Source organism: Eublepharis macularius, chromosome 18 (assembly GCF_028583425.1).
Source record: "Eublepharis macularius isolate TG4126 chromosome 18, MPM_Emac_v1.0, whole genome shotgun sequence".
In the NCBI taxonomy this organism is placed as follows: domain Eukaryota; kingdom Metazoa; phylum Chordata; class Lepidosauria; order Squamata; family Eublepharidae; genus Eublepharis; species Eublepharis macularius.
The window spans coordinates 13192291-13243365 of record NC_072807.1 but is presented as its reverse complement, the minus strand read 5'-3'; the positions used below and the strand labels follow the sequence as shown (position 1 = coordinate 13243365).

Below are 51075 nucleotides of genomic sequence, written 5' to 3'. Positions count from 1 at the left end.
TACAGCATACCTTGTCTTAGACGGTTTGTTGCTCACCTTGTGCTCCTTTAATCCAGACGCTATTGCATTGTCCATTAATTGTCTTACGGTGTTTGATTGCATCATTTAATATTCTGTAATCCACCTTGACTTGCAGGAAGAAAGGTGAGCTACAAATAACCATGGAGGAAACCAAGATTGGGCAGGGCATTCTTTGACTCAAGTTCTAATTCAGTTGCATTCTCCCTTTGAAAGGAAACAATTTTTAGAGCACCAGCAGTACGTCATAAGCAGCACAAAAAAAAGCAGTAACAGGTTAACAGCAAGAACAGCTCATTTCTATACGGTTCTTCTGGACAGATTAGTGTCCATTTAGTGCAGTGGAGGAAAACAACGGGCAACCCTGATGTGGAATTAGAGGAAAGCAACAAGACCAGGGAACCACAACGATATACAAAATTGTTGTTAATCAATCGAAGTGCAAAACATGCAAAAGTGCCAGTGTGAATAAATACAACGATGATTACAATACAATCATATAATACAAAAATACAGAGTCCATCAATCCTGTATTTGTGAGTATGTTTTTGAGGATTGTTTAATATGGAATGTTGAATGAGTAATTGTCTATTATTACAGTGTGTCCAGTCCGAACTGTTATATGCCCAGGATGAAGTGAGTTTCCACTCACGAAACGGGTTAATGAAAAATTGCCTGCATATTCCCGTCGGCGATTTGTGATGTATTATATTAATTTATTGGACTGTCAAAGGAATAACATCTTGCACTACTCCCTACCTACTGGCTGCTTATTACTGTTGACATGTTGCACTTTAAATATGTTGAATGAGTTCTACGGACTTTGAATATCTATTTTGAAATTGTATGTGATATACATTGATGGACTCTGTATTTTTGTATTATATGATTGTATTGTAATCATCGTTGTATTTATTCACATTGGCACTTTTGCATGTTTTGCACTTCGATTAACAACAATTTTGTATATCGTTGTGGTTCATTTAGTGCAGTGAACAAATCAGTGTTATCCCCACAATACAGTTGGGGAGCTGGGGCAGTGGCTTATCCAAGGCTACCTGATGAGTTCATGGCAGTAGTGAGATTTGAACCAGCAGGGTGCTGCATTGAAGCCCAACTACTTAACCAGTATGCTACGCTGGCTCTCCACATTCAGAAATTAATATATTTACATTTATCATATTAAAAACATAGGAGAGGCCTGTTGGATAAGACCAGTGAGCCACCTCTGCCATCCTGCTTCACACACAAGCCATTCAGTTGTCCTAGAAGGTCAACAAACAAGGTGCAGAGGCCAAGGCCTTCCTCGATTTTGCTTCCTAGCCTTAGCATTCTGAATACGGAGGTTCTCTTTTCTCACTGCGATTGGTAGATACGGATGGACTTCTCTTCCATGAATCATCTATCTAACCCCCTTTTAAAAACTTCTTTGCTCCTGGCCATCAGTACATGCACCAGCAGTGAATTCTACAATTTAATTACTTGTTGACTGAAGCAGTATTTGCTTTTGTCTGTCCTGAACCTATTTCCTATTAATATCATGCCCCCACCTCAACTGTAGTATTAAGGGAAGGGAAGAAAAAACTCTTAAGTACTTTCTCTAGCCCATGCCAAATTTTAGAAACGTCTATCCTGTCCACCCTTAGCCATCCTTTTTCTAGACTCAAAAGTCCCAAAATCTTCAGATTCTCTTTTAGAGATAATGTGACCAGAACTGTAGACAGTATTCCAAATGCAGGCGTATCATTCCTGTATGTGAGGGCATTACAATATAGGACGTTTTGTTTTCTGTTCCTTTCCCAATAAAGCATCTATGAAAGATGCTTTATTGCTTAAGAGTTCATCAACTCTGCTGGTACATATGCAAGTACACGGACTGCAATGCTATGCATTTTTACTTGGACACCCATCCTCTTAAACTTACTTCTAAATATACTTGTTCGTCATCCTGACCATGCTTTTGTATTAAAAAGCAATAAATATAAATGAAATTCAGATAAGCATGTGCTGCCAGATCATGTTCATCCTCGCCCAGGGCTTTTTTTCTGGGAAAAGAGGGGGTGGAACTCAGCGGGTTGCCAGCACAGGGGGCAACTCCTGGCAGGAGGTGGTGCCCCTGGTACCACATGCGCATGTGCAAAGTGCGCACACACTCCCAGGACCACACAATGACATCACTTTGGGTCAGCCGGAATAAATTTAAATTGCCCTTGGCAAAAATGGTCACATGGCTGGGGCCCTGCCCCGATCTTCAGTCAGAGGGCACAGCGCGGAGGGCCATCTAAACTCCCCTCTGTCTGGAGATCAGGGGGTAGGGCCCCGGCCATGTGACCATTTTCGAGAGGTGCCGGAACTCCGTTCCTCCGCGTCCCAGCTGAAAAAAAAGCCCTGTCCTCGCCACTTACAAAAATGCAGGTGGTCTTCTCTATGCTGCTTCTAGCATGATGCCACCTAGTGGTTGGAGAGTGACTTGTAGTAATCCTAAATAAATGACCCTACACTGGACTTCCATAGCAGCTTTCCACGGGCCTTGGCAGTAACAATGGGCTAAAAATACATCCCTGGAAAATCAAACATTTGTGCTCCTTATCATTTATTGCATTGTTCACTCACTGTCTTATAGTGTCTGACTACATCATTTTATATTCTGCAATATACCCCGAGTCTCAGTAAGAAGGTAAGATCTTTCCATTTTGCGTATACTTCATGAAAAATCCTCAGGGGTGATGACGGGGTTCTTCTAGGACAGATCAGGGTATGAGTTGCTGAAAGTTCTTTCAGATAAATACTAGCATGGTGTCAAGAAAATCACTACTTTGCAAATCTTCAGGGACTTGTTTCAAGATTTTGACTGATTTCTCTCCATTTAAAGTATCCTACAAATTACTCGGGTAACGGCTTTTTGGTAACAAGCATCCCTCCCTCCAGCAAAAAGGTCTGTTACGTTTTTAAAACGAATACAAGTCAGGGACAGAACTCTGCCGTATCCCCAGGCCCTTGCTGAATTACAAGGCAGCTTGCTTCTTCCTACGATCACAGCTGCCATTCCCTTGCCCTGCCCACTTGCCAGGATTCAGAGGGGAACTAACAGCACCTTCGAGGCTCAACTGAAACTGGTATCAAATTGAGCTGAAAGGCACTCCAAAGTGAGCAGATTCATCAAGGAAGGGCGGGGAGGAGCTGGCCTCTTGCTGTGGCTGGAGGCTACTTCTTACCTCGCCTCTCTGGGTTTGCATTCTGATTGTTCAGATAAATGTTGCTGGTGAAAGAAAACTGGTTATGCTAATGGAGGAGGAGGACAGGAAATCATTGTTTGCGTTACTCTTGCTCTTTCGGGAGGTATGAGATTAAAGAAAGACATCCAAGAAGCTGAACTGCTGCCCTAGCATCTCACAAACAAAGTATGTCTTGGTCTAAGCATAAACCAGAAGAATTCACGTGTTACGGTTCTGCCAGGCCTGATGCCAGAATTCCTTCTCCAACCCAGCAGGTATTTTACTGTTCAATAGATTCTAATTTTATGGACTATTAACAATCACCAGTTCTTTCTCCCAGGCTTGATTTTGAACTAAAGCCCATGCTGAAAACGGAGGATGCAGACTCCTCAATTTATAAGAGGGATATCTGGATAATCAGGAATGCCGTGGGCATTACAGGGGAGAAATGGCAAATAAATCTGGTTACTGAAAACTTTCCTGCCAATATGGAAAGGACGCAGCTCATGCAAATGTAGGTACCTTTTTGCTTCGTGTTTGTGAAGGTTTCTACAATTGAGGAAAAGCTAGGAACCCCTTGAAACTTTGCAGTAGTAGGGCCAATTTTTGGAGTGCATAGTATTTATTTATTTATTCAGTTTATAACAATAGTATAACAAATAGCCCAAGATACTCTCCTGTAACATTTAAAAATTAATTAAAAATTATACTAAGATTTCAAAGATGACGATGGCCACTGAACTGTGGCATTTCTCTGAGATTACTCAGTTTCACACACGTCATTGCTTAGCATATTGTTGCTGCTATTTATAAAACGGATCTTCTCTGGCTTATGAATATTGCCACACTATTATACCCCTGCAGAAGAGGAAATTCTTTCAGGTTTTTGAAACCAACATTGCTCAGAAGGCTAGCTGAATTTAAAGTGGCTGAAATGTGCCACCTTTGTTCGTGTTGAACTGGTACCTGTTTCCATGGCAATGGCATCATACAAAACTCAAACCCAATCTGAAAACACAGCCCCAAGCTAAACCTTACTTTACTCACTCTTAGTGTTTGAAGCTGCCATAGAAACAAATTCAGAGAGCCAGAAACCCTAACAAAAAAAAAACAAGCTACACCTTCAAAATGTATTTTAACGTACAAATCTCTCTCTAGTGTCGTATGTTTAGAACTATATGAAGAGTGCAAGAGTGGGCACATGCTGTGTACATTTTCCAGTCACCTTCTATAGCTCAGGCGTGTATGGTTATAAGGATGCTGCGGAATAGGCAGTGACAGCTATGTACCCTGATAACTTCATGCAGGGTCACCACCTCCCCTTTATCAATTTACCTGCTAGCTCCACTGCAAACACTCTAAATTTACCCTTTGAGGACTGCTGTGTTTCTGCCCAACTCACACTGATAGGACTGGAAAGAAACTTGTGCAGGGGGTGTTGGTTGTGGATCTGAAACCATAGAATCTGCTTATTGTATACCTGTAGCCAGGACTTTTTTTTCTGGGGGGAAAAGGTGGTGGAACTCAGGACCGCACAATGATGTCACTTTGGGTCAGCTGGAACAAGGGGGGAGTTAAACTTTAAAAGTTTAAATTGCCCTTGGCAAAAATGGTCACATGGCCAGTGGCCCGGCCCCGATCTCCAGACAGAGGGCACAGCGCAGAGGGCCATCTAAACTCCCCTCTGTCTGGAGATCAGGAGGCGGGGCCATTGGCCATGTGACCATTTTCAAGACGTGCCGGAACTCCGTTCCACCACGTTCCTGCTGAAAAAAAGCCCTGCCTGTAGCCTTACTACTTTAGATGCATGCTCCAGCATACTGCTTATATGTTTCAAGCTCAAGGGGCATGTAGGAATTACTCCTACCCTTTGCAGCATATATTGCTGCAGAACATTTACTTCTATTTCCTGGAACAAACATGGAGTTTCTCTACTTCTATACCTCTAGGTTGTACTTTTCATAGGGAAACTTAAAGGAAAAGTCTGTAGACTCCATATCTACCATAAGATTTAAGAAATGTTCATGTATTTTTGCCATACACATTCAGCAAGAACCAGGCTGTTAACAGAATGTGAGGCATGTGAAAGCCTGCCACCAGTTGGCAGTGTAACATCAGTTTGGTGCATATGGTGAAAGCACATATGAAAGGTAGGATGTAAAACCCATTTTCCACCAGAGAAGGGCTCTTACACCACTTGAGGGGGATTAACTTTCTCCAAGATCCCAACCATTGCAGACCCCACACCCATTATGCCCAGCGCAGTTTATGGCGACCCTTGACTCTTTAGGCAACGCTTTGAGGAGGGTACAGTGGGTAGGGGTGTGTGGGAAAGTTCCATTCCACCTTTAATAATCTGATCATAGTACTTTGGAAAGCAAGTTAGCACTTACCTGTAATTGTTAGTCATCAAGTGGTCTTCTGTGCCGGCCAGCTATGGAGAGGTTTTCAAAAGCTTTCTAGAATGCATGGTGTGCTATCCTCCTGATGTTTACCCACCCAATCTGTCACATGCTATTAGGAGGGGCGAATACCTTCTCTCAGCTCTTCTTACTGCCAACAGAACCCCTGAGAAAGCCAAGACAGCACAAAAATCCCACAACAGAAAAGGAGGGAGGGAATGTGTGCCTGCACAGAAGACTACTCAAAGAACAACAGTTACACAGGCAAGTCCAAACCCATTTTCATCTCTGCAGCTTGTGGGCAGGCCCAGATTCGTAGAGTAGCAAGCTGACTTACCGTGAAGGTGGATGGGAGAACAAACCCTGAAGGACCATCTTCTCCACACTGCATCTCTTCTGGAATTGTCATCTGCCAAACAGTATCTAATAAAAGTAAAAAAGGAGAACCAAGTAGCTTCCTGGCAGACTTCATACGCTGGTACATCCTGTAGGAAAGCTGCTGAAGATGCAAGGGCCTTGGTGAAGTGGACTGTAACATGAAAAGGACATGGCATACTCACCGCGAGTCATAACAAAACAAGATTGCCTTGACTATCCAGATTGTGTGTCCCTTCCTGGCTAGCAAAAAAGAAGAAAAAGCAGGGATCTTTACAGAAAACTTGTAATCTATTTAAATAAAAGACAAAGCTCACTTGACCTCCCACATAAGCAGAGTGAGATTAGAATTGACAGCAAAAGACTGGCAACGGTGTCTTAATAGACCACTTTGAGTAAGAAGACCTCAACTAGGGCATTTGGGAAATTTTGGTAATTGGGGAATCATGCCACATGACAGAGGGGTGGGATAAGAGCCCAGAGCTTATGGATCCCGTCTTGGAACCAAGGCAGCCCATGAATCCCTGGTCTGAAGCCATACTAGTATGGATGGACATTGAGATGTCCTTAAACACAAGACTTCTGAACACACAGAAAAAATGATCAGTGTCACTCGATGTTTCACCTGGAACATCTCAGGGTCCACTCCCAAAAACTGTTTCCTAGCCACAGATCGTCATCTGTAAAATGAGTATATCAGGGGCTGCAAGAAAAGAACCACTCAAAGAATTGTGTAAAACTCTTCCAGTGACTGGTGATTATCGGCTTTCATAAAAGGTTAATATCAAGCATTGTTCACATTAACTTTGAGCACTGGTTAAAGTACTACATGAATTCTAAAATGTTATTAAACTTTCATTAGAACATTAAATTTTGGATTTCAATGGGTAGAATCTTAAAATTACAGTTAACTTGGGAGGAAAGTATGATGTCAAACTCACAGAGTACAATACTGAAGACCAATGGAGCCGGAGGTGTTAGGAGAAAAAAGCCCTCCTTTAAAAAGGTTTAGCCTTAAATCTAGACACATTTTTTTGGTCAAGAAAAGAAATCTGCACGAAGAATGGTCACTGACATATTCTCTCTCTCTATGTACACACACACACGATTTATTTCTCCTTTTCATTTAATGCAAATTGTCCATTAAAATGATCACAAATGAACTTTAACTTACCAAGGTGAACTTTAACCTGAGTACAGAAATAGTGTGGTACAATCAACCCTGTCATAGGACCTATAAATTCTATTCACAGTAGCCCTTGTTGATAACTAGTTAGGGTTAATAACCATTTCTGCAAACTTCAGAAAGTGCTTTAAACCATCCACCTCACTCACTCACTCACTCACACACCTCCTTACACTCAGAAGACAAAAAACACAAAACTACAAGAACATGCCCAATGTTGTGAGCAACTCTGTCTACAACAGTAAAGGTGCAATGAAGCTGAGCATTGCCTGACACTCAAACACAATGAGGGGTGAGACTGGAATAAGGTCAAAACTAGTAGAATTGTACTTCTGGTCACTGCAACAGATTCATCTTTTGCTTATGATGGAAACCACTGCTGAAAAAGCAGAGGTAAATGAAGTACATAAGACTCTTGTGTGCTGGAAATACTGGCAGTTCCTTAACCAATTTAAACTCTGGCATGTACTCTATAAAAATACCTATACTATTGCCAAATTCCCTATGGATAAATTTTACTCACCTATGGTTAGCTGTATTATCTTACATAGGATTAATGTATTAAGTTTCACTGTCACATAGATCTTTCTTGATATATTCAGGAAAGAATTTTTATAAACACGTAACACATTTTCAATCAACTTTCTCAAATGCAATGTAAAATACGAACCACAACAGCAAAAGAAAAGAAATTATTTGCTTGTATGGATTACTACATTGCTGTATCAAAAGGTGTGCCATCTGTACACTTATTTATGCAACAAATTCAATTAACATGTGTCAAATACAAACTGTACAAATTTTTCAGTTTACAAAGTTGCTTATTTTTGTAAACGTATTAGCCTAAGTTGTTTTGTAATGTCTGTTAACTCAAGGGATACAAACAAGCTACAGTCTTTCGGCCTGATCCTATATAGACAGGTATACCAAACCCCACTGACTTCAACTGGCTTAAGGGGCACCTGATTTTCTATAGGATTGGGCTGTTACTGTCTTGCTGTAGAAGAACAAACCATTTCTAATAATACAATTTGCAAAAAAATACAACTATATGCATATATACACAATTCTACCATTTCCTTCCATCACTTAATGTCATGTATTTTACAGAGCTTGCTGCCACAGTTTTTAGTGTCTTTTACAGTAAATACTGGGAAGAATTAGTTCCGTTTCTTTCTATTGCAGAATTCCTCAGATGCAGGTCATTTAACGATTTAAAGGACATCATTGAAGTGTGACTTTCCATAGTCTGCGAGATCCATTTGAAGCTCTCTCTCTTCATCATCTGCAGTGCAAGGAGGAAAGCCAACACTAAGTGAACTCCACAGAAACCCGAACCAGCCCCTGCCAAGGGCACCCCCAGAGAGACGCCCCTCCATATCCGCAGTACTCCCAAATCAATTCAAAGGGTGGGGAAGAGGTGTATCTCCAGTATCCCGACATGGTATGTATATTCGCTGGGAAAGGAAAATGTTACTGAAGGGCTGGGTTTCAGCGTTTCTTACCAGAGAATTTTTCACTTACCAGTAAGTTTACATAAAATATTGCAAACAAAACCAACTTTTTCTGTCTTTGTCTCATCAACCAGAACAGTGATTCGCTATGCGGTTTCTGTACTGGTGAACTCTAGCCGAATAGAATTCTATCAAACTGACTAGAATTAGGAGAACAATGGCGTTGCTTTTGGCATTTTTCAGACACACTCAACTGAAAGTCCTTCACACAGGCATTCAGAAAGGCCCATGTCCAGCCAGAAGCATTACAAGAGACAGCATTTCTCAGGCACGCATGTACACCATCCACAAAACAAACACTGTGTGCAGCATGCACAACAGGTATAAAATAAAGTGGATAATTAACAATTCACACCAAATGCTCAGCGTTCTGAAGAGCACCACAGAAGTTTTAATTAAATTGGGTATCGTTAGGGGGTTCTGGCATGAATAGATTTAGACTTCCTTCTAACAGATTTAGCTTGCTGATGATTATGTTTTACAGTGGTCTGAGAATCAGAGTGTATTTTTAACTGAATATTATCACTGGGTGTATGCTATGCGGACTGTATTACTTAGGCTGGGACAAAAACAACCGTACTGCCATCTGAAAGATACCAGCAACTCTCAGTTTCCAAATTCCATTACCTGGGTATCCCTCTTAAGTTTCGGGCCAGGGATCATTTCAAAACTCTAGTAGACTAGAACACCTCAGTTGCTTTTGAAAGTAACATGTTTCCCTGGGTAACTGTAATGCAAATGAATTTCACAGTAATGTCATTAGAGTCTTTTTAAAACTGTGTGCTCATAAAATGGAATTTAGAGAAAGAATCCGCAAGGCAACCCTGATGAGTCAGGTCCTTTTAAGTGAATGGGAACTGCACATGGTCTCTTCAGGACTGGGGCATTAATATGGATACCAGTTTTGGCCTTCAATAAGTTTTTTAGAAGGCAGGACGTTATAAGTTATTTCATGCCTCTTCCAGAAATAAAAAAGACACTTGCCACTTTATTCCAAACAGTAGAAGATGCTGTTTGGGTACAATACTACATACATGAATCACAACAAGCAAATACACTGAGATGCATGCAAGATGAAAGATGGTAACATGCACATGGGTGAGGTGAATGTTGGAAGCCATATTTATTTACAAGGTAGGATAACCGAATCTAAATAGCAGAGAAGCATCCAGGCATTAAAATTCAAGACAATTGGGGTAAAGAAAGAGCTACAAATATTTTCAGGTTTTTTTGGTGTGTGTCAAAGTACACATAAATACTCCTTCAGACAGTAATGAATTCTCTAATAGCAGCCATGTTAGTTCTGAGCAACAATAAAAGTAAAAGCTACCAGACACCTTTGAGATTAATGCGCTTATCATACTCTATGCTGTCACATGCAAAACCCAACTTCAACATTAAGAACTCAAGACTGCTGGATAGACAACACTTAAAAACAAAGGCCAAATCTCTATGCTATCTCACATGCAGGACACAGCTCCCTAAAAATAGTTAGGTAAAGCCAAACTCAAAAGCTGCCCATTCACAGCAGGACCCCTTTCCCAACAGCTAACCCTATATCACAAGTTCAATGTGGCTCTCAAGTGAGGAAGCTTTGTGAATGGGATGCCCAAGCTCACCTTGGACGTCTTCTTCACCACCATCACCATCCTCTTCCTCATTGTAAGCCAGCTCAGCCTGCTTGTCTGCCTCATACTCACCCACGTTCCCATCATCCCCATTATAATCCGCCAGTTTAGAGCCATGCTGCGGATCCACAGGGGACTCATTTTCATCAAAGAACCGGCCTGTGAAGTAGGCAAAGGATTTATAGTCAGAAGCAAGGAGGAGGGAGAAGGAGAGAAGGAAGAAAGGGAGGTAAGGAAGAAGACATATGAAGGAAAGAGAAGTCCTCTGTTTCAAACAATATGATCCTTGTAATTTTAGGAATAATTAAAAGGACTCAAAGCGCTCTCTTCAAAAAAGAGGCAAGCATTCAGCTCAAACGGAATTTTCAGAAGATGTTTAGTCAATCTAAGCAAACCTGGGCTTCTACTGAACAACTTTCATTGAGGTTCTGGATGTTTTAGTGAGATCTGATCATCATAATTAAAAGTCCTTTTTAAAATACAGCTTTTCTTCATTTGGAGATTGCTAAAATTTTTAGCTGTAAATTTACTTTCTCATCATTTAACACTGGGAAGAGCAGTTCTGTGTTGGAAGAATACAGATTAAACTGAATAGCAGGATGGATAGGTAACAAACTTGACCAAACAGCAAGAATCAGCATTGTGCTAGGTGCAGACAGAAAGGGTCAGCCAGGAGCAAGGATCTGCAGCAAGCACTATGTGCTGCCATTTGCAAAAGGAAGTTGGTGATACTTGCAAGACATGAAAACTTGCTAAATCCCTGAAGCCTATTCCTTCCACCTCACCCCACCCCACACACATACAGTAAGAAAAAAGCTGCTAAGAAGTGGTAACTAAAGATTTTCATAAATATTTCTAAGACTTCCCTCTGACTGTGCTTTCTGAAGCTTGAAGAGCTACAGACAAGAATTTTGCTGCAAATAATTCCAAGTTGCATAAAAAGAAATGTATAAAGTTTATTTCAGGGCTCGTGCAAAAACCTCAAGTCTAGAAACTACCTGCTTTGGAAGCCACAACTGACCCATAAAGCCCAGATTTTCTTCTTCCCAGACAGCTCTTCTATGCGTTTTAAAAGGCTCCAGCACTTGACTTCAGCAGTCAGAAGCACGTCTAAGAGGAGATGCCGAAAGGAATCTCATACATGCCAAAAATGGTCACATAACTGGAATAAGGGACACCCGGCAGCCCCCAGGAGCCTCCTCTGATTCCAGAGCATCTGCTTTGGTTACTATTCTGTTAGCCCAATCCTAGGAATTTTTCCATAACTGTTGAGCCACATGGAGAAATCTCTGAACTGATACCTGCATGCCGTAAACTGCAATCCTAAGAACACTTTCCTAGGAGGAAGCCAAACTGAGTAAAATGGGACTTCTGAGTAGACATGCTTGGGACTGCTCCATAAAAGGTGAAGATTCAAGGAGCAGTTTAATATAACCTGGTTCTACATGGACTAAGCACATGGGTATTTTATACCATAATGACAATCTTATCATGCCGTTTGGGTAGCCAATCTTTTCTGAAACACCCTTATGAACTAACAGTCCCACATGCATTTTTATGTATGTTTAAAATCTTTATTACACTGCCTTTTCCCCAAATCGGGTCCCCAAGGCAGTGAACAACAGGTATTAAAACAACATTTTAGAAGTATATATAAACATAATAAAAACATATAAACATATGGTACCATGGAGCAGGCCAATAAAAGCTTATATAGAGATGATTTACGACAGCACCAGTACCTATTTGTATAGAGAAAAGCCTTTCCTGTTTGTAGGTACTTAGAAACATTTAATACAATAAAGTTTCAAGTTCAGTACCACCTTAAAGACCAACAACATTAGTATATCACCTAAAAATATCTACATGCCTCCAGTTACCACCCTAAACACACCAAAGAAATCCACTGTCTATAGCCAAGCTCTATGCTACAGCCACAACTGTTCCAATCCATTCGACAGATTCTCACCAGAGGGGAAATATTACAAGTATTTCTGGAGTTAATAGTGCCCACTTGACACGATGAGGAAACAGAACAAAGCCAGAACAGTACCCACAGGGATAAATTACTACAAGATAGGCCCACTCAAAACAGGACACCACTGAAGGTGACATACAGCACAAACCAGTTCAATGCATTATTAATGATCTATAACCTATGCTGGATAACGGTAACCTCGCTCACAAGCAGTCCAAAGCAGTCCCCATATGCAGTCTAACACCATTATCACCAGGCCTAACACCAGCCGCACCAACTCAAGTTCATTTACTTGTTCATCTTCCAACATTATAGATACCATCAAGTGTCAGCAATGCCCTTCTTCTTTCTACCTAATACAAATAGAACAGTCCCTCCACCAAAGAATACTCAAAAACCACAATACTCAAAAAATCAGAAGGAAAACTTTTTACTGCCTTGGATCTCCATAAGAAAGATGGACTATAAATAAATAATCTTCTAGGGCATTGCATTGCTGACCTAATAGTGGCAGTTCTCCTACAAAGCTTCAAAGGAAAATTACAACATGAGATTGTTGGAACTAGAATTCATTAACAAGTACAAGACAACCCCCCCATCCTGGGGCTAAATAGGGACATAAGATTCTTATCTCATTACAGATGCTAATTCTCTGTATTTCCTACCTATATGCATTATCTCCTAGCTCTAATCAGCCTAATTAGGTTTTGCATTGTATCTGCACATCCTCACTCCAATTGGCACTTCTTTGTAACATCCCGCTTTTTGTCCTGGATATAAACGCTGATGGATCTTCATTCTTGTTTTGTCTGATGAAATCAGCTTTGACTTATGAAAGCTTATACTTAGACATTTTTGTTGGTATTTAAAATACTGCTAGACTTGAATTTTGTTCTGCCACTACAGATTAACACTCCTACCCACCTGACACTATATTCAACACACAAGCAGCCATTATGGTATAGTAGTCTACGTATCAGACTAGGACATGGGAGAGCCAAGTTCACTCTGCCACAGAAGCTTGTTGGGTGACCTTGGGCCATCTGTGTACACTCAGCCTAATCTACCCCACAGGGTTGTTGTGAGGATCAAGCAGAGGAGAGGAGAACAATGAAAGCTGCTTTGGATCTCCAGTATGGAGAAAGGCGATTTACAAATGAAGTAAATAAATAGTATCCTACTTGTATGGCCAAGGAGTGCAAAATCCACATCTTCAAGAAACACAGACTCAAAGCTGATTCCAGATTTGGGGCGGGGGTGGGTGGGCACCTCCATGAAGCGCAGCACCAATGCCTCCCCCTCCTCTACTCCATCAGCCTTCTGTCACACACATGCACATCCCACCTTTCTCCCTGGGAGCAGTGTTTATTTGTTTGTTTGTTTGTTCGTTCGTTCAAGTTTATATTCCACCCGCCCTGCACCAGCAGGCTCAGGGCAGATCATATTTGTATACATTTAAAATTACACCCACAGCCAAAAACATGATTCAGTATAAATTTTTAAAACAAACACAAGCAGCACAAAACAGTTCACTGATCCATTTCCAACCGTCATGGAGAATAAAGGAGGAGAAAACTTCTTTTTTGGAGGTGGATGTTCTAATAGGGAGGGCCCCGTTCTACCCTATTTCGGCCGGCAGGGGCCCTAACCAGCATCAACCTAACGCCTGGCGGAACAGCTCTGTCTTACAGGCCCAGCGGAATGATAGCAAATCCCACTGGACCCTGGTCTCATTAGACAGAGTGTTCCACCAGGTTGGAGCCAGGACCGAAAAGGCCCTGGCTCTGGTCGATGCTAGGCAGGCCTCCTTGGGGCCAGGGACCATTAATAGCTGTTAATCACTAGATCGAAGCGTCCTCTAGGGCATATATGGAAAGAGGCAGTCCCAAAGATACGCAAGTCCCAGTCCACATAGGCCTTTGTAGGTTAATACCAACACCTTGAATTTGATTCAGTACTCTACTGGTAACCAATCCAGCTGGCGCAATACCGGTATAATGTGTGCTCTTCTCAGCACTCCGGTGATGATATGCACTGCTGCATTTTGGATCAGCTGCAACCACCGGATCAGATTCAAGGGAAGCCTTGCGTAGAGTGCGTTACAATAGTCTAACCTAGAGGTGACCATTGCCTGAATCACTAGTTAAGTCGTGGGTCAAGAGGTTAAGGGGCAAGCTGCCTGGTCTACCGAAGATGGAAGAAAGAATCGTCGCCACACGCGCTCAAGCCATCTTAGCTCCCCGTTTTTTCTGCCTCAGCTCCACTGTATACCAAGAGACTCGGCAACTATGGGGACAAAGAGGGCAACGGGGGGGAGATTTTGTCGATGGCTTCAGAGAGCCAGACTTGCCAGTTTTCCAGCAGCTCATCCAACAAACTGCCATGGAGCATCGGTTCCCACAGAGCATTCTGGAAGCCAACTGGATCCATAAGTCTCCGTGGACAAGCATAAATTTGCTCACCACCCTTGCAGTATGTCTGTGGCATGCCTAAACAAGCCTCCAAAACAGAGTGGTCTGACCATGGCATCAGCTCTATCGCATCCAGAACCACCTCCAACCCCACCCCAAAGATCAAATCCAGCATGTGGTCTGTTTTATGTGTAGGGGCCGATACAAATTGGGAAAGTCCTTGTGCTGCCACGGCCGACACTAGGTCCGCAGCCTGAATGGAGGCGTCATTGTCAACATGGACATTGAAGTCCCCCAGCACAATCAGCCTACGGTACTCCAAGGCTCACCCCACTACCACCTCCAGCAGGCGCGATAGGGTATCTGCTGGTGCGCTGGACGGTCAGTACACCAAGCAGATAGCCAAACTTTCCTCAGCACTCCGTACCAATCCCACACAATCAACGTCAGTGATCTCAGGGGTGGGGAGTAGCCTGATGGAGAAAGCCCCCAAGTAAGGATTGCCACCCCTCCCCCCAGACCTCTTGTTTGAGACTGATGGAGGGCCTAGTACCCGGGGGGGGGTGCCAGTTCTCCCAGAACAACCGTTTCACCTTTCCTCACCCAGATCTCGGTCACACACACCAGCTCGATATCAGCTGTTTAAGATTCTTTATTGCAGCACTTAGCCAGTACATTTACCATAGAAATTTAAGCATATCAGCTGTTGCAGAAGTATCCTGCAGAATTCTGATCTTATTATTTACGGACCTGGCATTGCACAACATCAGTGTCAAAGTGGGAGGGGGGGGCTTGATTTCCTGGCTCCAACGCCTGCATGTCTCGGGATGGGACGTAGAACGCAATAGGCAGTAGAGGGGATGGTACACGTGCATTAGTATAAGATCAGGAAGTGTTAATAGTAATTACGGAGATTGTTACCGTCATACCGGTTCCAAACCAACTTGATGTCCAAAAAATAATTTTCAACAGTGAGTATGAGGAAATGGGTATACAGTATTAAGAACTGAGCATTTTGTAAGTCGGTACATCTGTATAAAGTTTGTGTATGAATTTTTTATATAGCAGCAAAGCCCCTGAGAAAGCTTTACCACGCGAAACAAAATTTGCTAGCGTTCTGTCGGGCGGACAGGGAGAAGCGACTTCCTTGCTACTCTGGGGGAGAGATTCCAGCCTAGAGCGCGCTGAACCCATTTTGAGGAGAGGAGACCTCCTTAAGACATCGAGAGCGGCGGCACTGAGGCAACACGTATAATAAAATACAACATCATATCCTTTGTTTTGCCCCCAAATGAAGGAACGCTTACCTCCCACAACTAGGAACGTTGAATTATAGGGAATGGACCATCTATTGGATTAAAGGACAATTGATGGACTACGTGTGGAAATACGAATAGAGGAATAGTAATGTCTTGATTGGAGTGTGCTTTCTATAAATGGTTTACTATTGACTTGTTTATTGTTGACTGTTTGGATAGTTTGTAACTTGTTCAATATTGCTGATAAATATTCAATTTTGTAAGCTGCGTTGATTATTGAAAGATATAGGAAGGTTGATATTGAATCTAGTTGTTAGTACTAGACATACCAGAGTTATTATTTTGTTTGGGGAGACCCTCTTTTTGGTTGGCCTTATTATTTATGGACCTGGCATTGCACAGTGTCAAAGGGGGTGGGGCTTAATTTCCTAGCTCCAACGCCTGCGTGTCTCGGGATGGGTTAGACAGGCACCGAGCCTCTCCATATCTCCATTACTTTCTCCACTTAAATTTAAACTGCGCTAGCAGGGCTAAAGAGAACTAGACAGAACAAGATACTTCTGGTCCTTCAAGCACTGTCACTGGGACCACCTTTGGAACAGTATCTATTTTTATTATTCCACCATCCTCCAAGGAACTCAGGACAGTGTACATGATTATCCCTTCCCACTTTATTCTCATAACAGGGATATCAGACTGACTGACTGACTGACTGACCAGCCCAAGGTCATCCAACAAGTTTCAGTGTTGAGTGTCGATTTGAACCCAGGTTTCCCAGATCCTCGTCCGACACTGACACCATACATCCTATTTTCTACTGGAAGCAGGGTCGACTACTTTTAAAGCAGCCCATCTAGCTATCCCTTTAACGTCAGTTATCTGCTATCAGGTGATATTTAACTTTATGCAATGAAAAGCTTCAGCTGCCTATTTCCACTCATTAAGCCTCTATTAAAAGGACACGACACTTTTTCCTGTCCAGTTGGCAACCTTAAAAGGAAGGTGAGCTGGCTGAACTTCCACTTATTTCCCATCAGCAGAGCTTCAAATGGCCCTTCCTTTAGCACCTTTCCCACCAAGAAATTGAATTTGGTTGCAAGGGCTTGCAGGATGACACCCCATTTCTTGGATGGTACACACCGCAACCAACCGGTACACAAATCTGCTGTCTCCCTCAGGTGCCCAAACAATCAGGAAAGGGCAGTCACAGAAGCTTCTCGGGCAGTCTCCGATTTCCTGGTGTGAGTGAATGGGCTAAGTGTCTCTAGTAAGTAGTGGGCCCTCTGCCAAACTTTGCCACTACACCTGCTTTGCCTGAGCCTATGGAAAGGCACCTAACAATATCACTGTTAATATGAAAGTCATCCACCTCATTAGAGTACACCCCTGAAAATCTTTTATCTCCAAGAGGTATTTAAAGCAGGCAACACAATATTCCTCACTTGAACAGAAAGAGTATTACAAAATAGTTTTCACTGGTTCTTTGTGGATTTATTGGGATGATCTTTTTCCCTATAGAAGTGATAAAAATTGCTGAGCAGTATAAAAAGACATCCAAGACCTGGTCTTGACTTAAAGGTTTATTACACTAAAATAAAAGTGACCAAAATCATAGCTGGCTGTTATCAGAATACTGCAGTGAAAAAGCGTATTAGGAAGCTTTTGAAAATATAACACATCACAGAAATTGAGTAAGTTTTCAAGGACTTGTGCATCCTCACTACTGAAACATGTTGGAAGTTCTTTTTTAAAAAATCAGCAAGTATTCTTTGAAATAAAACATCATGATAAATCATTTCAGCTCAGCCATGAAGCTTCCTGTGAGATCTCTCAGCCTTACAGCATTGTTGTGAGGATAAAATAGAGGAAGAAATAACTAAGTGTGTCACCCAGAGTTCCTGGGAGGAAGGAGGGAATAAGATAGAACACTATATTCTTAGACTAAACTAGTTTACAATTATCCACAGCTTAGAAAAAAAAAACAGACATTTTTCACAGGCCGATGCGAAGCCGCCAGTGTGGCATAGTGCTCCTTTCTGCATCGACACAAAAAACTGTGACCTGCGTTTTGTATATTTTCCCTATCAATCTAATATATCTTCAAAACGGCTGCTGCAGCTCTCCACAGGCTTTTAAAACACCTGATTGAAACAGGGAGCAAGCAAGCAACAAAAAGAGCACAGCTAAACATTAGTCAAGAAAAGGGTCAATCTTGACCCTGTATCTCCCCCTCTTCTTTCTGTACCCCTTTTATTTTGAAAATATTAAAAAAATAAAAATAAATAGAAAAGAGTCAATCTAGATGGATTAATATTTTCAGACCACATTTCACAATCAACTTTTCATCTTCTAGAATTCTGTGTCCATATAATATAACCTAAATAGGTAAATTTAAGCATACAAGCTGTGTTAAGTATAAACCTTCTTTACTAAAACCACATATGTATCCCTCAAAATGACTTAGAATGGCATTACTATTTACTATTGAATGCACACCGTTGAGCCTAACTGGTAAAAACCTGCATGTGGATGCTCTTAAAATGGCTTCAATTCACACTCTACAATCCTTGCAGTTCAACTTTCCTGTTTAATAAGATTAAAGAGAGCCTCAATTAGGAGGTGAAAGAAACTCAACATGTATTTTTAAACTATCCTTCCATACATGTCTTAATCCCATTTTAATTCCCTTAATTCAAAATCTCACCCAATCCGGTCTGCAACGATACCATGCTTACAGAACACCAGGGTTACAGAACTCCAGACTCAGCTGCAACATGTATACTGTTGCATCATCCCAAAACGAACAGCTCAGAGGCAACGCCGTGGTCTAAGGTACATCTATACAGCAGCAGCTAGTAGCCAGGGGGGAAGCTTTTTTTAAAAAAAGATCTTCGAATTAAGGTGATCCAAATGGCAATGAGAAAACTTAGGGGTTTTTATCTCACCCAATAAATCTAACAAAAGCAAGCTTTCCCCACATGTTTTACTGTGGTTTTATAATCTGGCATTTCAATAAACAATGTAACATTGCATCTAGGTAATCTAGAGCATGCATGCAGTTATGATGGTCTAGGATAACTTACTTTGCTTCATCCTCTGGAAGTCACTGACTCTGTCCTTTGAAGCTTGTTTTACAACTTCTTTATCAGCTTTCTGACTATCCACATGATCGGGAACTAAGTGCTGAAGAGGGTTCGGTGGGATCTGCTTTACCATGACATCGTCATTTCCATCACGTTTAACATTCACACCTGCAACAAGCAAAGGAACAACAAACAAGACTCTGGCGGTTTGCACCATACGAGCCCAATGGGACAGTGAGTGCCGTGCCTTCTGAAGGGCAGCAGACTGACAAGATCTTCAACCCAAACAGAACATCCATTTTTTAAAATTAATCATTTATTGAGGTTTTCAGTTTTATCAACACTGGCTTGCAAGCCAGAATTGTCACCTCCTTACCCAATCACCTTTCAAAAACATTTGCTCACTTAAGGGTAAAAAGTATTAGAGAAAAGATGGAAATAGAGGGGAGAAGGACAAGGCACCAGCTGCCCTGGTATCTGCCATTATGTTTCTTCAATAAGCTTTTATTATTGATTTATGAACTGTATTGATCTCCCCTGCAGAAGCTTGCTGATTGATTGATTTATTGTTTACGGTCAATGACCATTAAAAAAGTCAACGTAAGTGAATACCTCATAAAATTTAAAACCATATTAAAATTGTTAATATCACATGTGGGAGTGGGTTTATAAAGGTGACAACTTAATTGACAATTGGTCAGTTACCCAGACAAAGGTCTCCCCATGGAATAAACATTTAAAAAGACCATCTTAGAGCCCCCTACTTGGTTGATATTACTAATCACAGCCTCAGAATGGCATTTACATCACTGAGGTTCCAAGCAATGCCAACTGAGTTACTTTTAGGTCGGTATTCCAAAAAACCAAAGGAGCAATGCATTTGTTTATGCGGCAGATCAGTACAGGACCTTCTTTACTATGTCCTGGCTTGTATATGGATCCCAGAAATAAATTCCTGTCCAAGACCCTAAATGACACACATTTCCTCTCTGACTCCGACAAATTAGTATACGTGTTATCTGACATAGATGCTGCCGTATCCTATAAAGTGGGTCTCTTTGCCTTGGCTGCTAGAAAGATAAGAGCAAGTGCAGATTCTAAGACAGCATCTCATCAGTTTGAACAGTAACTCCATGTCTTGTGTTTTGCCTGTGTTTTGCTTCCTTGTGTTCTGAATAATTTTATGTTGTCTGGTATTTTAGAATTCTTTTACATATTATGGCTGTAATTTGTATATATGTTTTGCTTTGTAAAGGCCAATGGCCATATACAATAAATTTATCTATTACTACTACTACACTAAAAGGGTGGGGGGAGCAATAGGTCTCTGTGAGATCTTGTTGTTTGCTGTGAACAGAAGTTTGCTGGTGTCTGCTACAAAAGTATAAACAAAATGCCTAAGGCATAAACCAAATCCCTTAGCTACAGAGATACCAATAAAACTGCTGCTAAAATTTCCATGGAGTGAACAGTGACAAGTTGTCCCTTCTATCAAGCTCATTGCTCCTTTGATCAATAGCATACCTGGATGAATGAGCTTGGAATATGCTAGGCTACTTCTAGAAGATGGAAATTCAACAACTACAGCCTCAGTCACAAAATTTTGTGCAATAGCCTATAAAATCCGTCAAATGCTCTCATTATTAGAGTTTATGTAAATACCACCCTTCTATAGTCCTATTTTAATTATTTTAACTTTGTGCTATTCTTATTAATATTTTTAACTTTGTAATTTTGTAGTATTTATTTTATGCTGGTCGTTGACCGTATAATAAATTTGATTGATTGACAAGTCACTCCAGAAGTTATAAAAAGTCATGAACTACCAATAATCATTTTTTAAAAATCAGCAAGAGCGCTCCAGTGGAATACTGGAGCACAAGCTAAAATGGAGTGGATAAAATTTCAGCTAAAGAGAAACATTTTGTCCTGCCACCTAAATGACATAAGGATAGGGGTCAGGCAAGCCTCAAAGGAAAGGCACCACTGCTGAGAAGCTCCCACCTCTAATCACCACCTGTCTATTCTCAGTAGGTGGAGATAGAGAGCAGAGTATGGGAGGAAAATCAAACAGTTTGCTGAACTGGAGGCAGTCTTTTTGAGCCTTCAGCCCAGATTTCCTTGAAAGGGTCAGGCTTTCCACATGCCTGGATGATGCCATCTTGCAATGTCTGACAAAAATGGCCACAATTCAAACCACACTGCCCAGTTTTTTGTTTTAAACCTTGTTTGAGAACTAGGAGAGAAAGCAAACTGGATTAATTCCTGACCTTTCACAAGCAAAATTAATCTAATCAGCTCTCACTTCCTTTACTGTTAAAGCTACAATTGAGTTTCTTATATTTTGCCTACTTTACAAAAATGAGGCTGTTCACATACACTCACAGAGCCTCCACTCTGAAAACTTCTGTATCAGAGGTTCCTTGCCACAATAAGCTTGCAGGTTTAGAAGTTTGAGAAACGGCAGTGGATACTGCCACAAAATGGCTGCCGCAGGAATAATACATAATAATAATAATACATATATAATTTAAATATATGATTTTAGTTTTGCATGGAGGGGACAAAGAAATCTTTTAAGCTACAGTACAGTTGCCTGAGCTTACTAACATTTATCCAATTGAAATAAATTTAAATTTATACAATTGGTTGGGTGATCTTAGTTACCATCCTCAAGTATGGTGCTTATGTGCAAGTGCTAGAAAGAGAAAAGCAAGCTATAAATATTGGAAAAGATACATAAATTGACAGTTCTCTCTGTCTGAGGGAAGATACTTCTGTATAATGAGCAATCCAAGTGTGAACTGTAATCCTGTTTGGAAACATAATTGATACAGGGGCTTTTTACCTTGAGCCAGATTAGAAGCATGAGGTTGTTCTGTGGGAAGATTCACATTGACCTGATGTCGTTCCTTTTGAGAAGTTGAAACAAGCGGCTTCTTCAAAGCTAAACAAAACAAGTTTTTATTACCACCTACTCATCGTCTTATACCTTCAACCAGACAGGTTCTAAAGCAAATACGTACTATAAAGAAACAGAGCTGATCTCCTGGCTTCTTGCAATTAAACCAAGTCTGGTGTATATATTGCTACAGCTGCAGTTTTTTCCATTTTCATCATGCCCACATAAAACAGAGGCCTTCTCAATGGGGTTAGAATCCAGTACACTATAAGAGAGTCTGAATTCTGCCCATCAGTAGCCTATAATCATGAAAAGTGTTGCCAGTGCAGCATCTGGAAGAGTTCACAAAGAGCGGTTTCTTTGTTTAAGAAAGTTAAGAGTGCAAGGGGCACTCTTATATGAGACACAGAATAACTAAGCATCCAGAGCGCTTCTACAGTCTTTACATGTAAAACCAAATCTTTCACCCTTGAAGATCACATATGGTACATTATACATATAATGTATATATATATATTTCATACCACATAAGATTCAGCAACCATCTTCAGCAATCCTGTTTTCATGCACTAAATTTATTTTATTCATACTTAATTGATTACTCTGAGCTCAGTTATATAGAAACAAAAAGTGTCTAACTGAACACAGGGTAATAAAACTCACCACTAAGAAATCTGTGTTGAGACAGCCTTTCTCCAAGAGGAGAGTATATTTTATTGGGCACCAGACACTCAAGCCCTCAGCTAACCATGCAGACACTCTGTTGATTAACTTTTTCAATAAAGCAACAAAACAAGTATAATACCAGATTATGCAAATAAGTCCATAAATAAAGTTCGTAACAATAAATCATATCTTGTAATACGGTTCACTTCCATTCTATATAAAGAAGTTGACGAAGTAAGATCAAGGTGTTTTCCATACAGTCAATTTACGCCAATTTAGATTCCATTCTGTTTCTCTCAATCTCCAGATTTCCACACAAGAAAAGGAGGCATGAGATACAGAATCGAACTTTCCCAGGCTTTTCCCCAACTTTTTTCCCAGTGACCTTTTTCTGAAGCTCCTGTTAAGTCGCTGTTAATGTTTCTTGTGTGCAGAAATCTTACTCAGTTAGTGCTTCTCCCATTCCTGCCCTCTTTCCCTGGGTGCTGATTGGTTGGCCACCAGGTGGAAATCACTCCCTCCTCAGCTCTCCTCTCCTGGTCAACTTGTATGGCTGTGGAGCCACCGTCCCTCACTTGCCCATCCCCTTTGCCCAAGGTCTTGGAGGGGAGGGGGTTTTCCTTCACACAATCTCTCTTCCCCATATACCCAGGGCCCTGGGTCTTTTGGGGGGGGATTATTTTCCATTGTTGTCCCTTGGTATAGTCAGGTTTTTCTGCGTTTTATCATCAGATAGTTAGAGCTAAGCTCTAGCATCCTCCTGGAGCAGCAGAGCTATTTGAACTGGAGGGAATCACACGCACAATTCCAGAAGGCATACACAAAAATTTGCATAGCCCTGCCTGGAGCGAGAGGAGGCATGACCTAACCAGCTTGGATGCCTTCCCCCACTGAACGAGAACACATTTTTCTCATCTGACCGACTCTTTGATGTTAGGAGAAGCCTGACAACAAAATCCCAAGAAATCAAGCAACCGTCCCCCTCTTCTTTAATTAGGGGAGGGTCACAATGCTGTGATATTCGTTCGTGCATTCTACTCCTTTAAGCACAACGTCCATTCCCATTCCTTGATGGCAATCCACATTCCCCACTCATTATTTCTTGAGTTTACTTTTATTTTCTTTTTTATAACCAGGCTCATGACCATGGTGATTCAGAAGCAGCGGAGGGAGCAGGGCTTCGTCTCAAGAATCTTCCCTCCCTATCCCAGAACACGGTCATGTGAGGAGGCCATTAAGAATGCTGTTTTGTTCGCCCAGCAACATTTGAATATTTTGCTGTGGCAGAGAGGTGTTGTTTGGCATCAAGCACACAATTCAAACTTCACCAGAGCTATCACAAAGAACTGCAATGGCCGCCACAGGAATCCGCAAGCGAAACAAGCGCAAAGGCACTTTACTTTGTAGGTTTCCCTCTAGAACTCCACCGCCAATTGCCTCTCCAGAATTCTAAAGAACAGATGGGTGGGAGAAGGACTGTCCAATCAGTGAAGACAGGGAAGGGGGGGGGGGATGGTGGACACACTGGGTTCCAGCACTGCAACGTTACAATGCAGGCTGAATTTTTTTTTAAGTGATGTTGGCTGCAGTTCCCTCAAAATGTGGCTCCAGACACATTTCAACATGCCTGGAATAAATAAGGCAGACACCAGTGCAGATCACAGGAAGTCTAAGCAGATTCAGCACTGATTGGCGCAAATGCTCAGAAGTGCCAGCTTAAAAGTGTGCGGCGTAAAATGGACCCAAGTTAGATTCAAGGTCCTATACAATTCACACGAAGTGTTAACCAAAACATCCCAGATTTTGACCCAATGTCAGATCATCTACTCTGAACTCCTTTCCCAGACTTCTGATTTCCCCAATAAGCAGTATATTTACAGAAGTCTGCAGCAAAGTATAAAGTCAAAACTTTGCAGGTGCACCTCTTAACATTCCCACTGTTACGTTCCTCTACTTTTAGAGCAAAGCAACTCAAATGATAGCCAATTATACAAGACGTCTCATATGGAGCCTAGCACTTAAGATCAACATCCACTCAGTCCTAGAAAAGTTTTTTCAAGGCTTTCCTAATTTGAGGTAACTCTTTGCAAGGTTGTAAAGTTATTGTCTTCTTCAGAAAGTATACAGACATGAGCTCAGACTTTTAACAGGCTTGCAACTAAAACTACTTTTAAAATACATGGATACTTAGAAATAATGATATATTAACGATAATATGTATAAAGTTATCATGGCAGCATTTTGAACTCCTTTGGCCATGTTCCATAACTAACATGGATCATTAAAGTAAAATACTGTTTTAGAAAATTATCTAATACAGTTCAGTAACAAATACAAAAGTGCTAACCAGTGAGATTGTCTTCAGCTTTAGCAGGGTCATTCTCTTCTATCCCAGGCATGCCTGCATCATCTCCTGGTTTAATTTTCTCTATCAAAACAAAAATACAATTTCCCCTTACTACATCTAAGGTCAAAGTGATTTCACAGTTCTCACAGAGGCTGGACGAGTTCTAGTGGAAAAGACCCAACCCAAAATAATACACATTTCTACATGCCGCTGCAGGTGTGCCCTCTAAGGTCTTTGTTGGGTGTGCCTTGTGCCTGAGGAGTTCCTTTGGCATGTCTCAATGAAATGAATAGGGATATGAGAAACAGTTGAGCTAGACTACAGACCTTTGCCATCTGAAATATTGTTTACTGAAGGTTCTTCATTCTTCATTACATTTCTTTGCCCCAGCTCTATCGTTGTCTTCAATAATGCAGCGTCAGATCTGGTCAGATCTGCCTCCATGTATTTGCTGGCCTGGCTCCTGTGCACAGCCTGCTGCAAAAAGGTTAAGAACTAACCTTGAAAAGGAAAATATACATCTTCTCTGAAGACTAATAAAATTTCCACATGACTTCCCGGATCTCTGGGTCTTTTCTAAACTAAAAATCACTGGCAAAGAGGAAAGAAGCCACTGAGCTTACATACCATACTCTCACTTGCACTTTTGTGTCAGAATGCCCTTTTCTTATCATGCTTTGCAGAAGTCCATCATCAAGACTATGAAAAGCCATTTTACAAATAAAAGTAATTCTGATCTTTATCTGCACTATAAAGTTTGGGGGTGGAAGAAGCCACTGTAATTCTGGGTCTGCTCCCAGATGAAATAACCTCTGACTCGTCGCCTGCAAGTCCTTATTTAATTCAATTTATTAAATTTCTAACCCGCCCTCTCCGTGAATGGGTTCAAGGCAGGTGACAACACTGTTAGACTACAATAAGAATAAATACAGTATAAAATTAATAATGCAATACAAAATACAATTTAAAACCCTATCCAACAGCAGTGAAGATATTAAAACTATATACCTCTTCAGTAATCAGATTATTAGTATGCTGCTGCTTCATTAAATATACCCAAAACTTACCATACAAACAACAAAAAGGTTAACACCAATCAAATCATATTAACAAAATGTATTAAAAACTATTTCATTCATTAAAAAGCCATGATACACACAAATGACAACATTAACAAAATCCCAGTCACACAAAAATTGGAGGTGTTCCAAAGCTGGGATGAATAAATCTTATCTGATCATCGTCCGCCTTGCTTCCAAAAGGCAGAGCCACACAACAGCAAGTCATTAAATGCTAATCTTAACATGATATCAGAGAAGGTTATCTTTCAAATCACTTCTTCCAGTCTTACTAATACAAAATGCAATAAAATTTAATTTCAGCAACTAGCAGCTTAGATGATCATACCTTTTGGTCTTGTAAAACACGGTCCTCTAATTTTTTCATATTTTCTTCATGCTGCACCCTCAATTCCTTGATCTGTTGTCCACACTGAAAACTGAAGTGCAAAGACGGATAACCAATTTGTCTATTACTTATTAATCCTGCCCTTTCACTAAGGGGCACAAGGCAGCATCCATGGCTCCTTTCTCCTTTTACCGCATGAGCCAGGTAAAGCTGAAAGTAACAGACTGACCCAAGGTTATATACACAACAAGCCTTCATGACAGAGGGAGATTTGAACCCAGATCTGCACAGTCCTAAACACTAAAAATGGCACCATACAGACAGGCTCCCATTTGTTTTACAAGTTCCTCAGATTAAGGATTTACATGTGTGCACACACACAGCACATTACTGTTAATTACTATATTTGACTGTAAAACCTGCAACTGCTTCTACAACTACAAGCTTATTTTCCTCTTCCTGAGAGGTTCTGAATATATGAAACTGCCTTCTGTCCACGTAGTCAGCATTGTCCAGAGCTACTGAAGAGACCAGACAAAAGATCTTTCCCGGCTCTCTGATACAAGAGTCTTCAACTGGAGATCTTGAGGACTGAAGTTGAAAACTTCTGCATGCAAAACACAGAATTTGGGTACTCTTGCCATTTGATGTCTAGCTAAACTGCAGTTATTAGTGAGAGAAGCCTCTTTGCCAAGGCAAAACAGCTACTTAAGGATGTTTACATCCAGACTCTCTCTACCCAGCCCAATTATTCATTATGCCTTATTGCAGTCAGGACATAGAATACAGACATCACAAGCCATTCCACTTCCATTGACCAATGGTAATGTCAGACAAGGAGCCATTTTTGTACAGCTTCAAGCTTGTCCCAGGGAACTTCTTCTTGGATATCGCCAGGAATGGTCAACATTACATGCCCTGCTTCCACCCATCCATGAAAGCCCAACATAGTCTGCCAGGTCTTAGTGGCAGCACAGTGAAAGCTAGAGAGACCTTAGCTACTGGTACTTGTGTTAAAAACTGTCACGGTTCCAAGCACCATGTCACCTCTTCCACTAACAGAAAAGCAAAAAAAGAACAACTGAAATGAGAATCTGCTTCGATTTGAAAGGGTATGAGCCACAGGTGACATTTAAAGGGTATAGAGCTCCATAACTACCCTGCAATAACATCAGCCCAGAGTTCTAAGAACTACTGCTACACTCAAATTTCATACCTTTCATACTCCAACCTTTTAACAAGTTGTGTATTGTTGCTCTTGTATTCATGAAGTTGGTCCTCTTGACGTATGAATTCCTGACGTAACTCAGCAAGTTGTTCTAAGTCAAAGGGTAAAAACCAAAGAGATTAAAGTTCCTTAGTAAGTTAAATCTGACATTTTTCAAAGAGAAAAAATGTTTATTTTGTAAGTTAACTAACTACCTCATGCTGTAAATTCAATATAAATTAAAGTCTCAACTAAGTGACATCAAACTCAGAATACAATTGTTTAGAACTCATCGTAATCTTTTTCAAGTACAAGATGATCGGGGAGGGAGGGATTACTTTTGTATACTGAATTTCGCTAGCAGAGTACAATTAAGTTTGCTGCTAACAGAAGATTATGCCACATTATCTTTGTTAAGGCTTAAAGTGTCATAACGTTTAATCAAACGAGCACATATCTAAGCAAGTCATTCTGTTGCTCACTTTCCAAAAGCATTTTATATATATTTATATGAAATTCCACAAGCAGTAAAGTTATAGCAAAATGTTATCCTTTCACATTACTTATTTACTATGGATATTGGAGAGGTCATCTAAGTTCCCCTGACAAAACAGAGCAAATTACCAATGATGGTAAATAAGGAGCATTTTGGACATTGTTCTTCATGGGAGTCCCCTGAGGACTTTTTTCCAACTGAAAAACATCACAAAATTTTTGAGGGCACTGAAAAAGACTCCTATGGAATATCTTCTCTTTTGAGTGAGAAAAGCCTTGTAATAAATTACAAATTAAATTAAGAACATGCTGCATGAAAATGTCTGAGAACATTTCTAATCCAATGGGAAAATTTCGGACAGCACCAAAAAGAACTATGAAGTATTTTATCTTTTGAAATAAGTAAAATGCTTTTAAGACAAAACAATGTATCACTCCAAATGTATAGCATGAAAAAGCCTGAAGACTTTTCATTTTCCAGCAAAAAAGGAGGACATTTGGGGAGAGCGCTTGGGGGGGGGGGAAGAAAACCTCCTTTTTTCCGCTTTGGAAACAGAGAAATGAAAGACAAGGTTTTATGTAAGACTATATATAGCATTAGATGACAATAATTCTTATGTATACTGTAAATACATACATTTTCAATGTTTTGTTTACATTTAAATAATTTTTGCAACAATTAATATACTATAACAATATATTATCAAACGTTATATTAACAAACTCAGTGTTTTCAAAGTTATAAAGTTTAGTGTAATATCCAGATATGCTGGTAGTCCTACCTATTGTGACTCTATGAGGGTGTTTCTCTCCAAATAGTGTACTTTTTTATTTACTATAGACATTTTTTCTCTACTCTTACTTTTTTTCCTCCTCCCTCTCCAATGGCAAAAGTTAAAGATACATGTGCTATAATAGCATAATTTTATATATAAAATAGTTTTATAATAGCATAGAGCAACTCTTTCTCAAGTATTGGGCATACTTGTGATCTTTCTTAAAGAAAATAAAGAAATCTACATTTTTAAATTCCATAAAAATGCCAAATAGCACAATTTTATATCCAAGTTATAAAATGACGTATTTTATGTTGTTAAATCAGTAAAAGTAGTTTTGGTTTCATAGGAAAGTGAGTATTGCATATGTTTCAATTTTCCTTCAAACAGGTTTTCTGTGGCTTCAAGATTTCCATAAATGTCACCAGTCATAAGAGACCCATGCATCTACCAGCATACATCACAGCAATTCATAAGTTACTATTATACCCAGTCATACAATTTCCAACTGAAGTTACCACTAAAGGTGGGCATATCATTACTCCTACACCAGTGGTGTTTCCTATCACCTAAGATGTTGTAACTTCCACTGTTGTGTATATCAGACTCATGCTAAGTAACATGAATCCAGAATTGTTTGGGGGAAGAAAGCCATATATGTATAGACTCAATAATGAAACAGTATTCTTGCCTTTGTTATAGGAATATGAGAAGATACTGTGGTTAACAAGGGGTTGGATGCTATGCACTAGCACAACTGGACTCACAAAGCACAACTTTTCAGCCCTGTGGCACAGAGTGGTAACAACAACATTCGATTTATATACCGCCCTTCAGGATGACTTAACACCCACTCAGAGCGGTTTACCAAGTACGTTACTATTATCCCCACAACAAAACACTCTGTGAGGTGGGTGGGGCTGAGAGAGCTCCAGAGAACTGTGACTAGCCCAAGGTAACCCAGCTGGCTTCAAGTGGAGTGAGGAATCAAACCTGGTTCTCCAAATTAGAGTCCTGCGCTCTTAACCACTACACCAAACTGCAGCCCAAGCTCTGCTCATGACCTGAGTTCGATTCTGGTGGAAGCTGGGTTCAGATAGCCGGCTTAAGGTTGACTTAGCCTTCCATCCTTCCCAGGTAGGTAAAATGAGTACCAAGTTTCCTGGGGGGTAAAGTGTAGATGACTGGGGAAGGCAATAGTCAGCCAAGAAAACATCATGATGCGACATCCCCCTATGGGTCAGTAATGACTCAGTGCTTACACAGGGGGACTACCTTTACCTTTACTTCCTGCTGTACTTCTCAAAATCCTGCTGGGGAGGGGTGGGAGCACTGACCTCTAGAAACAGCATGGTGAACCTGCAGGGAATCTGCCGTAAGGGCAGCGGGAAATGGGCAGGAATGCTGCTGATACAAGCAGAGCAAGGCCTAGGAACTTTTCATGCAACTATAACCAGTTACAACCTCTTAGCTGTTTTTTCTTTATACTCACGTTTCCATTAACAGAACAACTAGATTTAACTGTTTTAAAAATTACTTCTCTCATTTTAATCAGGAGGACTTCTTACCCTTTAAGCGATGTATGTCTGCCATTTGGTATGATATGTTATTCTGAAGCTTGACCTGAAAAGGAGGAACGGGACTTTACAATGATATAGATTGTTCTAGTATGAGATTAACGTTCTCTTGAATGACTACAAAGATGATATCAAAATTATCCTGGACAGCTGGACTTTGTGGACACAATTGCACCCAAGATAGCCAAAACAACTTCTCTATGTATTATTTCATTTAGGGCATTTTGTATAATCAGTTTACACGTCTTATGAAGAAAGATAAAGCAATAAAGAAGAAATTTTCCAGCCTACTCTAGCCTCCACTCAAGCCCAGAGACAAAGCAGACATGATTTTCTTCCGATGAACACAAAAACCAAAAGCCTCAGAGAGCTATGTACTGGCAACTTCACACAGACACTGACTCATAAGTTCTAGTTAGATTTTGACTCCATTTGTACAAGGTATTAATGGCATTGCCCTGATTTTGATGGCTCGGGATAGGTAGTTTCTGAGATCTCAAAAACTAAGTAGTGTGGACAGTGGTTAGTACTTGGCAAGGAAGTCCAAGGTCACTATGTAGAGACAGCCAATGGCAACACCCCTAGGTTCATCTCTTGCCTTGAAAAGTCTATGGAGTTGCCCTAAGTCAGCTGAGACTTGAGAGCACTTTACACACACAGACACAAACTCATGGCATTCCAAAAAAGTAAGCCACCTAACCCTCTGCATGTTTTGAATACAGTCTGAACATAGCAGACTTTGCTGCCACTAAATAACTACTAAGAATCTATTCAAGGACTGTGCAGGTAGCTATAAAATGACAGAGGAATGGGATAAAGAATTTCTATGTGCCAGAGCAAGTTGAACAATTAGGCTTACTACTTCACCTGCCATTTACAGCTCTACTCTTTGTCCAACAACAGAGGGAACAATTTCTTTTAACCTGCAAAACAGACACTTTTTCTATTTGCAGTACAACATTCACTACTGAAGTACAAATTCAACATCTGAGTGCGATCCAAAACTCATGTTCAGGTTTACTTAGCTGAATAGGAAGTGTATTTCTGGCTACTGCAAAGTACACTAAAAGTTTCGACTCTCATTCTGTATCAATACAGAAAACCTTCATTGGCAAGATACAAGAAGAATCTACTACAAGCATTTGCTTTCATTTGTCAGAATCTCTGAATAGGTGCCTCTGAGACGTTAGATAACAATGGCTGAATGAATCTGCGGGTGGGGGGAGGGAATAAGAAGTTTCTTTCCATTATAAATGTTTGCTTTCACTGATATTACTGTAAGGTCCACAAAACTTTTGACTCTGTTTTGTCTAAGCTAATTTTTCCCTGAAGCTTTATTTATGTCATTTACAGTTCGCCTTTCTCACTGAGACTCAAGGCAGTTTACATAGAGTGAGATAAGAATAGTCAATATCAAGGACATTTCAATAAACAGTGCCATAGGATAAATAAATGCAAGTTTACAAAAACATATGAGCAAAACTCCAATATAAAGCTGAAGAAATGCTGAAACAGAGCGTAAGCAATTCTAGGAGTGACATTAGACAACACAGAACTACCCAGTAGGGTCATACTTAAAGCAACAGATAACACATAAGAGCAGATACTTTAAGCAACAGACTATACGTAGTGGTGGAGTCTATGGTCCCTAACTTGTTAAGAGCATCTCCCTCCTATCTTTGTAAAAATCCCTTTGGAATCATTTTGCAGAAGGCCAGGAGAGTGGGGTCTCTCCTGACTTCTTCAGGCATACTGAGTATAGCACTCATTCAGTTGCTGTGAAAGACAGCAAGGCATAATTGCTTTTGAGTCAAAGATACAGAAGCCTGGAAGCACAGCGAATTAAGTACTTCCCTGGCAAAGATTTAGAAGATGCTAATTAACACCAAAGGGGCTCAGTTAAACACCACAGAAGGTCTCACCTTGCTCTCCTCACACTTCCTGATTTGCCCATCCTTGGTTTGCAGCTGGCTGCTCAGCTGACTGTAGTCGGCTTCCTTCTGCTCCAGCTGTTTCTTCTGTGACTCCATCTGGAGCAAGAGCTCCGAGTTCCTCTTCTCCAGGCGCCCGCGGGCAACATCGCTGCGCTTGGCCTGGCCCTGCAGCTCAGCCACCTCCTCCTGCAGAACGGCTTGGCGGGATGAAGTGCTCCAATAGTTGAAGACAAGGATGGCAATGACAAGCAGCAGGGCCACAAAAAGGAAGGAAGGGAGCCGGCCACCCCTCCGGTTGGCCCCAAACCCCACCATGGGGGAGGCTGGAGAGGGGGGAGCGACACCCTCTCCTCACCTGGTAGGGGGAAAAAATAACAAAAACTGAGCAGGTGCCAAGGTGAAGAACAAGAACTGGGGCATGAACAAGCGTCAGGGAAAGAGAGAAGCGCCTTTTGCTATTGTCAACAATAACAACGGACGCCCCTGCCAACCGAGATGCAATTCAATCAATCACATCATTTTTAGTTACAGATATGTCAGTGCCCTAAGACACAATAAGCAGGGGTGGCACCATTGGAGGCCGGAATTGGGAGAGAAGTTCCTTCGAGAAAGGCAGGGCTGACTCCTCACTCACAAAATATAATAAAGGGGGGAAGCCGGATCTGGAAGGGAGACATCCCGTGGCGCGGGTTCCATCGGCCCCAAGAAACCCCGGGGGCCGCGGCCAAGGCGCCAGCTTCCTTCGCCCCTCCGGGGCAGGCAACAGCAGCGCAAGGCAGCAGGGCGAGACCGGAGCTGCCCGGCGGGGAGGGCCGTAGTCGGGCCCTCGGACGGCTTGCTCTGTCCAGCCCAGGCCCGGGGCAGGGGGTCGGCCTTCGCCGCAGAGACCGCTCCCCGGCTGAGCGCCTCAGCCACCGACGCAGGCTGGGCGCCGAACGCTCCACAGACACGCGGCCAGCCGACGCAGAGGCCAACGGGGCCGGCCAGCGGCCTCTCCTCCCTCGCCGCCCGCGGCGCTGTGCCACCACACGGGCGGGCTCTACCTCTCCGCGCTCCTCCTCCTCCTCCCTCAGCCGCTTCGCCTCCTGAGGCGCCGCCACTTCCGCGTTCGCGTGACCGTCGCCCTGGAGCCACGTCCCGCGAGACTTCGCGTCGCACGCCCGGCGTGGCCGAGTTCTCGCGAGGTCTGGGCAGCCATTTTGCCCGCGAGGCACCGCCTCTCGGACCCGCCTCCGTTTTTTTAGCCGTTGGGAAACGGGGGGAGGGGGGCGGGGAGTGTCGTTGGTTGAGTCGCGGTCGCCCCTGAGGGACAATTCCTTGCGCGCCTCTCGCTGCGGCGCTGGGGAAAACAGACCGCCATTTGCCCCGTGCTGCCCTTGCTTCAGCCTCTTACGCCCCCATTTCCATCTCTCCACTGACAGCTTTAAAAAAAAAAAAACTGTAGAAAAGAGCTAGAGTCCAGTAGCGCGGATAAGACTAACACAATGGGTGGTAGGGTGTGAGTTTCATGAGTCACAGCCCACTTCTTCAGATACCAAGCGTCCAGGAGCACCTTTAACAAAATTGGTGGTGGGGGTGTGAGCTTTTGTGAGTCGCCGTTCACTTCTTCAGATACCAAGACTCCAGTCGCACCTGTAAGACTAACAAAAGTTGTGGTAGGAGATAAGCTTTTGTGAGTCACAGCTCACTTCTTCAGATGCCAAGTGTCCAGTAGCACCTGTAAGACTTAACAAAAGTTGTGGTAGGAGATGAGCTTTTGTGAGTCACAGCTCACTTCTTCAGATGCCAAGTGTCAGGTAGCACCTATAAGACTAACAAACGTTGTGGTGGTAGATGAGCTTTTGTAAGTCACAGCTCACTTCTTCAGATACCAAGTGCCCAGTAGCACCTGTAAGACACAAAAATTGTGGTAGGGAATGAGCTTTTGTGAGTCACGGCTCACTTCTTCAGATGCCAAGTGTCAGGTAGCACCTATAAGACTAACAAACGTTGTGGTGGTAGATGAGCTTTTGTAAGTCACAGCTCACTTCTTCAGATACCAAGTGCCCAGTAGCACCTGTAAGACACAAAAATTGTGGTAGGGAATGAGCTTTTGTGAGTCACGGCTCACTTCTTCAGAGCTTTGTCTCAGAAGATAACAGTTTAATAGCATTGTTTGTTTGCCAGAAACGAATTCTCAAAAGGTAACATACTCATGACAATGGCTTATTCTGTAGTGTCACACAAGCGCAAATGTAGTATCAGCTGACTTTGCACTAAAAAGGTGACGTGTACTGAAATTTCTAACTGCGGCTTATACTATAAACCAATCATATTGTAATTAAATATACTAATATCGTGATGTCATAAATGCTATAAAAATCTGCTGCTTAAGGGAGGAGCCAGAGGGAAACAATTTGGGGGGCTTCTAAGGCCTGGTTCCCTCCTGCTGTTGTAACAATGAAATAAATCTAACCCTCTTCTTACTCCTGGCCTCCAGCATCTTATTGGGTGGGGCACTGGAGGATATTGCTTTTTTCAGGCATAACACTGCCCAAATTTTATTAGTCTTATAGTGCTACTAGACTCCTGCTCTTTTCTGGAAATGAACAAAGGAGGGGAAAGGAAAAAAAAAACTCAAGCCAAAACAGTGACTGCAATGAGAGGTCAAGCTAGCTGTACCAAAATATTATAAAATTACAAATATTTAATATAGAGTGTACACATGGACAATTAAAATATTTAAAAGTTTGAATACCAGACAGCATAAAAATACATACCAGGTTATAATATTTCATATACAATGATGGATTACCCAATGACCAATAATAAGTACATACAGATATATATTATCTGCTCAAAAGCAATCTTCATCTGATTGCATGGAAGAATGAATTAAGATCCTTGTGTGGTGTATTATGAATGCTCATTAAATGCCTTAGTTTTGTAAATGCAAAATTGCAAATATATGCAATACTGAAACGAGAAAGAAGTAAACTTCTGAATCCTATATCAGCTAGCCTAAGCAAATCTATTTTTTAATTTGTTTTTTTATTTATGTCATTTGTAGTCCACCTTTCTCACTGAGACTCAAGGCAGATTAGTGTGAGATTAGTACAGTCAATTTCAAGGACATTTCCATAAACAATGTAGAAACGTTGAAACAGAACATAAGCAATTCTAGGGCTGACACTAGACAACATGAAGCACAGGTAGCTCATATGAAGCTGGAAATAAGACCCATTTTATTCGGTTGGGTTAACTCCCCGGAATTTATTTTTAAGGAATGCAGCATCTGCTGCCTAAGGAAAAGTATCTTCCTTCTAAAGGTCACCAGAAGAATGCAGCCATAGATCTGTAAGCACAATTATACTTCCAAGTTTGACAGGGCTGGGTTGCTGATTTGTGGCAGTCCCAATTTTAAGTAAGGCACAAGAGCACAATTGGCACGTGTTAGTTGCTGCCTTTTGTTAGGGTTGCCAACCTCCAGGCGTGGCCTGGAGTTCTCCCTGAATCACAACTGATCTCCACACTACAGAGATCAATTTGGAGGGTTGGGTGTATGGCATCTGAGCCACACACATGCCCACTGAGCTCCCTCTTCTCCCCAAACTCCATCCTCCCTAGGCTCCACCCTTAAATTACCAGGAATTATGTAGCTAGGAGTTGGCAAGCCTCCCTTTTTCATCATAGATTTATAAGAGAGATCATGCATCTGACGAAGAGAACTTGATTCTCGAAAGCTTATGCTACAATAAAATTGGTTAGTCTTAAAGGTGCTACTGGACTCTTTTTGATTTTGCTACCACAGACTAACACGGCTAACTCCTCTGGATCTATAAGAGAGAAAGTGTAGCCTGCATCTTTCACCTTACTAACTCTCACCTTGTTAACTCTGCAGCTTGAGAGGGCTGGAGAAACACCATTTCAAACCATCAATAGATCAGGGCAACTTGCTCAATAGCAATACAGCAAATAAGCCCGAGAAACCTGTGTGTTAGTCCCTTCGAACATTTTCAGAGTATAAAGCTGCAAACGGCTGAATGGCGTACACAGCTTCCATTTGGCAATGGTAATATATCAAAAGCCTATGGTGATATATCAAAAGCCTCTGGAAAACTTGTTCTGAAGCTACTATGGTTCTAAGTTGGTCCAGTATGAGCTTTATAAGAGAATGATTTTGTGCTATATCATATACAAACTAACAAAAGAGAAGAAATTCCTGTCAAAAATCTGTAGTTTATAAAAAAATACAAACCCACATTTTTTTCTGAAGCAATGCTATAAACAGATTTAAAACAATGGGCAAGACTCCACCTGCTGTTTGTCAATTTAGCAAAAGTAATCCAATTAATCGTTCAAAACAAACCCAAGCTCCTGTTCTAGAGAGGAGCTTTACCTTTGTTTCTTCTCCTTGTCTCTCCATTTCAGTTGTTAATCTTCCTCCCTCAAAAATTCAAGCATGTCAAATGAAAAGTACCATTGGGACAGGAGGGTGAATGACTTCCCCCCCTCAGGCAATGATTGACAAGGGGAGGGGGAACCTTCTCATTTTCAACTAAGAGCAACATTCCTGTGCATTCGACAATGGTGATACACAAGAAGATTCCATGAGGAATTAAGATGCCATATGCAAAACCTAGAACCAGAACAAGTGAATGGGAAGATAATGGGGGGGGGGCGTTGCCAGCAGAGAATTCTTCCTAAGAACATTTTATGGTATGGTGGGTGAGTCAACATTTGGCTGAAAAAGTAGGATCTGGTCAAATACATAAGTGCTGGTTCGCCCCAATCCATCCCTGTTCTAGTAGCAACTTTATAGTCCACTTTTCTCTTTTGTGTCCTGTGGAATTGGATGATTTATTGACAGTTTATAAAACAGTTACCAGTTCTATTGTTGTGCCCCATAATAATAAAATTGACATTTGAGAATGAAATATTGGAACTCCTTTTCATCCATCCTCTCTCATGGTTCTGTTCCTTCATCTTCAACAACATGCATTAATCCCTCTTTAGGGTGTTATTTTTTTAAATCTAATTGTAATTACCACTGCATCTTCAGCAGTTCTCCCTACTGGATCTGCCCTTTTGTTCACCACTGTTGTTGTTTTTCCTTGCTGCATGTCTCTGCAGTGTTTCTGTGCTCATGCACAATTCTAATCATGTATATTTTTAAAGCAAGAAACTTACTTTGATAATGGAGAAAAACAGCCCAGTGTACAGGAGGGCGAAGCTACAAATAACAGTTAACCTTCACAGCAAGCGTGCCAATAGTCACTCTACAGCACTCTGCAAAATAGTATAAACCACAGTGTCTTGATCTGATTTTGCATTTATTCTAACAAAGTGAGGTGTGAAACTGTATGCCACAGTGAGAACAATGAGCTCTGCTATCTAGGAAGGCCATAAAACAGTAGTGACTGTGGCACCCAATAGATCCAGAGGAGTTAGCCGTGTTAGTCTGTAGTAGCAAAATCAAAAAGAGTCCAGTAGCACCTTTAAGACTAACCAACTTTACTGTAGCATAAGCTTTCGAGAATCACAGTTCTCTTCATCAGATGCATGATACAAACTGGCCCAGTTTGTATCATGCATCTGATGAAGAGAACTTGATTCTCAAAAGCTTATGCTACAGTAAAATTGGTTAGTCTTAAAGGTGCTACTGGACTCTTTTTGATTTTGTGGCACCCAATGGTTCCTGCCATATAAAATATATGTAGAGTGGGAGAAAAACAAGGTAAAAACATTTATAAATAAGTGATGCCTGTAAATCTGGGAAGCATGCTAGATGATGTCAAAACTTTTTTTTTAAAAATGAAGAAAAGACTCAAGAGGTTGCAAGGGAGGAGCACTGATGTGGACCACACTGCCTGGATAGTTCTATGTTGTTTAATGTATCAGTCTTAGATTCTCTCTACACAAGATGTGTCAGCGTGTGTTTGTCAAGTGTAGGGAGACACAATGTTAGCTGGGAAGGGTAGTTTTAAAAGATAGAGCTGGCGGAGATCACTCATCAGCGTGTTTGTTAATTTCATCTTCACTTCCCTGAAGGCTCTGTTAATTTCACCTCTCCAGTCTAAAACTATGGGATCGCAACCAGAGGGCAGCAAGGAATGGAAATGGGCTGGGTCTTCCTTCCAGAGTTGGGCTTGGACCTGGAGAGGTTATAATGAGATGAATTTTCCCTTTTGGCATTTAATACCCCTTCACGCAGTTCCAGTGTATAGCAAAGCCTTTGCCTTGCTGCCAGCTCTGTCTTTTTAAACTACCCTTCCCAGCTAACATTGCATCTTCTGACAAAAGTTCTTCAAGTGTATACATGTATACAGACTCTTAGATTTACTTTTCTTTATTGGATTTCTGCTGGTTTTAAATCTTTGCAAATTTACAGTTTCAGGCCTTATTACATTGTTTATTTAAATGTTCTTAAAATTGACTGTACTAACTTACACAATGTAATCCGCCTTGAGTCTCAGTGAGAAAGGCAGACTATATATAACGTAAATAAACAAACAGGGAATTCCACATGTGGACAACAAGGTCTGCATGTTGAAGTTATACTGCATTCTATTTGCTAAACAGCAGGTGGCACAAGTCACTGTGGTATGCCATAAACAGCATTAATTCCATCAACAACAACACTGTCCTTCAATCAAGTCATAAAGATTGGGATGTTAAAAATCAATAAAGCAGAATAAATGCTCATTGAAAATTAGCAAGTCAGAGCACATTGGAATATTAGGAATTTTTTTTGCTAATTTTTTCCTCACTGAACAGTCTGAGAAGACATTCCCAGTCAATTCAGCTTCCCATATTTATCGGTTGTAAAAATCATCTCCTAACAATAGCTAGCAGTCCCACTTGATAAAGCTGCACATTCTTGGCTACTATAATTTCAAACACCATACAAAGTTATCTATACTTGAAGTATATGAAAACTGTTGGTTGATTTTTGCTACTTTTTATTATAACATAGTCTATGTAAAAATAGTTCCTACAGATTTCTCATACATATTAAAATCCATTGTGGCTTTCAACCAAAAGACCTCATCTTTGAACTATATCTTTGCTTCTAGTGTATTCTGGGTCTCTAAACAATCTTGTTGGCATGTTTTGCTGAGCATCTAGACCAGCTGTGTTTTTGGTTCACAGAGACGTCCACCGCAATCTTTTTGGTCAACACCAATAACTATTCCCCTATATTCCTGGCTTATCCTTGGCAGTTTCAAACTTTCTATTTCCTCTAATGAGTTGTTAAACAGTTAGGGTCTTGCTTCTTTAAGGCCATCTGCATCAAATGTGATTCCATAGACAAAATAAGAATTGACAGTCTTGATAGAGAGTAAAGATGGAACCCTTCTATAGGATCAGTGTCTTCACCATGAAGTTAATTAAAAAAATCACCTTGCAACAAATAAGTCAACATGGCAGGGCTCATTTTGAGGGGGAACACGCAGGAACGCAGTTCCAGCAGTTCCCCAAAGAGGTCACATGTCAGGTGGCCCCACCCACCTGACTCTCGGCCATCTTCAGCCCGTTTCAGCCCGGATTGGGGCCGAAACGGCCCGGATTGGGCCCCTGACAGGTGGTGGAGCACTCTCCCACTCAGCAGCAGCCCGGTCCTGACCATTTTGGGCCCCTTTTCAGCCAATTTCAGCCCCTTTTTGCCATTTTGGGCCCAATTTCGGCCCTGAATGGCCAGGATTGGGTCCAAAACAGCCAGGATAGGTGATGTCACGGGGTGTGGCATATGCAAATCAGTTATGCTAATGACACACTTCCGGTGATGGCAAGGGGTGTGGCATATGCTAATGAGTTGTGCTAATGAGTTCCTCCAGCTCTTTTTCTACTAAATGACCCCTGCAAAATGGTTATGTGAATCCACTTTCCAGCTACAGTTCTTGAGCCACTTTGGAATGTGCTAGTCCCTGTGATAACAGAAATGTTAGTTGCTTTAAGATTACAGTTTGAACTGAAGCAAAACAAACATAACCCACAATACTTTCTGTATCATTTTGAGCTACAAAGTGTTCCAGGAACAAGGTAGTTCTGTTAGAAACCTTTGGTCTTTAATAACATTACAACTTTCAGTGATGTTGAATTGACTTTACACACAGACTGTCTGAAGAAAGATGACATTCTGATTTCTTATTTAAAGGGCTTATTTCTATACCACCATCCTGCCTGGCAATAAGCCCCTAAGGTGGCTCACACAATCAGAGAAAATGAAGATGCAATAAATATAATACTTTAGTTTTTTAAGGCAGTGGCAACGAACGAAAACTCTGCTGGCACAAAATGCCCTCTGCCCATTCCTTGGGTATTATTGTTGCCCCACAATGGCTATGAGGAATTGCTCCCCCACCCCTGAAATGTGCTCCCTAGGAAACAATAGCCAGATAGGCCAAACCCGTTTTATTCCTAGAGTGCAGGCTCCTTCTCACCTGGAGCACCTTTACATTCTGCACCTGCGGACCAAAGGCCAAACCCGTTTTATTCCTAGAGTGCAGGCTCCTTCTCACCTGGAGCACCTTTACATTCTGCACCTGCGGACCAAAGAAGGCACTGAGAGGAGAAAAGGGATCAAAGGCAGCAGCTTTATACTCCTCCTTCTGTGTTACTCTTCTTGTTTTTGCCAGTCACGTTTGCAAGAGGGAGACACGTTGCTCTGCATTATCTGGGGCAAGCAGGGAAAATTGCCCATTGCTTGGGATAATAAATCCGCACCGGACCAGAGACCGAATGGAATAGCATCTAATCTTTCCTGGACAGAAACGGAGAAGACTGAGGAGCTGCACTGCAGGCAGAACTCTGCTGGCACCCTGCCAATTCCCAACACACACACACACACACACACAGACACACACACCCTTGAGTCTGCCACACTCCAGGTTTAAATGGCATATTCAAAGAATCCTCAGAAGTACAGACAAGCATGCATCACTGCAGACTCACATTTTCTCTGTTTTAGTCAGGTATACCATCTTCCAAAGAGGATCAAGTTCAGGGGAGACTGTGATTCAAGTAGATTCCAATGGAATTTGGCTGCGCACCGCTGGACCAGTTTCCACTTTCTTGCCACATTTTTTAAAAAATTATATTTTATGTGCAAATATGTAAAAGCATTCTGGGATAAAGTAATTAAGGAAATAGAGTTTATTTTTGGATATGTAATACCTAGAACATATGAAGCAATTTTATTGAGCCACTGGAAAGATCCAAGGATTCCAAAAATCAGAATAAATCGAATGCTCACATTATTAGCGATTGCAAAACTAACTATAGCTTCTAATTGTTGCCACATTTTTAAAGGAATTCCGTGTTACTGTGGGTAGCCACGTTGGTCTGCAGAAGAAGAGTAAGATTCATGTCCAGGAGCAGTGTTAAAAATTTTTTCCACAGTATAAGCTTTTAAGAGTCAAAGCATCTGACAAATTTTCAGGTAAGTAGTTGTATTGGTCTAGTTGCACCTTGAAGATCAATTTAATTTCCAAGGTATAAACTTCCAAGAGTCAAAGCTCCCTTTGTCTTTGACTCTCCGAAGCTTATACCCTTGTATCAGAATCGTTCTCTTGTTACCGTGAATATCCGGTTATCAATTTTAAGCTGATCACCTGCCTTTTCACCACAGATGAAACCTGCATGCCACCAGCAGTTCCAGTAAACCCCTCATCCTCCTGATGGCAGTCTTGTTCTGGTAAAACAACACAGGGAAGAAAAAGCCGACCATGTGCATTCCACACACACACACACACGGGCAGTTGTGTGCCTGAGCTAGAAGGACATAAGACTCTAGCCGGCTCTTCAGAATCAGACACTGGAAGAATTGGGCAGAGTTCAAAGCAAGAAATGCCACAAGGAGTTTAGATTAGACCCGAATTAAATCCAGTGCTTGTCTAGAGCTGTGATATTACCACACAGTGGATGGAGAAGAAGGCCTGCCTGGTTGCTATTAATAGTCTCCAGCTACTGCTGAGTTTACTTACTCGAGCACAACCTTTTTTCTTTAGCCCCGCATAAAGGAAGCATTGTAGTCAGGCTTCTGCAAACTCCAGTTTCAAGAGGCAAGAGCTCTCATACCAGGGGCAGACGGCTGCAGTTGCGCCAGGATGAAGGCTGATATTCTGCCCCTTCGCCCAGTATATCTGGCTCATTGGTTCTCCAGGTCAGTGGTAACAAAAGGCCACGAGCCCCAGGACTTATCTGGCAACGTACTGGCACATCAAACCGGGAACTGCTTCATTCAAGGAAAGAGACTTAGGTATTTTTCTCACTAGGATTTTAAAGCGTGTCCGTACCTGTTCTGCATCCCATGTTTGCAGGGGTTTTACACTTGCAAGCTACTAATGGGACATGGTGCTGCTCTTTCCCCCCATTACCCCAATTTTTCTCCCTGCGGACATACCCCGATGTTAATTTTTAATCAGCTGCCCAGTCGGGGCGGCCTCGGTTAATGCCAATGTGAACATTTTGCAGCACTTCCCCCGCCCCCTCTCCTTTTCCCTGGGAACTGATTGGTTTGTGTGGAATTCACCATACCTACCAAACTCAGCTCTCTGAACTCCTCTTTTCCACCATTTTCTTTTGCCCGCTTTGCAGCCCTCCTGACAACCACTCACTCCCACCTGACTTCTGTGGTAAGGCAGGACCACAATTTACACAGCACTTTTTAAAAAAACTCTGAGCATATGCAGTAACGTTCCTGCATTACATCTTCAGACAGACAAGCCTCCCCCCATGCCGCCCCTTCAACCCCCCACCCCACTCTTCCCAGGGTAAGGCTGACTTGCCTCCCCAGGGGTAAGGCACGGTGAGGGGGAGCAGACTCATACCCACCCCTGGCTCAGCTGAAATGTGCCGAGCTGGGGCTTGGCTGGGATGGCTGCTCTTGTGAGAGCCACCTCGTCCCAGCCCCAGCTCGCTGTGCACTCAACTGAGTGCACAGCAAGCCGGGGCTCAGACGAAGTGGCACAAGAGCGGCCATCCCAGCCAATCCCTGCCTCGGCGTGTCTCAGCTGAGCCAGGGGCAGGTATGAGTCTGTTCCCCCCCCCAATGCGCCTTACCCCTGGGGAGGCCTTACCCTGGGAAGAGTGAGGTGGGGGTGGGGGGTTGAAGGGGCGGCATGTGGGGGAGGCTTGTCTGTCTGATGATGTAATGCAGGAACGTTACTGTATATGCTCAGAGGTTTTTTTTTTTAAAGTGCCATGCAAATTGTAGTCCTGCCTTACTCCTTTGGAAGAGTGGGGTGGGGGTATGTGGTTGAAGGGTGGGCATGGTGGGGCCTTGTCGGTAGATGTAGAAATGTTACCATGCATGCTCAAAGTTTTTTTTAAAAAGTGCACTGCAATGCCCCAAAAGCCTGAAACTGCTTTGAGGCAGGTCTGAAAGAAATCACAAGAGGTCAAATCGAAACTGCTGGGAAGTGTGAAAGGATTGGTGCCAAGCCGAAGCCACTGCGACTGCTCAAAAATGGTGCTTTAAACCATGAGTGTGAAAAATACCTTAGATGCGATTCAAGGAGGTGTGCCTTGTTTCTGTCCTTTTCATAGAAACCTTGGCATGGAAGGATATTCCCAACGGTTTCACTTCAGCTCCCTAGAGGCAGGGCTTTTTTTCAGCGGGAATGCGGTGGAATGGAGTTCCGGCACCACTTAAAAATGGTCACATGGCCGGTGGCCCTGCACCTGATCTCCAGACAGAGGGGAGTTTAGATTGCCCTCCGCAAGCTGAACTCTTGGTATCTGAAGAAGTGAGCGGTGACTCACGAAAGCTCATACCCTACCACCAATTTTGTTAGTCTTACAGATGCTACTGGACTCTTGATATCTGGAGAAATGAGCGGTGACTCAGAAAAGCTCATCTCTTACCACAACTTTTGTTAGTCTTATAGGTGCTACTGGACTCTTGGTATCTGAAGAAGTGAACAGTGACTCATGAAAGCTCATATCCTACCACCAATTTTGTTAGCCTTGTAGGTGCTATTGGACACTTGCTCTTTTCTATTCTTGCAAGAGGCAAGGAGCATCCAGTTGCTGTGGCCAGGGCCCACCCCTTAGGAACTGCCCAAAGCTGCTGTGGCAGCCGTTTAAAGGAATGCATCTCTCTAACACCCCTACTTGGTGGTGGCCCAAGGCCCCAAAGGGGGGGGAAGTGAGTATTGTCCCAGTGACAATCCCGTCTCCCCCCACAGGTAATTCTCAAAGTGTACAGGTCAGAGGCAGCAAGAAGCAAAGAGGGGTGAAAAGGCAGAGGAAGCGCAACAGCTCTTGAGTGATACCACTGAGTCAGTCTCTCTACATGAGACATCTTACATGAGGACGCTCAAGTGTAGGGAGACGCGACGTTAGCCGGGAAGTGTAGTTTAAAAAGACAGAGCCAAAGGCGCTGTCAATTTCACCTCTCTACATAGAGCCGGCAGAGATCTCTCCTCTGAGGGTTTATTAATTTCATCTTTGCCTCCCCCATGCTCTGCCATGCCCCATGCCCTTTGGGGAGGCAAAGATATCTTGTGTACAGAGTGTGTGGCTCTATATGCGGCCGATTGCTCATTATGTCCTCCAGTCTCTCGGCCAGCAGCCTTCCAAAATGTGCAAAGGCATTCTTGTCTGCAGACCACAACCGAAGTCCGCAGCAAGCAACAGTGACAGCTAGCAGCGTGAATCCAGCTGTTCCTCTGTGGGGTTGCCAGCTCATTCCTAGCAGGGTTCCTGTATTTTTGCAAAGTAGCAAGCTAGACGAAGAAAAGGTCTGCCTGTAAAATGAAGCAGAATCCGAGAACATTCGTCCCTTGGTCTTTCAGGCTGGCTGTTTACTCTGAAATAGACATAATTAATTCACAGTTTTTACTAACAAACCATGTGAATACATGGCCAACCTATTGGGCTCCAGGGTTTTCCAGGAGGACAGTTTTAGGTAGGTAGCGATGTTGGGCTGCAGTAGAGCAGCAGGGTTTGAGTCCAGTGGCACCTTAGAGACCAACAAGATGTGGTGTGTGACCTTATGATGGATTCTGGTAGAATCCATGTACAGATTGTAAAGATCCATGTTTTTAAATGCAGTATTTGTACCACTGCAGTGACACAAGGATTCTTCTGTTTCTGTGTGTGGAGGGGGGGAGCGATATAGTCTGTAGCCACTGATGTGATGTGTGATTTGCCTGGGGAATTTTGGGAACTCTGCACAAAAACCAAGAGGCTCCATGAGTGTCAGAATCTTGGATTCATGTTTGAGCACTGTTGATGCTACTAAGTGATGGGTCTATGTTATTTGTGGTACATTCCATGTGAGGTGTGATTTTACAATAGATTTCAATGGAGACTATGTAAAATTTGCAGATTTCAGTGGAGACCACGTAAAATTGTTAAGGAACCATGGAGATCAATGTTTTTAAATGCACTGTGCTTTTGTGATAGGGTGCAATCACCATATCACAAAAGTGACATGTCACAAAAGTGAGGGGGGGCATGATTGCTCTCTTTAAATATTTGAAAGGCTGTCATTTGGAGGAGGGCAAGGAGCTGTTCCAGTTGGCAGCAGAGGGTAGGACCCGAAGCAATGGGCTTAAATTACATGCAGAAAGGTACCAGCTGGATATTAGGAAGAACTTTTTCACGGTCACAGTAGTTCAAAGGTGGAATCAGCTGCCTAGGGAGGTGGTGAGCTCCCCTTCACTGGCAGTTTTCAAGAAGAGGCTGGATGAATACTTGTCAGGGATGCTTTAGGCTGATCCTACACTGGGCAGGGGGTTGGACTAGAAGGTCTGTATGGCCCCTTCCAACTCTGTGATTCTGTGATTCTGAATCACAAAGTGATCGATCTGTGGGTTTTGGTGCAGTTATTTGGTGATGTGTTATTTTTTGGTTATTTTATGGTGGGTTCTGGTGGAGCCCATATAAAATGCTATATGTACTGGGTGGAAGCAGCACTTCTCAGTCATATAGAAGGTGTGTCCAGCCACAGTGTGGGTTAAGCTAAAGATAGTATTGTGTAGTGATTAGAGTTTCAGACTACGATCTGGGACACACAGGTTCAAATCCCCACTCTGCCATGGAGGCTTGTTGGGTGACTGTCAGTCCTTGGCAAGTAAATCCCCAAGTTCTCCACAGCAATCACACAGGTGCTTTGGTTGAAGTAACTTTTATTAGAGATCTATCAGGTTCAAGGTGCTCAGACAGTAGAATTGGCATAAGTGACGTATTGAGGGAAAGCATGGTTAGTTATAGGGTAATGTCCCGCCCAGGGGTCATTTCGTAGAAAAAGAGCTGGAGGAACTCATTAGCATAACTCATTAGCATATGCCATGCCCCTTGACAGCACCAGAAGTGTGTTATTAGCATAACTGATTTGCATATGCCACACCCCCTGACATCACCTATCCTGGCTGTTTTGGATTCAATCCTGACCATTCTGGGCTGAAATTGGGCCCAAAATGGCAAAAAGGGACTGAAAATGGCCAAAAAGGGGCCAAAAATGGTCAGGATCAGGCTGCTGCTGAGTGGGAGAGTGATCCACCACCTGTCAGAGGTCTGATCCAGGCTTTTTCTGCCCCAATCCAGGCCGAAACGGGCCCAAAATGGCCGAGAGTCAGGTGGACGGGGCCAGCTGACATGTGACGTCTTTGGGGAGCTGCTGGAACTGCGTTCCAGCACATTCCCCCTCAAAATGAGCCCTGGTCCCGCCCCAGGTTAGTAGCCTGTTGAAATTCTGGCGTGAACACCAGAGACAAAAAGTATCAGAGTTTAGACAACAATAGGCAACAATAGCGAGTTGGGAACGAAATCATCCCTGTTCTCAGGGAAGATACAATTCAGGCTGGCTGCATCTGGCCCCAAGGCCATTGGCTACAGAAGTGAAAGTGTTTAACTTCAAAGGAGAGAGAACACACTGAACTTCCAAACAACAGGCATTGGACGGTAATTCTCCATAATGTCAGAGGATCAATAGGTTGCACATAACACCCATGGCATGTACTGCAGGCAGGCATACATGACGGTGACCTTGGGCCTGTCACAAACTTTCAGCCTACCCTACCTCATAGGATAGTTGTGAGGATACCGTGGAGAAGTAGGAATGATTTCAGTCACTTTGGGTACCCACTGGGGAGAAGGGCAAGTTATAAATTAAGTAAACAAATAAAGCCAAACGTATGGATAGAGATGAAAAGACCTGGACAAAATCTCTGATTTTGTCTTTTAGAATAAGCTAAATGCTTTTAAAAATATATCTGTAGACATATACAGATCTTAAATCCAAGATGCATTTCTGCACCTAGGTGTGAAAGAATAGAGAAGCTTGTTTCCATTTGTAGAGTTTGCACAACCCTCATGTTTTCCAAACAGTTGCATGAGGATAAAAATGAAGGCAGTGCAGAAACTGATTTTGATTAGAGGTGAGCAGCTGATACTTTTATTTTTAAATATTAGTGACTTTGTGCTGCCTGTACAGATTTTATACTGTCCAGCCCTGACCTGGATAGCCCAGGCAAGAGTGAGGTCACCCGATCTTGAAAGCCAAACAGGCTCCGCCTTGGTTAGTAATTAGTGGCTACAGGCAGCCAATCTCCAGCTGCTGCCTCTCAATGACACTCCATCCCCAGAGATCCAGGAGACACCATGGGAAGACCCCGCAATTGTGGCACCCTGACAGAGGCACTGGATTCGAGAGGCCCCGTTCCCAGCCCAGAAGGGACATGGTTGCACCTCCGGAGGGTCTATGGCCCCATGGCGGGGGGGAAGAAAAAGAAACCCCATTGAGGCAGAAGCTGCTGGCGTCCAAATGACATTTACCCATCCAACGAGGAAGTGCCGGCTTGATTTGCTCATGCTGCTTCATGGAGCCCTGTAAGAGAATTTTTATTTTTTAATTATTTTTATTTTATCGTATTTGTATTCTGCCCTCCCCGCGAGCAGGCTCAGGGCGGATAACAGCATTAAGAACATTTAAAACATTCCATATAAAACATTTAAAAGCATCATACAAAAATATAAAAAATAGCAGCACTCTTTTTCCTGATGGCGGCAATACAGTTAATAACAAATAATGCAACAGTACAATTGAACATAGCAGCAACTTAAGAACAGTGGTGGGCAGCTCTCATAGGGAGGGGGGTAGATGTTGTATCCTCCAGCCAGTGGAGGCACAGCCTCAGCCATAAGCCTGGCGGAACAACTCTGTCTTACAGGCCTGGCAGAAAGAAAGTAGATCTTGTCGGACCCTGGTCTCGGTAGACAGAGCGTTCCACCAGGTAGGAGCCAGGACTGAGAAAGCTCTGGCTCTAGTCGAGGCCAGGCGGGCCTCCTTGGAGCCAGGGAGTGATAATTTCTTTCCTCCTGATCGGAGGGTCCTCTGGGGAATATACGGGGAGAGACAATCCCTCAGGTACGCTGGCCCCAGTCAGCACAGGGCCTTATAGGTCAATACCAAGACCTTGAACCTGATCCGATACTCCACAGGCAACCAGTGCAGCTTGCACAATATTGGTGTAATATGCGCCCTATTTGGTGCTTTCATAATGATGCGCACCGCTGCATTTTGCACCAGCTGTAATCTTCGGGTCAGGCTCAAGGGTAGGCCCACGTAGAGCGAGTTACAGTAATCTAACCTAGAGATGACCGTTGCCTGGATCACTGTAGTTAAGTCACAGGTAGACAGGGGTTGCTTGGCCACCTTAAGGGGGGAGTACAGAGAGCCAGCTCCCAGGAATCCCAGCCCACAGTTATGCCCTGTCTTCTGCCAAAAGGGAGGATCCAGTTGAAGGGGTCTGTACACAGCCCTATTATGGGGGCCCAACCATCTTCTCTCTCCCGTCCAAGGCAGCTCTGTCAAGTACGCTTCCCTGGGAGCCTCCCCCTGTGTTAGGCATGGGCCATGGTGGCTAGAGGACTAGGCTCAAGCTATTCCCCACGAACAAGGGAAGCAGATGGGAATGAGCAAGCTGGGGTAGCCAGCTCTTCAGCTCCTTCTTACCTGTCAGTGTGTCCTTGCCCTCCACCCAAGCCTCTGGACACAGGGTACCTGTTAGAGGTCTGCAGTGAGAGAAGTCAGCCCAACATTCCTGTCTTTGCTCTCTCCCAGGGGTGCAAGTGCTAGGTGCTTGCCCAGTTTGGCAAATTGGGCCCACTCTGCGCTCTTCCCGCCACCGAGGTGCCTCATGCTCTAAGTTCGGAAGGCACTTTTGGACAGAGCCTCATGCTACTTCCCCTGCTTACAGGCAGGGCTTTTTTTCAGCAGGAACGCAGTAGAACGGAGTTCTGGAATCTCCTGAAAATGGTCACATGGCTGGTGGCCCCGCCCCCTGAGCGGTGAAGAGGGCAATCTAAACTCCCCTCTGTCTGGAGATCAGGGGGCGGGGCCACCAGCCATGTGACCACTTTATCTGAGGGCAACCCACTGAGTTCCACCACCGCTTTTCCCAGAAAAAAAGCCCTGCTTACTGGGTTCATGGGCATCCTGGCCAGGCTTTATGTAGCAGAGATAGTGATCAGGTGCTGGGGAGGGGGCTTGGCCTCCAACAGGGCATGAGGGGTTTGGTTGCAGCAGAGGTTGGCACATTGGGCTCCTTTGGGTCATTTGGGTAGAGCCGTGCATGGAGGGCAGTTGACCTTTCCCTTTACAGGAGTGCCTATGGGCTATGCAGTCTTTTTTCATGGCATAACTGTCTGCCACTTGTTTAATAGCTTTCTGTAAGGTTCTATGCACTACTAATTGTTCTTTTCTATTCCTTAAATAATTTTTTTTAAAAGGACAGTATGTATTGCATTTCAATTTCCTTGCAAATTTCTGTTTCCCCCCTCGATGGCTTCAAAATTTCTGGAAATTTTACCTTAAACACGAGGCAGGAAATTTACCCTGCGGACAGGCCATTCACCTCTCTGTTGCCTGCAAAATACCAAAGAGAACAATGAAAAGGGGCTATGAAGAGCCTCTTGCTCCAAGACTTTGACATCTTACACATAAAAGGGCATGAAAATGTGGTGGCAGATACCTTTTCAAGGAAGATGTAAGTATGGAATATGTTTAACTGGCTGAATCATATATATGTTTGCTATAACCTTGTTTTGGAAATGTTTAATGTTAATATACTGCATATCTGACTTGTACATTTCTTGTATGGGCATTTTATTGAAATGGTGTTTATCGTTAAAAGTATTGCCCATTGATGAATGTCATCCGAGGCAATGAGTTATTAAGGATGGTGTGTGAGCCAGTTTGGTGTAGTGGTTAAGAGCATGGGACTCTAATCTGGAGAGCTGGGTTTGATTCCTCACTCCTCCACTTGAAGCCCGCTGGGTGACCTCGGGCTAGTCACAGCTCTCTGGAGCTCTCTCAGCCCCGCCCACCTCACAGGGTGTTTTGTTGCGGGGATAACAACGGCATACTTTGTAAACCGCTCTGAGTGGGCATTAAGTTGTCCTGAAGGGTGGTATATAAATCGAATGTTATATTAGATAAAGGTAGTCCCCTGTGCAAGCACCGAGTCATTACTGACCCATGGGGGGACATCGCATCACGACATTTTCTTTGCAGACTTTTTATGGGGTGGTTTGCCATTGCCTTCTCCAGTCATCTGGTACTCATTTTACTGACCTCAGAAGGATGGAAGGCTGAGTCAGCCTTGAGCCAGCCATCTGAACCTGGCTTCTGCCAGGATCAGACTCAGGTCGTGAGCAGAGGTTGGGCTGCAATACTGCCGCTTACCACTCTGCGCCATGGGGCT

At 42.6% G+C, this 51075-nt stretch overlaps 1 protein-coding gene across 6 annotated transcripts; it reads right to left on the bottom strand.

The window, feature by feature from the left end:
- Window positions 1-7095: 7095 nt before the first annotated feature.
- On the bottom strand, window positions 7096-33493 carry GOLM2 (golgi membrane protein 2). Of its 6 annotated transcripts, none has more exons than XM_055002545.1 (11): window positions 33424-33493; window positions 32369-32735; window positions 30438-30492; window positions 27608-27710; window positions 26392-26482; window positions 25311-25461; window positions 24985-25065; window positions 21918-22016; window positions 19070-19237; window positions 10330-10497; window positions 7096-8481 (listed from the first exon to the last, which is right to left on the bottom strand). In XM_055002545.1, exons 2-11 carry the CDS (start codon window positions 32693-32695, stop codon window positions 8411-8413), a joined length of 1314 nt encoding a protein of 437 aa, XP_054858520.1. In that variant the 5' UTR covers window positions 32696-32735; window positions 33424-33493; the 3' UTR covers window positions 7096-8410. The 6 variants fall into 6 exon arrangements, with proteins under 6 accessions (XP_054858520.1, XP_054858521.1, XP_054858523.1 ...); XM_055002546.1 differs by lacking the exon at window positions 33424-33493 and adding an exon at window positions 33015-33081; XM_055002548.1 differs by lacking the exon at window positions 33424-33493 and having other exon boundaries at window positions 10411-10497; window positions 32369-32711.
- Between the last annotated feature and the right edge of the window lie 17582 nt (window positions 33494-51075).

Excerpts from the sequence above, each read along its gene's own strand:
- GOLM2 (XM_055002545.1), bottom strand. The coding sequence starts at position 32,695 with ATGGTGGGGTTTGGGGCCAACCGGAGGGGTGGCCGGCTCCCTTCCTTC. Across the intron at positions 27,711-30,437 it reads AGACATACATCGCTTAAAGG|AACAACTTGCTGAGTTACGT; the intron begins GTAAGAAGTCCT and ends CCTTTGACTTAG. Across the intron at positions 25,066-25,310 it reads CAATATTTCAGATGGCAAAG|AGAAAATTAAACCAGGAGAT; the intron begins GTCTGTAGTCTA and ends TTGTTTTGATAG.